This window comes from Lytechinus variegatus, chromosome 1 (assembly GCF_018143015.1).
Source record: "Lytechinus variegatus isolate NC3 chromosome 1, Lvar_3.0, whole genome shotgun sequence".
Classification (NCBI taxonomy): Eukaryota; Metazoa; Echinodermata; class Echinoidea; order Temnopleuroida; family Toxopneustidae; genus Lytechinus; species Lytechinus variegatus.
Genome location: NC_054740.1, coordinates 27,769,697 through 27,841,785, shown reverse-complemented (window position 1 = coordinate 27,841,785; position 72,089 = coordinate 27,769,697). Strand labels below are relative to the sequence as shown.

The window sequence follows — 72,089 nt, the reverse complement described above, 5'->3', positions numbered from 1 at the left end:
TCAAGAGTGTGCTTCAAATTTGAATTTTAATACAGCGATTTGACATGAGAAGGCCGTCCATAAGATATTCCAGCCAAAATATTATTTGGCGCTGACGATCTATCTATGATTTTAAAAATGTCACCCTTTCCACTATTTTCATTTTCTTAGAACCTTTCTTTGTTAATCTATGTAGGGCTTACATGCGGGGGCTTTTTGATTTTTTTTGCATGGGGGTTTAAGACCCTTTTTACCTATACCATTATGACCTCTGCCATTATGCCCTCTGCCATTTTTAACCTCTGCCATTTTTACCTCTGCCATTTTTACCTCTGCCATTATTACCTGTGCCTTTTTTACATTTGGCATTTTTACCTCTGCCATTATTACCTATGCCATATTTACCTCTGCCATTTTTACCTCTGCCATTATTACCTCTGCCATTTTTACACCGAGCCGAAATTTGTATATATAAGCTCGCAGTTTCTCCAAGGATTCATCATATCAGATCAGAACTCAGAGTTTCACACCAGACTTTATGTCAGAGCATAGTTTATTTCCAACTGGAATACAAAATCATCTTCTGTGGAATTATTTGCACGCCATCAGTGAATTGTTTGCGGTTACTTTGAGGGAAGAATTCATCGAGATCACCAACCTGTTTTAATGAACGCTTTTCAACCCATGGATTGCTGAAATTGACTGTTAATCATCATCAACATCGTCTTCACAGACATTTCAACTCGTTATAGTGCCTCGTTTTTCATCTTGCCCTAACATCAATTTCATCATTGTCATCATTGTGAACTTTAATTTAAGGATTCTTCGTCAACCAACTTGGATTTTATCTGGATTTAATACAGGACAATCATAACTTAAGATTGCACATCTAACACTACAAGAGATGTAAGATCATTATTTATTTTTGTTTTGTTTAGTGTATGATTTCCTGTAATAAAAAAAGGAAATCGAATTTAAAACTAAATTTTCATTGTTATTTGTTGCAGTATCGTAAGGTTTCATAGTTAGGTTCCATCTTCTTATCTTCACTTGATACATATGATTGAACTTGCGTTATTCCCATCATCATTTGAACATTTATTTCCCCATATACTGTATTATTTTCAACCCCACATTAGCTTTATATTTTACCCTAGCGGAATTATTTTACTCCATGTTATAGTAAATTGGGACACGATTTTTACTTTTGTATTTTGTATTTGTTGTTAAATTTTCTCAGAGCATATATACAAATTTCTCTTGGGTACCCTAATATCAAGAGGACTCTCGTATAGGATGTCGTACAATTCACGATCAACAGGTGTCCAGTTCCGGATCGAATTCCGGTTCGGGTATCTTATACCCAAACCACTTTCTTCACTTAAGGTTCACAAGAGAGAAGATGGTTAAGATCACGCGCTAGCCAGCACTGCTCCCAAATGGTATCGCCTATCTATCTTACCAAACGAAAAATAAAACCAACGATCAATGCGATTTTGCTAGGTAAATAGTTGGAGGGGAGCATTATCGGTGCGAGTTTGTCAGGCAAAGATGTAATGGGAGGATAATAAATTTACAAGTTTATAAGGGTTTCCAAAAGCAAGCGAGGTCATTATTTGGACTTCATAGGTTTTTTCCCATGTGGAATGAAAGCGATAAGCAGTACTGCAGGCCATTGACGTTTCCGATGGCGTCAATGGAAAACGAGAACAAAATAACCAAACAACAAAATATACATACAAAAGAGGTCAGCACGATCAAAGAACTTTACTTTCCCCTCAAAAGACTTTGTGACACCTAGAAATGAAATACCTTTGACCTTGATCGTGTGACCTGAAACTCACGCAGAATGTTCACTGATACTTGATTGCTCTTATGCCCAAGTTTCATGAACTAGATCCATAGACTTTCTAAAGCTCGGTTGACACTTGCACGCATTTTATTTCCCGCAGAGTTTTCGCCTGGGCACGCACTCATATGCGGGAAAATGCGCGAACTATGCTTGCCAGCTTGCTGATAGCATGCGTGGCAGTGCGTGAAATGTTGAACATTTTGGCATGCGTTAAAAATTGGTGAACTGTTCGTGAACTATGCGCAACATAATGATGCGCAACTCCGGTATTAAATCCCTGTTTTTTGTGTTATATCAAATTATGTTAATTCTAATTTTGTCTTTCAAAATTATAAAGAAAAGACTGGTAACCGGTTTAATGCATTGGATGTTCATTACTGCAACTTACTTATCTAATTCAAGAAATAACCACGCGCCTCACACGTATTTTGAGCCGTAATGCAGTCACATTTTTCCTACGGTGTCCGCCTGGCGAGTCAAAACCAGCCGTTGTTTCTATTAGGTTTTTATTAAAACCACATACAGAAAGCTGGTACAAAAGTAAAAAAAAAAAAAAAAAAAACGAAGAAAAAACGGCCATGAGCGCCCAGCTTAGGCGGATACCGGCGCTTTTCACGAATCCATCATCAACCTAGTCATGCCACTGTGTGCGACTGCCGTGGCATCGAAATAAAAATTTTCGACACGCCGTTTACTGCCATCTTAAGCGAAATGTGACTGCGCCTTAAGCAATTCGCGTCTGGTAGAGAGGTCTCAAGTGAGACTCCCACATTAATTGTGCCCGCATAAAACTTTATGCGCAAGGGCGCCGGAAGCGGGGGGGGCACTTGCCCCCCCAAAGAAAATTTGGGGGGGCAAAACGAGATTTTGCCCCCCCCCCCCCCAATGTGCCCCCCTAAAAGTAGAAAAATGATATTATTTAAGGACAAAAGTAAACGATGAAGGCACTTTTCTGCCTAAGAATTGTCATTTCTTTTGTCAAAAATGAAAAAAAATCGCCCCTGACGGGGCAAACACACTCTTAGTAAGCCTTGCGTCTTTTGACGAACATGTCTATCTGTGAAACATACCTTTGATAAGCCCCTTTTCCATCTTATTACAGTGTGATAACGTTTAACCTTTTAAACCCCCATTCCACAGAGAACAAGACCGCTGGAAGACCTTTGAAAGACCATGAATTTTGGTTGATCTTTCAGAGGTCTCTCAAAGAACCTACAATGGTCTTTGAGGTCTTACACGAGTCCTGACCAATCTTTCAGTGGTCTTCGTGGTCTTCATGGGCTCCAAAACTTTTTGAAACGGTTCAAAACAGTCTTACAACGGTCTTACAGGAAAATTGTCTTTCAGTGGTCTTTCAGCAGTCTTTCAGCGGTCTTTCGATGAACTTTCAAAGGTCTTCATAGTCTTTTGCGGAGATCACTGTAAGACTCATGAGAGATTATTGAAAGATCATTGAAAGACCAGGCAAAGTCCATGGAAAGAATTCTGAAAGATCACTTATTGCATAAAAGATCTCTGAAAGACCATTGAAAGAATTCGAGAGGACTAGTCTAAGACCAGTACGACAAGAAATATCCATTAGTCTTTCAGAGTTCTTTGAGGGGTCTTTCTGAGCCATTCCACAGAGATGACAAATTTCATTGATCTTGAAAACCGCTGTAAGACCTCACCAATTTTAAGTCTTTCAGTGGTCTTTCAATGGTCTCCGTTCTGTGGAATGGGGGCCTATTAATGAATACATTTCAGACTAAAAAATTTGCATGCTGGCTGTGTCGGCTAACAAACGCGCGGTCGCCCAGAAACGCTCAGACACCCGATATCACCAACGCGCGTGAACGCTAGTTACTCGAGCAATTATGGAATCTGAAAATAGCTGTAAAACCGAAAAGTTTAAAGAGTTATAGAGGATTGAGTAGTTGCTTATTGGATAAATGAGAAGATGCTAGCTTGAGTCGGCGAATGGAGTGCAGAGCAGGAGTACTCATCTATCAACTAATCAAGCCTCTTCTTCAACCTTTTCTGGTTTACTGTCTTTATCTACTCGACTATCAACTGTCTACTTCCTCCTATCAATTTCACTTCTTCCTCTATCCACTTTTTTTTCGAAAACTCCACATGGTGTACCGTCAACCACATCCGCTGTTGGAATGTTATTGTTTTCTTCTAAATAATGTTACATAATGTACATTATGAACTGCCGTAGTTTGTTAGTTCATGATTATTTACAAATGAATATTTCCTGGAATTTGATATTCATCATTTCCTAGTTATGGTCACATTTCCCCCAGAAAATATGTAAAGAAAAAAGAAGATTTTGAAGGGGTCATCCAAAAGTGCTTCCCAGCCATACAAAACATTTCTTTTTCCTCCAGTTACAAAATATGAAACGTTTTGCCTATGCATGGATAATCAGGGACTCTCTCCAATGCTGAGGTCAGAAATGATTTAAATAGAATGGGGATTTAAGCGCTTATCGTCGTCTGCCACGTCAGAACAGTATGACATTTTGAATTTAAAAAGACATTCATTAGAATGTATTTTGTTTCTGTTGTTACGCTTCTTCTGCTTAATACACTCCTTGAAACTTATGATAATTGTGCTCTCTAGCGTCGTCCGTGTATGTGAATGTACATAAATAAATATTTCTGAAAGGATATTGCATGAAAAATGTAATTTCTGGTATTTTGAGCCAATATAAGCGTATTACGTAATTTAATTGATCAGACACGAAAACCACATTCCGAATTAAGCGATCGTTTTGCGCGTAGATTTCATAGGTTCTCATAAACACTGAGTATAGTCTTTCGTAGTGAATTCTATGTTTAATTTTCAAGAAATTTATTTTTGAATTCTCTTAGAAACGTAACTTTTAAACTCCTTTTTTACACAAAGTCCTCACCGTGTGGGGGGGTCCCACGCCCTCTCCCGCTCGATCGCTTCGGTATCTCACGCTGTCAAAAATATTGTGCCCCCCTCGGGATTTTGCCCCCCCCCCAAAAAAAAAAAAAAAAAAAACTGAAAGTGTTCCGGCGCGCCTGTTTATGCCTGCTGGAAAATCACAGCACGCAACACGCCGGCGTATAGCTTCTTCTTAAAATAGTGATATGGCGTTTAGAGAATCTAGGGGAGGGGGCTCTTCGAGAGATGACTTAAGTATAAGAGATATCATATAGCATCACAGGTCCCTCGGTTGTTTAACATTAGGGGATATCACGGGATGATAGCTGGGGGGATGAAAAGTGGCACAAAAAAGAGAAACTTTGAACGGTCAATGAAGAGATTGATGCCTGGAAAGACTATACAAGTACAATGTCAAAACCAATTTTTCTACGCCAGCAGTGCGAGAAATGTTTCCTAATCGTGTGATTCCATGTCTCTCTATTCGTGATCTAATGCACGTACACATTTACTTTGGTATTTGTCATTTTGGTTGTTTCTGAGAACATCCATTAGAACCCTTTCCTCCCTCGCAACCAATCATAATGTAAAATTTTATCGTCGGCGAATGTAATTGCTTCGCCCGGAAATCAGATTTAATGAATAAAGTATGGTGTCGTACTCTACAGTGCGTATCAAAAAAAAGTTTACACTTTGAAAAAGCTCTGGGAGTTAAAAAATGTACATTATGTGAGTAATTTTTTCACATATAATCTTGGGTTTGGTTCTCATCTATCCAATGAAAGTAAAGGTTTTGACAGAATGTTACACTTGAGTGAGCACTGTCTATTTTTGTAAAGCTCGCATGCAGAAATCTCTTTGCGCAGAAATGCTCGTTTTCACGCAGTGTCAAGGGAAAGGGCGAAATCAAACTTACCCTGCGATACATTTTCCCTACATTTCCCTTGCACTTTTAGTCAATTAAGATAAAACAGATACATTCAAGCATTTTAAAACAAATTTGCCACCCAAATTGAAATTTCAACACTTAGTAAGCACAACTTTTACCCTTTTTGTGCCAGCTGGATCTGAGGACATAATTGAATCTGAACACAAGTTTACATCAGACATCTCCAGCACTTTTTCACTAAGTTTTTATTATTTTAAGTGGGTTGACATTTAATTTTTTATTTAATACTTGTTTCTCCACACTTTTCCCAAGCTTAACAATCATTAACAAATTGAAAATCAATCCTAATTCATTTTATGTAAATAACAGCTCAGTGTAAATCAAATATCGTCTTGATGGCCTTGGTGTGTGGGGGAGTGGGGCGAGGCGTAATGCACTCTTCGAAGTGTATTGGGCAAGGAAACAAGTTAAAAGAGGTCAAAGATATCTTCAAATCAATTTTACTTGCTAAATTCTACGTGTTCTTCATGATAATGGTTTAGTTTTATTCGCATAGCTATTTCAAAGTTCTGCGCAAATCATTTTTCACTAACTTTTCAAAAGTAAGCGGTGCTCACTCAAAGGGAAATATTTTTCGATATTTATATCGTCATTTGCTTAAATGGATCTGTACCAATGTTAAAAAGTGGAAAAATCTTCAGGATATTACAAATGTATAATTTTACAGGATTTTTTCAAAGTGTAAACTTTTTTTTGATACGCACTGTATTACGCTATTCGCGATGCAGAATGTCCTTTTGTACATAACTCAAAACATGATTTCCTAGTGTTCAGGCTGTTAATTAAAATTTCAAAAAAAAATCTAGGCCAAGAGATTGGTTTCAAGCCTTTGTTCTAAAAGTAGTAGATTTGAATTGTGACTTTCGAGGGAGACCGAGCAGAAATAGGTATTTATTAATTAGTCGTTATTCCAAGTGGGAGCAAGGTCGTTATGACCTTACGAGCCAGACGATATGCATGATTGTGGAAGAAAAGTGGCTATGCACTAATGAATGTCTTGTTAATCAATTTTTATGTAGAATTCATGTGGTGATTCGAACACTTTTTCACGGAGATATTACAATCGCCATCACCAACGACCGAACTTTATCCTTAACTAAGACATTGAATTATTTCAAGGAGTTAAAGATAAACTGTCAGTTATCGTTATAATTTCAGTTCAAACAAAATCTGATAAAATGACAACCAACGTGCTGGTATATATATATATATATATATATATATATATATATATATATATATATATATATATATATATGTGTGTGTGTGTGTGTGTGTATGTACATGTGAAATTAAACGTGTACAACAGCTTTGGCAACTCTTTTGGCAACTCTTTTTATTTCTGTGACAGAAATGGATGAAGAGAACAATGGTAGGCATAGCTTAAATCAAGGTTCCCCAGAGGTATCTGCCCTTTGGAAAACTTGGCAATGCCGAAAAAATGTCTCTGCCAGGAGTCGAACCCGGGCCCCCAGCTTTGAACGCCGGTGCCTTAACCACTAGACCACAGAGACGGGTTAGTGGCTAGGGCGACCCCGATCCGATTGACCGTCAGATTGACAGATTTTCGACACTATACCAATTTACCATTGAAGAATGACAAGCCGCCATGCCTCAGCTGGATCAATGCTATTGCTTCGATACAGTGCACGTATAGGAGAAAGAATACAAATGTGTGAAATTATACGCGTACAACAGCTTTGGCAACTCTTTTTATTTTAAATATTTTGTGACAGAAATGGATGAAGAGAACAATGGTAGGCGTAGCTTAAATCAAGGTTCCCCAGAGCTATCTGCCCTTTGGAAAAATTGGCAATGCTGAAAAAATGTCTCTGCCGGGAATCGAACCCGGGCCCCCAATTTTGAACGCCGGTGCCTTAACCACATAAATGACTTGAGTGTAATTACAGTTAATAAATTGAACTTGTACTCATAGAGATTTGTGCCGCAATTGGCTCTCCATAGGTAAACTACAACTTTAAACAGGAATTCAAACCCGAGTTAAGAATACTGGTTTTATTGTTTGTAGCTTTCAAACACTTGAGCAGTCACAGTATAGAAAGCGACTACGTATCGAACAAAGTTATGTTATTGCATCATAATTATTTATATCGCCCTATCGATCGATATAAGTAGTATGGCTGGAATATGGCGTCACACAGCTGCAGGGATACATGTATATTGAAGAGCTCACATGGGGTTGTGTAAGCCGGTAAGAGAAGAGTCTATCAACTGGGCTATTAATATATCTCGTTGGACAATTCACTGATTCAAGGTTGAATGAAACACTTGCTCGTTGCCAAGCGCGTGAACGGTCGCACAATGTGTACTCATGTTCGTTTATTATTCACCATGCCCAGGGTGCCCAGTTCAGGTTATATTCACACCTACTATTTTCCTCAATGGCATGTGCCAACACTGATCAGAACCGTGTTGCATGATATGCGATTACAATGCTAAAATTCAAAACTCAAGAGGGAATTCGAGCCAGATGAGCGGTTGTTGAAAAAGGAAAGAACTGACATGACTGATGGATAAATTAAAGCTTTAGGGAAAACATGTGACAAACAATGAGTAGTTTATGCATTTTTAAATGTTTTTAACATATCTATCATTGTCTACGGGGATTTCCATTGGCGACATATAACATGAATTATAGGTAGGGATGACTGTGTCATTGCTGCACTGAACATCGCGTCAAAGGTGTATAGTTGCTTCTCTTTAAAACACTAGATGCTATCTATGTTGTTATTTGATTACTGCCTTTGGAAAAAAAGTACCAAGTTCAAAAAGATAGATACATGACAATGCGGTGAACCCACTGCAAACGTAATGCTCTACTAACTTAATTGTCTTAGCTTTAAGGCAGCAAAAACTTTTCTTTAGAGTACAGAAGTGTGACGTCAGTTGCCATGATGCGGGCCATGATGTCGTGGCGGACTAATTCTTAGCAGAGTCGCACATGACGATCGTCTGTACTGTACACATTTGGCTCGTCTGAAAAATAGGTTGCAAGCGATCATTCCGATAGCCGCCATTTTTCTCCTTTGAAAAACACACGCTTTCATTCCGGGTTCATTTGTTACGAAACAGGCCGCCATGAAACCATGGCAACTGACGTCATTGCTTATGTCCTCTATTCCCTGTGCGATTTCTTTCAAATTATTAAGCCTTTTCCAACTTTATCTCTTTTATCTTCTTTTACAGAAGCTGCAGAATGAATTTATTCATAGCAGTTTATATGCTTAGATACTTCTTCAAACTCATTGCTTAATTTGGGGTTTTTGTTTTAGTCGTCTGTTTTTTTTTTTTTGTTTTTTTTTTTGCTTTTTTTTTGCTTTTTTTGGGGGGTGGGGGTCATTTCATGAAACTGGATAGGTGGATTCAAAAGACCTTCACTATATCATTAACAATACCTTGTCAGTCGAAAGAGAGATAAAATCGTCCAGCAAAAGTTCGTGATCCATTAATAAATCTAGTTCAATTCATAATTTATTCTAAAGAACCAAAGAGCAATTTTTTAATCAATTTGTCACTAAGGAATTGTGGCCTGCTCGTTTCAAGGTCAAGTCCACCCCCTTAAAAATCTTGATTTTTTTTAACAAGTGCACACCTAGTTCCTAAGAATGCGTCGACCATTTTCACTTCGAATGCAGGATAAAAGAGCATTGTCAATTAAAAGGTTGCCGCGGCCGGGGATCGAACCCTGGACTTTCCATTTATAGTCAGGCGCCTTGGACCACTCTGCCATGATTTGAATAAATAGAGAAAAATCAAACAAAGAAAACGCTAAAAATCTCATCAAAATTGGATATGAAATAAGAAAGCTACGATATTTAAAATTTCGCTTATTTTTACCAAGCCGTCTTATGCATAACTAAGTGATATGCAAATAAAAGAGTCGATGATGCCCCTTACTCTCCATTTCTTGTTTTCTTATTGTTTGAACTATATGATATATTTACAGATTTTACAATATCGACCAATTTGACTGAACGACAAAATATCAAAAGACGGTAATTCCACATGTTCATTAGAAATTAGAAATTACTCTCTAAATGCAAATGAGCTAATCTGGTGCCAAATCATACTCCTCTCAGTGTGAGACGATGGACTAGTCCTGATGAAGTGAGATTATGGTCTCTCAAGAGTGGGTTTTTACCTTTTTGGAGTGAAAGTGTGCATTTTATGTTTTACTCTTTCACTCCAAAAGAGGTGAAAATCACTCGTAAAATACCGAAATCTCTCATGGTCTCTCAAGAGTGGGTTTTTACCTTTTTGGAGTGAAAGTGTGCATTTTATGTTTTACTATTTCACTCCAAAAGAGGTGAAAATTCATTCTTGAAAGACCGAAATCTCACTCCATCAGGATTTGTCCCTCATCTGTCACTCTGAGAAGATTGTGATTAGGGTGTGATCTCATTAGCTCCTCCACATTTAGAAAGCATTGTTCCACATGGCAACGGGGAGAAAATTAATATTAACATTGGGTATAACGAAAAGCAAAAGAAATAGAGAGTTGGTGATGTCATCAATCTCCTTATAATTGCATACCGACAGGGTGTGCATAATACTGTTTTATGAAATTAAGCGAAGCATAAAAATATATCTTCTTTTTATTTTGCATCCTATTTTATGAGATTTTGAGTGCTATGCTTGTTTGATTTTTATTTTTATTTTTCAAGTCACCTTTTTGCTGAGATTGAAATCTTTAATGATGTCAAGTAGCATTTTCATTGCTTTTATCATGGTTTCAATTTGTATAATTGTACTGCAGAATTTAAGACTCTAAGGTTCTAGATATGTCACTTAATCTGAGATTGAGTGACATATCTAGAACCTGTCTTTAAATGAATTTGTAAACATTGTGTTAGAAATAACTAATTAATTTGATGTATTACAAAATATTAATAATGATACCAAGGACATTCGTGCTGTGCTGATGACAATGCAGCTCTTTCAATTCTATGACCTTAGGGAATGAAAAAAAAATACGACTACGGCACTTCCATCTCAAATGATGATGAAAGCCTTAAATCACTTTATAAGGCTTCAAATTTATCAAATATCCAAATCCTAACATGTGTAAAGCCTTATCTAACGAAACTTGTGTGTTATTTTGGTTTTGCTGTAGATGTTGAGATAGCAAGTGACAACCATTGACGCCGCAGTGGCCTTCCATCCCGCGAGACTGCCAAAGGTGATCTCTACAACCTGTAAAGGTGTGAAAAGATCATGGAGAGACTATTATCATGTTCGAATCTCTTTCAGTGGGGTCGATCTTGTCAAAAATATAGTCACCGATATCATATCAATCTTAAAACCATCTTTAGAGGTGTTTGGATCGGACTTCTTAGATGTGTCTACTCTATCGTATTAATCTTCATATCATCTTTAGAGAAAGTATCATCTAACCGTTATCTCTTTGACTAATCTATGTTATCATAGGGAATTGCTCTGCACTTTTTTCCGCAAGGCTGCACCTCTGTTGCCCCCCTCTAATGTGTATAGGTTAAGAGAGTGATCAGTAAAATTCCCACCTTCATGACCTTAAGATTTAAAGACATTTTGTATCCGGACGCCTTTGCCTCTAAATTCAATAATAGTTATTTCATCGTATAGCATCGTATGGACGGCGCCGTGATATTTTCGTAGGGGAGGGGGGCATACTTTCTGAATTCAATTCTAGCTGTATGGAGTGGCACGGTCCATACCCCTACAGTTCTTAAGCTACGATCATAATGCTTCGAACGAAAGATGCTTTCATATAGATCTCACTTTTTCGCAATTTCGTAGAGATTCCAAAGGTTTCTAATAGCCTTCTGAAAAACAAACTCTAGACCTTCTGGAACACCGAAATGATTTTCGGTTAAACAAAGTCTCTAGAATTCATGTTTTTCGTTAGAATGCCTTGATTTTTTCTATCGTCAGGCCTACGGCCATCTTACAATTTCTTTTGTCGCAAGATGTTCGTACGTGCAACTCACGACACTGGTGGTGATTTTTTTTTACCTGATTGCCAAGAAAGAACACTGAAAAACTCTGGTGTTGACACCAGCCCGGAAACTATATGTCCACACCAGAGAAGTGTTTATTCAACACCAATTAGTATCAAAACAGCATCGGTTTGATTCAAAACTGGTGTTGTTTCAATACTTCACTTGTGTAGACTGTTATATAGATTCCGGGTCGGTGTTAAATCAACACCGGGGTTTTTGTAGTGCATGAATGCATGTAAGCAAGCAGTCAGAGGACCGACAGCTTAAGGTCTTCACCTAGGGACCTGGTAATAAGGATTAATGCCTTACCAAAGGGCTCTCGCGTACCAAGTGGGAATCGAACCCGGGTCACCGGAATCCGTAAACCCCGCTCTATACCAACTGAGCTATGCGCCTCCTCAAAAAGAAGAAGTCATTCGTAAGATCTTCAGATTACTTCATTTTCCTCTGTGATATACGTGGCATTTGACTGAAAATAAGATGGATTACATAACAAATAACTGGCAAATTAGGGTGTTCAAGGACTAAAGGATAGTCATCCAGACGATAAAGGTGATTTTATAAGATCAGAAAACGACGAAGAACCATGCAAATATTGGGTGTGACAAAAATATACATCAAAGAATAAGAGAGTTTATATGAATCGTGCATTGAGTAATGGTTACTGCTCCCATCTCATGTGACAGTCACATCAGCGAAACTGATTCCAAGCCGACCGGTGACATTCCATTCAAAAAAATGTTTTTATAACTTCAATCGGTCTGAAGTCGCACAGGTACACCGCAGAAACCCCGGTGTTCATTTAAGACAAGCCCGGAATGTGACCACACTATATAGAGATGTGTTGAAGCAACACCAGTTGGAATCAAGAAGATGTTGCTTAACACTATTGGTGCTGGTGTTAAATTAACTCTGGATTTTTTGCAGTGTATCTTTATATTCAAAGCGAAGAATTTGGCATAATATTTAAGTAAGATCCAGATTTGATTTGATTTTGATATCGGGGCATGAAGTAAAGTTGCATGTATCACATAAATGTATCGCTTTCTTGTGCGACGCTCATTAATCTGATTTCCCCCCCTGGCATTACTCATTTACCTTTTTACCTTTATAGGCACATGCAAATGACTTAATGTCGCAATCTTGTCAGGTCGATGGTACTCACTAATTGTGGGAAATCTGCAATGATGTCCAAGATGACACTTATAGTTCATATCGCAAATTGCTTTAGCATTGACAAGAAGCTTTTAATGCCAACCAAATCGCCATTTACCACGTTTGCGAAGAACGTGACTAGAATGCTCTAGGACTGTATAAGGGACGTTTTTGACGCGATTGGTCTGGAGGTCAATCGCATAGAACGATTACCAGGGACCCGGTTCACGAAAGCGTCTCAACTCTAGCTCGATGCATGTTTATGGAAAGCCAAGCTTGACACTTCGCTGATTGGACGAAATACAGATGCTAAGGACTTTGCTCGAGGAAAGCAAATGTTTTCTTCACAGATGATTATTGTCCAGCTTGGCGTTCCGTAAAGTTAGCATTGAGCTGGTGCTATGGCACTTTCATGGAACGGGTCGCTGGCCATGCTGGTACGTCCTCATCATGTTCATGTAACCATGTAGGGTCCATGGTGTAACGGTCCTTTACGTAGTTCTTAACTAAGAAGATCGTGTATTATATTGTACCCCACTTTGCGAATCCCGTCCGTTAGCTTTGGTAAAACGTCAACACACATTTCGCAGCTCTCTACCCAGGTGTTAACTAGAATCCTGGAATAACCTTAAGGCCAATGCCATTCGGACTTTTACTGTGGTGTAATACTCCTCAGTGAATGATGGAAAATAGTATCTACCCTCACCATGCTCTGGCAAGCCAGTCAGCATCAGACAAATTATTGGGTCCGAATATATGACCAGTTTTGGATCTCACATTGAATGTTAGAGCTTCCGAGGGGCAATTCTTTCCTTTGAACATTCTACTATGATCTCTTTGTTGAAAAGATTAATAGAAATCAAGTAAAGATTTACTCCACTTATGTTCATTTATATCCAAAACAGTATTTTCAAATTGACTTCAAGGAAAATTGAACTCTTTATCGCTGTATGTATTCAGATCAGGTTGTCACTCACACCAGAGGATAATCGTAGAACGTTCTCATGGGTCATCATTAGCTGATTGCAATAAGCAATATTGTCATTTCGGTTTCCGGGCAACGTAAATGGAGATGGGTTCAGGTGTGATGTATGCCCAGTGAGTGATTGATAAATTGCTCTGTGCGAGATGAAATATGAAAGCGTGTTCAATCCCGTTAGGGGCCACCGGGGAGGTGTTTCTAACGTAGGATGATTTCCTCTCGAACGAGAAAGCCTCCCTCTTGCGTACTTGGTTTAAATCTTCCCGAATTTCCTCGTGCTGGCATAGGTGCATCAAGTGATAAAATGAAAATCCAGGTATTTTGGATTGTTATCAACAATGATTATTTCCATTAAAGTTGGGATATTATGCACGTATCATTACAGAAAGGATCTGTGTTGTCTGGATTAAGATATGGATCATTTGACCATAAATAATTTACATAATTATAATGCGTGAGTGTTCCTTGGGGTGGAATTAGCTTACTTTCAAATAAAACAAGTATTTGTGTCCCATGATATCGCGACTTGTAACCATAAATAGGTTTAAGATATGTAGCCATCTAAGTAAGAATTTTTTTCCATCGTCACCCTATCATAGCAAATGGTTGGGTTTTTTTATAAAACAGTTTATACTTTATACTTCTATTAGATTACATTATATTCTATTAAGTTAATTCATTGTTTTGAAAACAGTGGATCAACTTTCCACTTTTCTGTGGAAATACTGGACGTGCGTATAGATATTAGAGAACGGTCAAAAACATACAATAGTACACTCCATCGAATTAAGGCATTGAAAACCTTACAAGCATGGTGGGGTATAATTCTGTCATTAGAACATAGATTTTGAAAGATTTCGGTCATTTGTTTAGGATCAACTTCACCAATTCATAACGACGTATAATAATGACAAAAGTCGATCATCACATTAATTTGGAAAAGCATTGTCCTTTATGCGCACCTTAAATGGCCATTCACTGAACATTGTTATGCTGCCCGTCATCAATATAAATTTTGTTGTTTTTACCAAAAACGGACATTATTTTAGTGACAATTTTAGACAGTGGACTTTATATAGATGGGTAACCGACAAATCTTAATAAACGCCGTGGTTTTAAAGCATCAGTTTCGGAGGACCTTCACTAGCTTGGTGTTTCCCGACATAGCGTCTCCAGAAATACGGTGGGATATAAAAGTATCCCATTGAAGTGAACGAAACACTTGGATGTTGTTCGTTAGGTATAACGAGTAAATTGGCTTCCGTTGCGCTTCTTAGATCCGTTGTCACAAAAGGTTTCGTCTGAGGTTGCCGTCATTTTATTTGTAACGTCCCTTAAGACATGTAAGAGCAAATAGGCCAAAATGGAATTGTGTATCAGTGCCATGTAAATCTAGGAGTACTTTGCCTCGGTTGATAAGTCTCCTGACTTAGAACCAAAAGGTCCGTAGTTCATATGCCACCACGGCAACACTCGAGTCTTTTGGCAAGGTGTATGTCTATATTTGCCACTCCCCACCAAGATGCAGGAAGAAATTCCTTGAATACCCGAACTCCCGATCAGGGTATGGCCATGACCATACTAAAGCCGGGATGATAGTATCCAGCCATCACAATCATTGTAATCAATGGTATAAGGGCTATCAATGTTAAATATTATGATTAACTGAATAGAATGTACATAAACCTTATCCATAACTAAATACAAATTTGTTTCTTTGAAAACTACAGCTCTGGCGTTCGGATCCTGCAATGCTAAATCGGACCACGGCATCATCAAATGTCAGCCTGGTTTCTTCCCATGTGGAAACCTTACTCATTGCGTGGCCCAGCAGTTTCAGTGTGATGGCATTGAGCACTGTCCGAATGCTGCAGACGAAACGGGTTGTGGTAAGACATAACTCAATCTGTGTTAATTTGTTAATGCTTCATAAGATGCGTTATTGAAAACGAATAATGTATTGAAAGTTACATTCACTGTGCAAATTAATGATTTAAACATAAATATAGGATGGTTATAAGATAAATTGCCATTTCCAAGAAGTATCAATCGCGTCAATAAAATATGTTAAGCTGACTTCAGAGATCAGAGATGCCGCACCGTTGTTACATTAATATAGTCTATATAGAAGTAATCATTGAATGTATCAAAACTCATTTTGAACGGCTCAGGAGATATCCATGCTCAGCATCAAAATGCAATCGTTACATTCTCGGTACATTTAGATTTCACTAGTTTCAACGAAGTGTCATGTCAGACGTTGCCTAATGCAACTCAAATCGTCCATCGACCGCCCCCCCCCCCGCTACGGCCCTGTAAGAGCAGACTCTCTGAATCTTTGATCACCTGAAAATTATGTAGACCAACATATCAGGTAAGAACGAGCCTTTTCCCCGGAAACACTAAATATTAGATATATTTTAACATCACGTCGCTTGATAACCATAGATTACTACACAGACGATATTTATTTTCAATTAAGTCTTGGGGGAATTGTGTTCCGGATGTCCCAGGTAAGAGGGAGTTTTCGCGATTCCAAAGGGGGCGGATTCTAGAACATACTAAATACATTGAAAGTGCCCGTCAAATAACAATGAACAAGTAAGAGGTCTTTGTCAAAAATTGGTAAACCAGGACACTGGACAGCAGATTATTCTGAGATTCGGAGCTGACGAAATGTGCAGAAATAATGTCGTTTGTCCAGACTCGCAGACGACACTGCTGTTTTCATTTACCTTTTTTTTGACAAAGACCGCTTTGTCATAAAGGGATTTTGACAATAGGTTTTTTTAATGTTCACGAAAGCGTCTGCGTCGTAGTTGCGAAAACTCTACATTTACAGGCCGCCTGAAGAATCGTAAACAAAAAATCTATATGATTTTCAGGAATAAGCCACGGTAGGGGTAACACGTGTCTTGTATCGGATTCGATTGTACGTGCATCTGTCGGCGAGTCAAGTTTCAAGTGTACAGTCTTAGTGAAACGTGTACTCAATGATCAATGATCCCAATGAGAGCTGGATATCGACTCGTACACGTGATGCAATTGTATATTATTAGATTTCATACCAGCATGCCTTGTGGCGTAATTTGGGCGTAGGGTTATTTATAGTTACTAGTTGTGGTTTTTAATTGAGGTGTTTTGACCACCATTAATGGATCGTTAGTTTTCTTGTGTTTTTTTGCACACGATTTTGGACGGGTAGCTTTGTGTCAGGGCCTGAGGGGTGCGTGTAGGTGTACGTGTGGATCCGTGCGTGTGAGGGTACGTCACAGAGATACGGTCTTACTTACTAATCAAGTAGAACCCCAACATAACTGTCAAGTTGGTTATGACTGCAACTTTTTTGCTGGAAGTTGTAGTATAGAGTGTCTACTCCAAGAATCCGATGGGTGTCACCCGGGCACCCTTGGGCATTTTGGGGGGCATTTGAATTATGCATAGGGGCAATTCCACAGGTTGGTCCAAATCATGTAACGTAGGTAACCGACACATTCCAAAGATTTGCCAGGAGCATAATAGAATTTCCCAAGTTTTGTTTTTATACAAAGGATAGTCAGACTGTGTACTTTGTTGTGATAAGGAGATGTTTAGTTCCTATCAATAATAATGGAGTTACAGCTCCAAGTATGAGTCAAGGTGTCTCCAAATGTAACGTGATCGAGTAACCGTGGAATAGCCCATAGGTCAGTTAAAGGTAATTTTAAGGTCATTAAATATAAAATTGCCTTACAAATGTATGTATAATGTTGAATATTTACCATGCTTTGAATACAAACAGGTAAGGGATTATATGCATTTTTTGCAAAGGTTAAGTTTGAAAGTGTGCATATTAAGAATCCAATGGATGCTACCTTGGCATCTTGAGGAATTTTATATTTCTGACGTCATAAGCCACACCAACTTTCAGACGCATTCCTCTTAAATATGAATTTTCTATTTAGCAGAATAAACACATAACGAATGAAGTATCACATTATATGAAAAGCAAATAGAATCCACCTTTTTCTACGCATTCAAATACGTGTCCAGGGCTGTTTAAGGTCATTTAAGGTCATAAAAGGTCAAACTGGGTCACAAATTTAACTAATGCAACATAGGCTATAATGTAAATTATCATGTTTGGAATATAAAGAAGTTGGGCGTTATTTATGTAGCCCTATTTTTAGGTAAAGGTTATGTTGAGGATGTGCAGACTAAGAATCTGACGAAGGCTACTTTTGCAACCTTGGGCAACGTCCTTTTCTGACGTTATAAACCACACCACCTTTTCACATAGGTCATTCTCCTATGATTTATATAGTGTACAAAATAAGCATATCCTGTTTGGTATCAAATTGAAGCTTATGGAAAGTGGAATATACATTTAAAGGTTAGATTAAAATGAAGCACATGTAAACTTGACCTTTGACGAAAGGTTGATGATCGCGTGAGTATAACAGGGCTTTAAACAAAACGTTTAATATATCATTGCATGTGATTCCAAATAATACACCAATTCTAGCATTTTACACCATGTCCTGTTATATTTCTCTCACAACCACCCTCTGCGCCACACCTCTTCGACCAGATGCTCATAAGATTCCATTTCACCAATTATCTCGACTACATGCCTCTCTCCCAGAGCTGTGTTACTTCGATTCACACTTGCAGTATAACCTATGAAATATATGATTCGACGGCCGACCAGCAACTGCATTAATCCTTAAAAGCTATACAACAGGGTGACGCTGACTTGTGTCGGCAAGCAAGTTCTTTTAATTCCTTAGGAACAACAACTGTGTCATGAACAAGTTAGCACGGGTAGGCCCATTGTCCGGTTCTATGTACTGTCAGCTATCTGCAGAAGATGTGATGGCGGTAGAAGCATATATAATTTTTCTCTGACCACACTGACATTTCTGTGCTACCATTGTTCTCATTTTGTGTTTACAAGTCTTTTGCATACTGATGTAAAAGTGATTGACACTAAACAAAATGTTTGCTTTGCACAGATAAGTCTCTATCAGGTTGTGATACCATGTTGTGTCACTTTGGCAAGGAAAGGTTTTCCACCCTAAACTTGCAAACTTGCTGCTCGAATAAGATCTTAATCTATAGAGTCCGATGCAGAAGTAGTGGACTGGATCAACTTTTCATCTTTCTTAAGTAATATAACAAATGTAATGGTCTTTCAAATGCTACTTAGCACTACTTCACATTATTCAGCAAGAAGACGGATGCTTCAAATATCATGAGCCTACCCCCAACAGCCAAGTCAGCAAAAGAGCATGATTATCAAAGGTGCTCTTCCTCAGGAGCTTTATCTGGAGAGTAGCTGATCAGATGACCCCCCTGTAACTTGCCTCCCATGTATGGATGGGAAGTATAAGTTAGGAGGGCACTCCTGTACCTGTTCATAGCACATTAGTTATTCCCAATGAATTCTCAGAACTTGTTCCATGTGGATTTAAATCGGGGCCACCATGCTCTAGTCGAGGGTAATCATTTGCCTCTTAGCGTGTATCGCATGTTAAAAACATTGTGTCATTCTAAATACAAGGAAAACTGAACATGCAGTCTAGACTAAAGAGAGGAAAATCAGTCTGGAAGATGAATGAGAGAGCAAAATGTGGTGGAGTTAGGATGATGTAAAAGGTCAAATTTGAAACCTTTTTATAATTCAGATTTTATTGATTAACTAATTATACAACAACAATAAAAACAGTTACATGAAATATCACACATAAAGCTAATTGAAAATTTGTCTAACAATGTGAAATTTTGTTGTAGATGTCTTTTTCTTAGGTTGCTCCAACATGATTGATCTTAAACTGGAAATTGTTTGTGATACATTATTTACCATGTATGACTCTGTCCTAGATTATTCATATATTTTTTAAGAAAATAAAACACTGTGCAGTTTTATTTCATGTATGAAAATTTATGAGATGATACCAAGCTTATGTTAATTTTTGTTTTTATTAAAGTCTTGTTACATTGCCTGACATCTTTTGACCTGCCATTAACATAATTGTACTTTAGGTGATTTTTTCATGTATTTAATATCTTGTAACTTTTATTTTACTTGCCACAAGCTTAACTTAGTTACCAAATAAGATAGGTTTGTTCTATAAAGTGTCACATTCTGTCATGATTACTTTTAGGTCTATGTGAAAAGTGCGCGTGGTTTGTGATGTCGGAAAATAGAAACTGCCAAAGGATGAGGAGGTAGAACCCGTCACATCCTTGATATACAGACCCTTATCCAAACATGAGATATTCCATAGTATATGTGGCATTCTTTCTGGCACAGTTTGACCTGTTATGACCTTAAAATGGCCTTTAATTGCATTGCAAAAGCTTTAAATGCTTAGTGATCCATGTATGTGGATTTTAATATTGAATTTGATTTAATTCGGTATCAAACATGATATGTTTAATCCGCTAAATATTCAAGAGGAATGTAAGAAAGCTGGTGTGGTTTATGACGTCACAAAAATAAAATTCCTCAAAATGACAAAGTAGCAACGGTCGGATTATTAATATGCTCAACATCAGCTTAACCTTTGCCAATAAGTTCACATAATATCCCTTTCTTGTTTGTATTCAAAACTTGATATGTTCCACGTTTTATGTATTGCTTACATTTGTGAGGCAATTTTACCTTTTATGACCTTAAATGACCTTCAACTGACCTGCGTGATATAAATATCCAGTGATCCATAACTTTACATTTGATATTTCATTAACTTTAATTTGATACCTAACATGACATATTTATTCCTTAAAATATTTAATTCATATTTAAGAGGTATGTGTAAAAGTGGGCGTGGCCGATGACGTCAATAAAAAAATGTCCAAGGGTGCCCAGGTGGCACTTGTCGGATTCATGAAGTAGACACCCCATACTACAACTTCCATTTTTAAAAATCGCAGTCATACCCAACTTGGCGGTCATTCAATAATTTTGATCATAAAAACTATCTACCCGACTATACATTTCGGGAGCTTATGTGTCGTGGTGTGTGCGAGTGTGTGTGTGTGTGTTTGGGTTGCGGGCTGATCTGATTAGAAACCTAGTTCCACTCTGCGCATGATCAGAGGACGGTCATTGGTACTGAAGTGACATGGTGTGTTTTCATGTTGTGTTTTTTTTTAATGAGATAAGCACCAACTTTGATGTCTTGATTATTAATATTGTGTTTTTCATGTACATCCACAAAAAAACAATGCGTCGGCGACCGACTGGTATTTCACAGTTTGTCAAGTACATTTTCAACATGCAATAACATTCAAAGTAGAAATGAATATATACCTTCATAGAGTGTTCATTGATGTGCTATTCTAGTCACCTGGGGACCGTTTCATCAACATTTTTGTCTTACAAGTTGTCAGATCTGACATCTTTTCGTGATTCTGATTGGCTGAGAGGCACTGTTACTATAGTAACTGTCGGATAAAATGGGACTTGTCAGATAAAACGTCCGACAAGTCCTTTCATGAAACGCTCCCCAGGTCTATTCAATTTCTTCATCCTGCTATGTGATGCATGCTGACGTAATATCTTGCTTTTAAATCTGCCCATCATGATGAAAGAAATGAAAGGTCATTTGACCAAAATTGTCCATGAAGGAGCAAGGAACTGGTCTATTGATGGGGTTGCGAGAGTTCAAGTTGAGTACAAATTTGGAAAAGAGCAGCTGATTTCGGTAAATTGCATTGATTTGAATACAGCTGATCAGGAAGAGTTGAAGGGCAAGGCCAAGGTGTCACGACCCCCCCCCCCCCCAGTTTACCATATCATCTGTTCAATACAGATAGCTGGGATTTTCGTATATAAAGTACTTGTGGTTTCTATGAAGTCAATGAGGAAGTTCACATTTTAATAAAAGCCAAAAATTAAAATGAATTAAAATATTTTCCAAGGTTTGATTAAATTCTAGCAAATAGCAAATTCCAGCAAATAAGGTTATTAGTTTTTAATTTCTGACATCATATGTCACATGGCATATGTCGTAATAACATTAATGATAATGATAATAATAATCATAAAAAATAACAATAATTATAAGAAGAATAATACTAGTAATGATAAATGTAATAATAGCATTACCAATACTAACAAAATCATAATGATGATGATGATGATGCCCGCGATAATGAAGACCATGTATCATATAACATTAAAATGTGATAACGAATGTGTATCTTTTATCAGTAATTCATTGGTATATAACATTTTTATTTTACTTGGTATGATTTATATATTGTGTCTACAAAATGAAATAAGTTATCGTAAGATTAATGGCATTCAAGATCCCTCCTATTATGTTATCTACTACTCTGTTGTTATTTTAAACAATGTCTGTATTGTATGTCCTGCTTTGGCAGTAATACGTCAGGACCCGGGGGGGACACTTCCATTGACGAGTGGATACCATGCGCGACCAGAGGGTCTCGAAAAGCACCCTAAACACGTATTTTCCATAGTCTGAAAATGCAATCCTCAACAAGTATTAACGTGTGAAACCCTATCCTTAACAAGTATTGGAAACAAAACGATACTACACTGTAAAAACTGCGGTGTTAAAACTGACACCAATTGGTGTTAATAGAGGACCACACCCTGAGGTGTTAAAATTACACCCTAGAGATTAAACATAACACCAAGGAGTGTAAATGTAAAAACATGATGTGTTGTAATAACACCTATAGGTGTAAAACTAACACCACCAATTTAACACCGGTGCAAAATAACTGGTGTTAATAACTGATGTACACCGGTTAACACCACAGTTTTTGTTGTGTATTGGCAAATATTCCCTGAATTGCACCCTTAAACATGTAATGCGATATTTCAATAGTTTTGTCACGGACGTCGGCCATCGGTCTTCCCTTTACCTACATTATTGGGTACAGTAAATCGCAAATCGTACTCCAAACACGTAGTGTTGACTCTTGGGGCAAAAAGTACATCCTTTAGAAAAAAAATTATTCAATTTTTTAATACCATCGCAAATTCGACCCTAAACACGTAGCTTTCCTGGCGAAAATAGATACCCTTTTTTCATTATTTTAGTGTTTTTGACACCCTTATTACGTTACGTACGTAACGTGCCCTATTTTGAAAAAGACATCCATTTCACGTGTTTTTTGGTCGCGCATGGTATCCACTCGTCAATGTAAGTGCCTCCCCCCCTCCCGGGGTCAGGACCTAGACTACCTTTACTTCCTCAGTCTGTTCATCGTATATGTATATTATTATGGCATATGTCGTAATAACATTAATGATAATAATAATAATCATAATAATAAGAATAATTATAAGAATAATAATTCCTCAAAATAAGTAATTCTTCAAAAAAAACTGTGTGCGCTATGAACGCCTAGCTTAGCCGTGTAATATAGGAGCGCCTTGAGCACCTATCAAGGTGGATATGTGCGCAATATAAATACCCTATATTATTATATTATTATTATTATTATATGTAAATTTTATATTTCATAGCTACCACAATCATGTATGAGCTTTTTATTGAATATTGAAATGGAGTGATACAGAATCCATTTTTTAATGCAATATTAAAACGGCATTGCACAGAATTTTCCAAGCGGTGGATCGGAGCAACACAATACAGCAATCATTTCATTATGCTAATAATATATAAGTCGGCCAAGTAGGGATGATAAATGATGAATGATCATTTTTATTTCATGAAACAAAACTCCGTGGAGTAATGATATTAATTAATTCATTTATTTATTATGGTTTCCTTTAGCCATTGATGATGGGTGGGTTGCGCAGTTCGACTATCGACATCCGGTTCCTGTCGGGGAATTCGAACCGGTCAACATGGTAAACGCTTGTGGTAAGTCTGTATATTCATTCAAGAATGATTCAATTCAATCTAATGCAATGCAAAATCAGTGAATTTCGAATTCATTTATCATGCTGCAATAATTCACCCTATTTCTGTATTGTTCGAATATGTATCCCGATATGAAAAAGTCAGTTAAAGATGAATACCTGGGGGGGTGTTTCACAAAGATTTAAGTATGACTTAGAGTCGCACTTAAATACCGAGTTGCGTACGGTATGTAAGGCTTGACCGCATTGGTCAGATCGTGTCATGAGGACGCGCACTAATGCGTATCTATCAATAAGATCGCGCGTTGCATATCATGTACGCGTCGGCATTTAAGTGCGACTTAAGTCATACTTAAATCTTTGTGAAACACCCCCCAGATGTGGTAATGATATCAACATGAGTTCGAACAGAATCCGATACAATGACCACCCAAGTGTTTGTATGTATAAATGAAAAAAAAATATGTGCACATTGGCGTTGGGAAATAATGTGTAATTGCTGAGAAACGAATAAAATAAACATGTCGGGTATTTTCCAAGCAATATTAATACACTTCCCCACATATGCCTTTTTGTATTAGTTATGTATCATCAGAATTATCGGTTTTCAGCTAAGATTTCATGATTTAAGAAACATGAGTTGATTTTAATGTAGGGTCTACCAGATCTACATGTATATCTATGATAATATAGTGGTAATTAACCTTGATTTTAAAAACTTTCTCATGAAATTATTGTTTAATAAAGCGAATATCCCGAGCTGAAAATAATGATATATGAATAAAAAGAGTGAAAATCACCAAGCAAAATGCTGAAAAAAAACATCAAAATCTCATGACAAACAACGAAGTTATTGAATATCATATAAAGTATGTTAATATTTTGTGAACACAGATAATTATATGCAAACCTCATGAATGCAGTAGGTGGACAAATGATGTCATATCCCACTTTTCAATTTCAATTGTGATTTTATATGAAATCATACTTAAATCACATTTTCATGCATGTGTGTATATTGTATGTCTCCCCTGTTACAATATAATTTGCACGAACTATCGTGATTATACTAGAAATTAGATCATTGGTCGATCATTTCTAATAAAAATATGTTGTACAAAAAAAAAGACAACCAGAAAAAAATTGTTATGGGAGTTCAGTATAGTGATGCAACAGTTTCCTCTAATTCTAAGAGAAAAAACAACCATGACAATATGCTAGTGCATTTGGGGCTTTGTATCCTTCAAAGTCGATTTAGAATCGATATTAATTTCCGAAACACATCCTAGCTTAGTTGAAATCGATAATTATTACTGTCAGCTATTAGTATAATATTTCACATCTTTACCTAAAAATTTTGAAATATCGTTAGATTCGTCCTGTTGGTGTTTCGTCAATCTTAAAATCGATTTAACGTGGATTTTCAAGTCGATTTAAGTCTAGAAGATCTCCTTGTGAAGTGATTTGATTGATTGTCTGATGTACAATTGTACTTTTTTATCGCAGCACTGCCGTATTATCCAGAGCTATGCAGATGCAACAAGCTCACACAACTTGATTGCTCAAACCTGAGCTACACGTTGATTCCGAGTGATATTCCTTCAAATGTCACTAGATTGTACGTATAACATAGCTCGTTGATCTTCAATTCAATCTCAGGAAATTTCATTATATTGCAATTTTATGCTCCTATAAACAATGCTCAAACATGCTGTGAATCGATTGAAATTTTCTTCATGTGTTTGCCAATAATACAAGACGAACGGCTATCCGAAGTACTTTTTTTAATATTGAGGAGTATACGTATTCTTAAATTATTGAATATAGATATAGAATTACATATATTGATTTAAAGAATTTCATCGAATTCATTCCGTAAGATGGACACTACAGATAACTTGCGCATAGGTGAAATACCTTTTCACGAGTGATTGAGTTATGACAAATTGAAAGGATACGAATATGAAAGTCGATAATTTTATTCCGAAAAGAAAATCATATATCCGGAAGTTAATTTTTGTTCTTACACAACGACCACAGGGTGCACAAAGCAAAGTGTTAAGCAAAATTTACCCCAAGGGACGACGTAACTCTGATTTTCTTTTTTGTTTGTACACGAATGTGTTTATTTCCCCAATTTCATTAAACAAAATCCATTTTCACTAATTATCTGAATTGCCAGTGGAGTGGCTGATAGTCAAGAAAATCGATTGGTTAGTATGGCAATCTGACAGGAAGTCTGTGGAAACATCTGCGGTTTATGACATTAGGTAAATTCGGGCATTCATTTAAAGAAATGTAATGACATGTCATTTACACTTGTAAATTTGGAAAAGACTGTCCGCGATGCGACCTCTTGGTACTCTCCTTTCGACTGATTTTTACTTAATCGTGCATGGATAACCTGAGAAAAATGGCTATTTGATGATTAAAAGTTGTGATTAAGGAATCGTGGATGTTTTTCGATTTCGTTTTCTCCTGGGACAATCTAAATTATATCATACATTATTTTTTTTTAGTAATTTTAAAGGAAATGCCCTATAATTCAGAGCAAATAAACAAGTTAAGTCTTAACGTTACGAAGATGCCAGATAAGAACAGAGAGAAGCTTACCTCCGTCCTAATCGACTGAATATTTCATACTAAACTGCTCCTGTGCATCGCATTTGACTCCATTCACTTAAAGTAAAAATGAGCTTTGTTGAAAATTATGATTTATTAATCTGTTTTGCTTGTCCTTCAGATTTCTGACGTCCAACAACATTGAACGCATTGACAGTACGTCTTTTTCCCGTTTCCCTTCCTTGGTGTATCTGTAAGTAACTTGAAAAAATTGCTTTCTCCACATGGAGGGATCTAACATTTTGTTAATACCGAGGGGGTTCGAATGGTTTGACCATGGACCTGATTTGATCAAATGAGGACGTACTGCGACATACCCACTGCTCTGCTTGTGGAGGGGATGTTAAGTTTGACCCATCCCCCTTCTGTTTTTAAAGGTCAAGTTCACCACAGAAAAATGTCGATTTAAATAAACAGAGAAAAGCCCAACTAGCATAACGCTGAAAATGTCATCGAAATCGGATAAAAACTAAGAAAGTTGTGAAATTTTAAATTTTCGCTTATTGTTCACGAAAACAGTAATATGCACAACTCAGTGTTACGCAAACGAGACAGACGATGATGACCCCGATTCAGTGTTTCCTTCGTTTTTATTGTTTGAATTATACAATATTTCATTTTTTACAAATTTGACATTAAGGGCCAACTTGACTGAACCATGTAGTATTGAATTAATCGTTTCACTTGACAATGAAGAGAAAATTAGGATATTTCATATTCCATAAGATAAAATACAAAAGAAATAGTGAGTTGATAACGTCATCAGTCTCCTCATTTGCATACCTACCAGGATGTGTATATAACTGTTTTGTGAAATCAAGGGAAACTTTAAAATGTCACAAACCTCTTATTTTACATCCGATTTTGATGAATTTGATGAAATTTTCAATGTTATGCTTGTTGGATTTCTATTATTTTATTCAAATTGACGTTTTGTTGGAGTGGAATTGTCCTTTAAGAGAACACAATGGGAGGTGGGGGTAAACCCCAAACCCCACCCCTTAATATCTATAAACGCGATTTCATGGCACCTGATTACATAAGTAAAATCACATCGTCCAATAATCATTCCAAAAGAACAACTTTGCATTCATCACACACAAATCCCCTTTTGTATTGTCTCACCTGCACAGCAGAGTGAGACTATAGGCAAAGCTTTTCCGAAGGCAGCGGCGGCGTCAACATCAAATCTTAACCTAAGGTTATGTTTTTGAAATGACATAAATTAGAAAATATATGGACCTAGTTCATTAAACTTGGACATAAGGCTAATCAAGTATCATCAAACATCCTGCATGAGGTTCACGTCACCTGACCAAGGTCAAAGGTCATTTAGGGTCAATGAACTTTGACCGATTTTGGGGTAACTGTTGAATTACCACCATGACTTTAAAAGTTTTTGGATCTCATTCATGAAACTTGGACATAATAGTAATCAAGTATCACTGAACATCCTGTGCAAGTTTTAGGTCACATGATCAAGGTCAAAGGTCATTTAGCGTCAATGAACTTGGCCGAATTGGGGGTATTTGTTGAATTACCATCATAACTTTGAAAGTATGTTGGTCTAGTTCATAAAACTTAGACATAAGAGTAATCAAGTATCACTGAACATCCTGTGCGCATTTTAGGTCACATGACCAAGGTCAAAGGTCAATGAACTTTGGCCATAAAGGGGGTATCTGTTGAATTACCATAACTTTGCAAGTTTATTTATCTGACTTTTGAAACTTGGACATAAGAGTAATCAAGTATCACTGAATATCCTGTGCAAGTTTCAGGTCACATGATCAAGGTCAAAGGTCATGTGAGGTCAATGAACTTTGGCCACATTAGGGGTATTTGTTGAATTACCATCCTATCTCTGTAAGTGTATTGGTCTAGTTCATAAAACGTGGAAATAAGAGTAACCATGTATCACTGAACATCTTGTGCGAGTTAGAGTAGTATTCAAAGTCAGCACTGCTGCTATATTGAACCGCGTGAATGAAGGTGAGACGGCCAGAGGCATTCCACTTGTCTTTGCATGCTTTTGTTCCTATAAATGACTAATTTTACTTTTATGATGGCTAAAAAAAGCCCATGCAATCAAACAAATGAAAATCAAGATTATGCTGTAATAACATAATCCTAACCGTGATATTACGTTCTTATTTGTTTCTAGACTCCAATTCAAATACAAGCTCAAGGCGAGCTCTAAATTCTTTAATCATGATAATAATGCATTGGAAAATTGAGCTGCACAGTTTGATATTTTCGGATGATGTTTTTTTTTAAGATATTTGTTTCTCATATTATACTTCGCTTTCTTTTCTGCTTTTCTAATTTTGAACTTTGTCGTCGTCTTTTTATAATATTAAATTGTCCTTTTCTATATTCTTTATTCCTTTTCTCCGTTTTCCTTTTGATTTTCGTGCTAACCCTCATATTTCATATGACTTTCCTTTATTTTAGCTCTTCATTATTTGTTTTTCAATTTACCTTCCTTTTTCGTACTCTTCTTATACCATTCTTCTACACTTCTTGAGATTCTCCAATATCTCCTTTTTTTCTGAATTCAGGAATTTAATGGGGAATCAACTGCGTAAAATTCCGGCCAAATCATTCCAACATCTTCATCATCTTAGCACGCTGTGAGTGTTTCAAAATATTGATTTGAGAGGTTTGATAATGGGGAAGCCACAATCAAGATAAGATAGAAAAACACCTTTGATAATTCATTTTTCTATGTGTTCTCCTTCACGATCCTAAATATGTGTCGGGGTACCTCTTTTCCTACTGCCTACAGAAGTGACTGTGTGATTTTAAGATATGGGCTTAAAGAAAAATACCAGTTGTGTTAGGCCCTAACGATGTAAAATGGTTCGAACAGAATCAAATGAAATTACCACCAAAGTGTTTGTATGTATGAATTAGAAAGTGCCAAATAGCTCTGGAAAAAAATGCGGAATTGCTAAGAAATGAGCAGAATAAGCACAAAATTCCATCAAAATATCGGGTATTTTTCGAAGCAATATTAATACACTGCCCCCACTTAATGCTTTTCTGTGTTAGCGATCATCAGAATTATCGATTTTGAGTTAAGATTTCATGATTTTTACTAAAAGATATGTTTACAATAATGTACCAGATCTAGAATGTATGATAACATTTTGACAGTTTACCTTAAATTTAAAGATTTTTTAATGAAATAAATTGTTTGCTGCATCTACTGTCTTTTACCTTGAAACAAGGAACGTCCATAAACTCTGTTGTCTTGGGCGTTGAAAGGATTGCAGTACATTCACTTAATTCTGAACGATAATTGTACTAGAGATGTTTGTTCATGGGAACATGAGTGTCGGTGCCAGGGCGGTAGGTTATTGGCGAAATTAGTGAAAATTAAGGGTGTGTTTGCGTCAACGGTTTGCGTGAGCATGTGGGTGAGGGTGATGGTGTGTGTGTGTGTGTGTGAGTGGAGGTGCCGTGGCCGAGTGGTCTAAGGCGCCTGGCTATACATGGAAAGTCTAGAGTTCGATCCCCGGCCGCGGCACCTATACCCGTGAGCAAGGCATTTAATCTACAATGCTCTTTTATCCTGCTTTCTAATCAAATAAATGGAAATGCTATATGCAATATTAGTAACTAGGTGTGCACTTGTTTAAAAAAAATATGTTTGGGAGTGAGACGGGGAAGGTGTGTGAGTGGGCGAGTTTGTGTGTCTGTATACGGGGGAGGGTTTGTGTGGGAGAGAGATTGGATTTTGGTCGACTAATCAAGATTCTGGCTTTACTTTTCTTTTACCCTAAATTGTATAATTCCCAATGTTGTATTCGTTGAGGGATGTTTCAATAAGAAAGCCACAATCTGTCTCACTATTTTATTCCATTATATCAAATAATTCAAACAATTTTTTCAAAGAGAGATTTACAGTAATATGCAGAGAACAATTCAACAAAACAATCGAAGTAAAAAAAAAGTGACTGTAGTCCAAAGAAACATGAGCTTGTAGTCCAAACAAGCAACAACAAGAGCTTCTTCTTGAAACATGGAATAGACCATGTGCGAGTTTTTCTGAGTGATTCGCTCTTTTCAATAGCCAACTTATAACTATTCAGCGGTTCTTTTACTTTTCAGTTACCTTTCTGAAAACAAGATATCTGTCATCGAGAGAGAGGCATTTCTAGGTCTTCATGGACTCCATTGGCTGTAAGTTTTGAATTCTCTTTAAATCAATTCGATGTACTAAATCCATTTTTTATCGTAATCGTTTTAGGTAAATACTTGTAGGAATTGAAAAACATGCCCCCCCCCATTGATTGATGAAGCTAAAGTTTATAGGAGGGGAAACAATATGGCACTGACAGGGGTGATGCAATTTTCAAGTTCTGATATGATATTAATGATTGAGCAAGAAATCATGAAAATATTAACATAATTTTCAAAATACTCTGAAATGAACGCCATCAACGGTAATGATAATGAAATGCATCATCTAGATTTTCATTAATCCTAATTGTTTTCCTAGTTTGCATGCACTCTTAAAACAGTTTGGCAAAAATGCCCAAATTTTAACGAGACCTGGGCAACATACTCTCCACAGTCCAGGGTCAAAAACAGTGTTTTTGAAATCATTTTTTATGGTGTGAGCATTTTCAACATAGGTGACATAGACAACATTAAAATATGCTCTCTTCGAAAAAAGAAAGGTTATTTCTCACACCAAAAATAAAACTTTCAAAATCAGTCCTTGAAAGATTCTTCTATGTGTAACAAACGAATGCTGAAATATTTTTGTTAAAGCAACTTTACAATCATTTGCAAATGTCCATCTACAAGCTATCTCACACACTAAGAAATAAAGATTTAAAATTGAACCCCGAAAGGTTGATGCAAAATCAGCACCCTATGGGTTCAAAAATTGAACCCCTGATTTGGGGTTCAAAAATTGAACCCTGCGGTTGGGTTTCATTTTTGCACCCTCTGGGTTCAAAACTGCACCCCTAGGGGTTCAATTTAAAATTTAAGGTGCAGTTTTAAACCCGCAGTATGCACAAATGAACCCAAAACGCAGGGTTTAATTTTTGAACCCCAAATCAAGGGTTCAATTTTTGAACCCATAGGCTGCTGATTTTGCATCAACATTTCGGGGTTCAATTTTGAACCTTTATTTCTTAGTGTGCATTATGTTTCCATTATTTGTATAATTGGTTCATGTGCACAGTAAAAACATGTTTTTTTTTCCTACAACGCTGTTAATAACCAGTGTTATATACAACTTTAAGCAACGTTTCTTAGTGTGTAACTGGTTCAAATAATTTTCAAAATGTGTTACCTGTGAATTGAATTGTATGAATTTGATTTGAAAAAAAATAAAAAATCTCTTTTCACCTATCCCGTCTAGATTTCTAAATGGAAATAAATTAACGAGTCTCCTACCGGGAATTTTCACTGGATTAGAGCGACTATACTGGCTGTGAGTGTACTTTTTAAGTTCATGGGTTGTTTTACAATTACGTTATATTCATCTGTGTCCCTGGACAAAAATATCTTTTTTGTTTTCCTCCAACTTTCCTGTAAACAAGTGAAATGTTATTTATTTCATATGCACGGAGTCATCCACTTTTTAAGTGGTTTGATCTTTAATGCTGCATGCCTTCCTTACGGAGAGGGCACTATTATGGGGCAGGAAATAATTTGGAGACATTGGCAGGTGGAATTTCTGATGTGAACGAAGCGAATGGCACTTTAAGTTTCTTGCATGCCAAGTGAAGGGGTGATGCTGTGCATAGTGATATTAATCGAGTGATGTATAAAGATGTAAAAATACCGAATTTGCTGTGGAGACAGGAGTAGAGATATATTAATTTTGGCCCTACAATGGGTGATATGACCAAATTTGGGTGTAGAAATGTTGCTTCGGTGTTTATGTTTGTCTTGTAGATTACTCTAAACCGCATACATTCGTAGTTCCGAAGCTTCGTTATTCCGAAGGTTCGGATATTCCGAAGATTCGTTATTCCGAAGGTTCGTTAGTCCGAAAACGAAATGAGGTTCGTAATTCCGAAGGTTCGTTATTCCGAAAAAGAAATGAGGTTCGTTAGTCCGAAAACTAAATGATTAACGAACCTGATTTCGTTTTCGGTTTAACGAACCTTCGGAACATCGAACCTTACTTCGTTTTCAGATTATCGAACCTTTGGAATAACGCCACAAATGTTCAGATTAACGAGCCCTTTTACGTTTTGGGATTAACGAACATCGAGGTATAGGCAATTTACGTGTTTCGGAATTACGAACCTTCGGAGTAAAGAACTTTCGGAATTACGAAGTGTAACCGCTCTAAACCCGTTATCGTGCCCAATAGAAGATCATCATAGGTTTGAGATTGCTTGAACCCATATTTCTGTTAATTATGTAAAGAATGCCTTTTTATGATATACCCGGATGCTAAAACAACCCTCACATCATCCTTAGTAGATATGGAGTTGGTCGAAAATAATTGGATGCTCATAACGCAAGAAAAAAGTAGCTGTTCTGGGCTAAATTGAAAGGAAAATTTAGTATATACAGACATTCATTAATACACAATGTTAGTTCATGTTTCGAGCGGATAACCACAAAAAATCATGTCATTTTCCGTGTCAAAATGCGATAAAGAGATAGAATTATCAGCGGATGAGAATCTTGAATGATGTAATTCCTTCCCACAAGGTGTTCGTTATAAACAAAAATAACAAGCGTGGGCGTGCTTTCGTAAGTGTTTGCCTACATAATTCTGTAGAAGACATAGATTCTTGATCTTCGCTAATAGTCCTTTAAATTATGCAATGAAACACCTCTCTCTTGATCTGAATCTTCTTTTCTTCACAATCAGCTCCCATAGGTATTCATATCAATATTTGACAGTAGGCTGCCATGATCTTTTCACAAAAAAAAAAGTCGGGCAAATGAATGGGAACTCTTGAAACATAGATAAAAATAGGCATGGTAAATAGATAGAGAATATAATTATACTGAACGAAAAACAAAATGCCATACATGGGGGTGTTTAGTGAACTCGATAAATCCGTCGAGTGAGCCCCATAAGCCAAGAAGTGTAAATTCACGTGGAAGAAATAGAGCTTTGCCATTACCTGACCAAGAAAGCCACTGTGTTATATTTCAAATTTCCATGATTCCCGAAGATGGCTGATTACTGAATTACTTATTCTGTAAAAATTATGTTAAGATTTCACTACATTTCTTTTTATACACCTCGTTCATTTTCCCTTTTTTTACTCTTGTCCTTCTCTTGGAATTTTTAACTAATCCGGCCTGAAGGGCCAGATGAGCTAATACCGTGGCGTCCGTCGTCCATGTCTTCAGCCCACAATTTCAAAATGCTTCTTCGTCATTTCAAATCCGATTTCAATTCTGTTTGCTTTATATGACAGCACTCAGTATGGGTTTTAAAACATCTACACAGAATTTTGAAACTCATTAGATTTCCTAATTCATGCACATTTTTCAAAATTCACAAAAATGCTTCTCCTTCTTTACTAGTTGACCGATTTTGATTTTTGCTTCCATCTGGTAGAGCTTCGTAAGGTTCACCAAACTTCTACACGGAATTCTGAAATTTCGATTAGAAAATTATTTACGCTAATTTATGCAAAATTTAATCATAATCACGAAAAAATGCTTCTTCGTTATTTCCTGACCAATTTTGATATATGTTTCATCCATGTGGTAGAGCTTCGTTAGGTTTACCAAACTTCCACACAGAATTCTAAAATTTTGACTAGAACATTATTTATGCTAATTAAGGCGAAATTTATTCATAAATCACAAAAAAAATGTTTTTCTCCTTCATTTGTTGATCAATTTAAATTCAGTTTGCTTTATATGATATCTCTAGGTGAGAATACAATACAGACACAGAATTTAGAAACTCATTAAATATCCTAATTTATGCATATTTTTCAAAACTCACAAAAAATGATTCTTTTCATTTGTAGACCGATTTTGATTTTTTTTTTGGTCCCAACTGAGAGTTACATAGAATTTAGTAATTTTGACAAGAAAATTATTTATGCTAATTCATACGAAATTTATTAATAAATCACAAATTTCGCTTTTTCTCTGTTATTCTTCATCGATTTCAATTCTATTTCCTCAATATATGTCACCAATATAATTCACTTCAGTGTCAACTGGGCTAAAATTAAAAATTGTGTTAAATTTCGGTGCAAGAGGCCGGATGAGCACCACATAATTGATGTGCTAGTGTTCATATTTACTTCCAGTTGAGGCTGATCCTTAGAATACCTACCTTTTCTTGTTTATAAATTTTGTATCTTCTTTTTTCATATATATTTTTTTATATCTATACCAGGGACCTTCGGCATAATAATATTAAAGATCTTAACCACGGTACTGCACTCAGGGATTTACTCTCCGTTGCATGGATGTAAGTTTGCTTTGTCGTTTTTTTTTTTTTACTTCAGCAAGTGAAGTTACGAAAGTTTCAAAAACACGGCAGAAAGATTCTTTTCTTTGGCACGCGTCAAATTGTAGAAGAGCCTTCATGAAGACACCAACTGCTTGTATCACTCTTTAAAGATATCTTTTTCAAATCTTTTTATTTACTTCTTTATTCTTGTGCACCTTGAGTACACTAAAAAGTGTAATTGGCGCTTTATAAGTCGCATTGTTATTATTTCTATTATTACTATTATCATTATTATTATCATTATTATTGAGATTATTACAATTATCATTATGATCACAATCATCATCATCATTATGAGCATTAATGTATCATTGAGGATGGAGATATATTATTATCTAATATACTATGTATCCAGATATCTGATTTACATTATTTACCTAATTGTTTACTGGATGTTGCAAATAAACCAGTGGGCTAAATAGACCCACCTTAAATCCTGAAATACACAGGTTCATAATCCACAATGAAATATTATCAGCAGTGTAGTCTTGTGATATAGATCCACTTGACTAATAACACACAAATTCAATACTCAACAGAGCATACTGTTGAAAATTTCATCAAAATTGGATGTAAAATAAGACAGTTATGACATTTTAAAGTTTCGCTTCGATGTATTTTTCACAAAATAGTTATTATGCAGAATTTAGTCACATGAAAATGATAAAATGGATGATGTCCCTCACTCATTATTATTTTTTCATTGTTTGCATTATACCATTTTTACAGATTTGACAATAAGGGCCAACTTGACTGAACCATAAATATTGTCAAACAGTGGTGAATCCACATGTTCTGGGAGAAATAAATCTTTCATTCACAAGACAATGAGGAGAAATTTATGATATTTCATATAATAAAATAAAATACAAAAGAAAAATTGAGTGAGTGATGTCATCAGTTCCCTCATTTGCACACCGACTGGGATGCATATAACTTTTTTTTTAATTGAGCGAAAATTAAAAACTGTCATAATTTTCTTTCATATCCAATTTTGATTCAGTGTTATGCTTGTTGAATTTTATCTTTTTATTCAAATCAACTTTTTTGGGGGGTGGACATGTCCTTTAAGGCTGGATGTAATCGTGAAAATTATACTAAGTGTGTCTCTTTGAATTATTATCACAGCGACTTTGAAGGAAATGGCATCCAATCAATTAAAGTGGACTCATTTCCGGGAAACACATCTTTAACAGTTCTGTAAGTCCATTTAAAAAAAAGCAACTTCGTCTTGAATATAAACTAGTCTCGAAATGAAATGAGGTTATTGGGTGGGATGACAGGAGAATTGGTGTAACTAATCACTAACGTAGCGGTTCGCTAGATTGCGTGCTCTTTGAACATGAAATAACTAAAAGGGGGTTCGTGAACATATAGGGGCCGTTTTAATGGATTCTTTAAAATGAACTGTTTCAAGTGATTAATTATTCTAGATATATAGGAAGTTGGGAAATAAGATACGCCCGGGGGACACGCTTCGAAAATGAGGATGAGTGCTCCTAAGAGAATTAGAAATAAACACGCATGATTAACACAAGCGAATGATTACAACTAGAACGTCAGGGTACAATTGGCTTGCGAATTGTAATCTTTCGTGAATAAATTGCTACCTCATATAACACAAATTTGTGTAGAACGAAAAGCAAACAGAGGCGACACTTAATTACCTTAAGGATCCGTCGCCATAAAAAAAGAAAAAAATGATAGTAATACTAGTGATGTCGTAGGAGTAGATTTAGTAGTAGCAGCAGTAGTAGAAGTTGTAGTAGTATAGTAGTAGTAGTAGTAGTAGTAGTAGTAGTAGTAGTAAGTAGTATTTGTAATTGTGGTGGTGGTGGTAGTAGTAGTAGTAGTAGTAGTAGTAGTAGTAATAGTAGTAGTAGTAGTAGTAGTAGTAGTAGTAGTAGTAGTAGTAGTAGTAGTAGTAGTAGTAGTAGTAGTAGTAGTAGTAGTAGTAGTTGATGTTGTTTTTGTTAGTGTTGTAGTAGTAGTAGTAGTAGTAGTAGTAGTAGTAGAAAAAGAAGCAGAAGAAGACGAAGAAGAAGAAGTAATAGTAGTAGTAGTAGTAGTAGTAGTAGTAGTAGTAGTAGTAGTAGTAGTAGTAGTAGTAGTAGAAGTAATAGTAGTAGTAGTAGTTGTTGTTGTTGTTGTTGTTGTTCTAGTTGTTGTTTGAGAAGTTGTAGTAGTAGAAAAGGAAGAAGAACAAGAAGAAGAAGAAGTAGTAGTAGCAGCAGTAGGAGTAGTAGTAGTAGTAGTAGTAGTAGTAGTAGTACTACTACTAGTACTACTACTACTACTACTACTACTACTACTACTATGGATTTTGTTGGTAGCAGTATTTAATGGAAAAGGATGTAGATCATAAGGGGTGATTCCAAAGAGGTAAAGAGATGGAAAGAAGGAAGGAAGAAAGAAAAATAAAAGATTTAATAAAAGAAAGAAAGAAAATAGAAATGAAGAATCAAGGTGAAAAAGGAAAGAAAGAAATGAAGAAGGTTAGAAAAATGGAGGAACCATTAATTATTTTGGTATTCATTACAGAGTGCTGAAAAATAACAGCATAAGTTCAATAGAGGAGAACGCATTCAAGTACCAGGAAACACTAATGGAACTGTAAGTGATTATTTTTATCATTTCATCTGATTTTATGTGATATTGGTAACTGGTTTCACAAATTCACTTTGCAATTCACTTGAATTGTTAGTGTGTATTTCGGTTTGTTTTATATTTTTACAATTCAAAATAAGATCCACATTTGCAACCGAAAAAGGGGGTTCATATTGGCATTAACGAGGCGCCGATTGTCAAGTTGCCGATTCAAAGGTGCACTCTACCGACTGTAGCTGCACCTGCCAGAGGCGCGTGGGGCACCCATGGACTTAGGTCCATGGTGCGATCAAGGAATATCCTACGGGGTAGTGGCACCCATTCACCACACCTGGGTTGAGTGCAGCACAATGTGTACCCACTCTCCTCTGATTTGAAGACGAGAGTCGTGACCACTAGACCACGGCAACCCCAGAAGTAGGAACAGAAGTATAATCTATAAAATATTTGAAACGCAGAATCCCTTAAATAACAGTAGATATGGATTTCCGTCTGTTAAACAAAAATCACTTGACCTGAAGCATTCATAATTTTCTTTTGAGAAGAAAAAATAGAATACCAAAGTTTTTAAAATGCGTACATGCATTCATGGTGCCCTATTCATATATATTTGCATTATCTTTTCAAAGTTTCCCTATTCTTATTGATCTTCTTTGAAAATGCTAATTATATCTATCTTTGCCCCACTTTATATTTATGGCCCTGTGAAGCGGGGCGCTGTGTATGTTATACACCATGACAGGCATTTCGTTTCCGTAGTTTCCCATAGTGAACTTAAACCATTTCTGCACTTCACGACACTCCTTTCAGTGGCTCACTTTCTTCATCATTCCAGTACATGTATAGCTTCTGGATGAGCTACATCAGGTATCAAGTATTCCTAAAATGAATGCATTTCCCGCCCAAGAGGGAAATACTGCTTGGGAAAACATACAATCGCTGGGAAGTACTTGATATGTACATAGAGGTCCAGGAAAATGCTAGAGAATTTGCTTGAGAAACACCTGAACAGTACCTGAAAATGTTCAAGAAGTATATTTCGTATTATTTCCCCGCGTTTCTAACTATTCCCCCATATTCCTCAAAAATTAACGAGGTAATGTTAACCGGTCGTATTTCTCATTCCGGCCATCCCTGATCTCTCCTTTCAAACACCCATCTTTCTGTCTCTTATTTTTATTTCCAGTGATTTGTCTAACAATGAGATATCGCATCTGCCTTTGGGAGTATTTAATCACCTTCATCAACTTCAAGTTCTGTAAGTATGTTAAACATTAGTACATGTAGATAAAAAGGCTTTAATTGGAGAAATTATGATTTGTAAACAGTTTTTTTTCTCGGAATTCTATGTGTTTAAGATCGCATGCTCGATCTGTAATGAAAATTATAAGTCAGACAAAATTGGAACCAATGGGATTCAAACCTGCCATCTACTGCTTGCCAGGCAGTGACTTAACCACCAAGCTATTCTGGTTCACGGCAAAGTCACGATGAACTGGAATTCAAATACCCTCGTTCCCCTTCTTTCTGACTCATTAATATACAGATGCAGTCCGCCGTAGACAATAGATAGTAAATAAAGTGGCTTTAGTAGGAAGAATTATCATTTGTGAACATTTTTTTCGACATTACTCCTATGTGTTTTAGATGGCATGCTCGAACTGTAATGAAATTAAATAAGTCAGAACCAATTGGAACGAGTGGGATTCGAACCTGCCATAACGCCCCCCACCCCATATTAATCAAGGATGCCCATATCAAAATGTATAAAAACGTTTAATATCTAAAAATACTTAAAAAGTCATCACAGTTTGTCATACATACGTTTATGATTATGACCTTTCTTTTTGTTTATTGTATCTGTATAGCGCCTAAAGTCATGATTTCCTATGAAAGTGCGTACTTGTGATTATTGCAAACAATATTATGATTGTTATTAGAACTCTTATCATTATCTTGATATTATATTATTATTATCATTATCATAATTATTATTGTTGTCGTTGTTGCTTTCTATTATTATTTATTTGCGATATTTGAGTACATGCCCTAGTGGTGTAGCCAATACACTCGCCGAAATCGCGGGCCAGTTTTAACCAGGTATTTGCTGAAGGTCATACTCTGTTGAAGGTCACAAGCAAACTGGAAAAGGTCGATACTGACCATTTCCGGTCTACATTATCGGACAGAATTTCTGGTAATTTTTTCGGCCTACCTGACCGAATCGGGGGGGCGGGGTCAGTCTTGCGCTAAAGTTTTAAAGTTTTACAGGACTATATTGGCAGCCATATTAGTTTTTACCTCGTGTATTTAATCCAGAAATCATTAAAAAATGTTTTCGTATACCTCACAAACACGCAGGCAAAAAAAAAGCGAGAGTGGATATAATGAAATACGTGTTTGGGTGAACCGGTTGCAGTTAATATTTCCATTTTACACAAGGCTAAATTAGATTTCATCCCTTCGTAAATTGTGGATCAACGATAATCACTCCGCTAGTTATAACCTGTCACGCCATGGACCTAGGTCCATGGTCACACTTATCAAAGTGAAAGATACGGGTTCAAAATCGAGTTAACTTGGTTAATCCCTTGTCGGGATAACGAGCTCACACAGCAAGTTTTTACGCTTTGATTAAATACTGGTACGTTTGTGAGGAGTTTGAGGGAGCGTCTCCTCCTCAACCCTCAAGAACATGGCCGAACGCAGGGAGGGGGCAGGTATATCCCCCTCCCAGAAATTTTGAAAATTGCACCTTTTTACAGAAAATATCCAAAAAATTCATCAATAGTCTGTACGAAATCCTTCAAATTCACTTTAGAAAATGCAAAAGCGCCCCCATGAGAAGCCCGCTCAATTTCCTCCCATATTGAGTTACTTCGAAATATTTAAAACGTCTTGACTGCTCAGGGAAGAAAAACTTGGGTAAAGTCACGCTCAAGAAAACACCATAAATTGAATTGACTTCTTTCTACAAAATGAGTGAACTTTCACGTTCGTAGTCATGTCAAGAATCACTCAATTTGGAGTACATTTGTAATGATTATCCGGGATAAGCTCACTCAACAAGTGAAAATTGCTCTTCTTTTTCTCTCTACCTCCGAGGAGTGTACTATTCACTCGATTTTTTTTCTTTGAGAATACATATCGAGTTAACGAAAGTGGGCTAGCCGGAATCATTACACTGTATTCTGAATGTAATGATTAATCTGGCTTTTTAAGAATAACCTTTTGACAAAAAGGAAAGGGGAGGAGGAGACGGTTGATTAAAATTAGCTAAGACAAAAAAAGAAATACAATTTGATTGTGTATCACGCATTTGGGGGGGGGGGCAGGAATTGTGTAATCGTACCTAAAACATCAGCCCCCTATTATTTTGTTTCACACATAACGCTGCTATAAATGAAGCTTCCTTTCCGCAAGTTAATGCTCGTCACTTGTTAGGTGACACATTAAATCGACTTGATTAAAGAAGGGACGTCCCCCAGAGCAGACTGATCTCGATTTCTAAATGAGGGCAAAGTTTTATATCGTTACGAAAACCATTAGGAATGACAACTGTCCTTATTGTTTCAATACGGACATGAACTGTTCAGTACGAATTACTAAGGTCCGTATGATTACAATACAGAAAACACATTTTTCAATTTGGATGACGTTATTCCGTATGATTTCACTAAGGACACAAAAACTTTACACTGCGAATGAATACATGCGGTATGATTTCACTACGAGCACTGCAGCTTTACAATGCGAATGAATACATTCGGTATGATTTCACTACGACCACCGCAGCTTTACAATACGAATGACTGCATTCCGCATGATTTCACTACGAGCACCGCAGCTTTACAACATTGATAATGCGAATGAGTACGGTCCGAATGGTTTCACTGTAGACACCGGCAAGCTTTATGATACGACCAACTACGGTATATGTCACTGTGGAATCCAAAGCATCACAGTACGAATGACTACGGCTGTTGCGACTTCACTACGAGCATCGAAGCTTTACACTACGACTAAATACGTTCCACATGAATTCACTACAGACGCCAAGGTTTTACCGTACGAATTAACTATGATTTCATTATGGAAACAAATACGGGCTCGGCAACAAAAAGCTTGTTGATTGATCATGGGTACCATTTCAACGTTTGGTTACATTTAACACTATGTTCAATCAAGTGTACAGGTGAACTAAATACCATCGATTGTAAAGATTGTCAAGTGTCGCGTTTTGAGGACCCCAAGAAAACTCGTACTTTTCCGTTATTTTTCCCCCTGTCATCCGAAAAGGTACTTAGTAACCTGATTACAGTATAGGTGTTGCGACTCGTCGACTCCCTATTTTTGAATTATCCTATTTTGACCGTCATCGCTACGCGATTATAGGCCTACCTCTTGCCTTTTAATTTCCACAACAAGTGCACTCGGTATGAAATCTTATATCTCTTACAGAGCTGTGATTAAACTGGCTGAATGATAAAAGTAAATGAATATTTCATCAGACATAAATCGCCTGGAAAACCACGGATGATAATAGACCGCAAGGGAGGGAGGGTGATATTCTTGCGTATCAGATTGATGGTTTTTTTTTATTTAATGAAGGGGTCTTTATGAAAAATGATATTCACCATATTATTGCGTGTCGAGGATGTCAATGGCATCGAATGCTTGACAGTAAAGTTCATTTTCCGAGCAAACACATATGAGATATTAACAATAAAATTAGCTCCAGCAAAAGATGGAAGGACATGACAATACCGTTCTCCTCCTCCGCCCACAATTACTGATCATCGATAAATTTTAAACGGACCCAGTAAATCGAATAATGAATTAGATATGTCAAAACTAATTGTGAATTTCAATAATAAATATAATAATAATGGTAATTGACTTCGCATAGCTATGTTCAAAAGGGTGATTATATCAATGAACAATGTTGTGCTAGCAATGATATGTATGTATGTACATACACACACACCCACACCCTCACACACACACACACACACATATATATATATATATATATATATATATATAATGATTAGAGCAATGAATAGACTTAACGGGATACTCTGAAGATATTTGTATAAAAAAGAGTAAAATTAACAAAGCAAAATGCTAAAAATTTCATCAAAATCGGATAACAATTAAGAAAGTTACTAAATTTTAAAGATTTATATTATTCCGGTGAAACAGTTCTAGGCATGTCTTAATGAATATTCATTATGTGGGCTGATGATGTCATATCCGCGCTGTACCAAAATTTTTATTCATTTTTTCATGAATGTGATTAAATAACAGCAATGTGGAGTAAGTTGCAGCAAGAAATAACTGATGCCCTTATTTGGTTGTCAGTCCAAGGGTTTTAGTTCTTGGTCGAAGATATTTGAATAAAACTAATTTTAAATGATAAAATACAAAAGAACAAGTGGGGATATGATATCATCAGCCCACCCAATGAATATTCATGAAGATGTGCCTAAAACTGTTTCACCGGAATAATGCAAATCTTTAAAATTAAACAACTTCGTTATTTGTTATCCGATTTTGATCAAATTTTCAGCATTTGGCTGTGTGAATCTTACTTTATTTATTGAGATATAAATATCTTCGGCCCGGAGCATCCCGTTAAATCAATTAATGGGCAAGGACAATGATAATCGTAACTATTCTGTTTTGCTTGTTTTGAAACGCTTAGTGGAGTCTCCAATCTTTCGGGGCACAAAAAATCCATCAAATCTATCTGTTGCTTGAGGCTTCAATTGAAATCGAATTGGCCTTCAATTTCATTTGTTGTGGGTTCACCTTCTGGTAAGGCTAGTTTGATCACGATCTTCACAAATACAATGGTCGAACAAAGCGGGTACCCACACATGCCATGATCAGACTGGTTGTTGCAAGGTTTAGACAATTTATTAGAAAATTGATATTTTAGAGAAGATGGAAGTGGTTGTCTTGGAATACCCACAATGTTCTTCATCCACGCTGTGGGGCTTGAAATCTCGAGATAATAGAAGCAAGAAGAAATTCGTTTTACTAATCAAATACAGTATGTAGTGCGAATTGTTAGGGTGCACTGACTTCACGGAAGTTTAGCGGCGGATCCCTGATGTTAAAATGGAGGGAGCTGTGTAGTAAAATGTGTGTGGGGGGATGTGTGTGTTTTTGTGTGAGGGTGTGTGGGTGTGTATGAGGGTATGTATGTGGATGAGGTAATAGGATGTGATAAGCTCTTGACTAAAATAAGCACTTTCTCTTTTCCACAAAAGAGGGGCACACGAGGGGGTACAAACTGTGTAACACATTCGGCCAAGGGGGAAGGGGGCGCCCCCTCTGTCGCTCAATCCGCATCTGCCAAAGGGAATGAATGATTTGACTGGTACCCAGGAACAGAAGGGCGGGTTCCTGTGATATCGCTTGATTAATCAGAATTGATGGGGAATAAAAAGAGTGATAACGAACATGATAGATTGAAAGTGAGCTCACTATTCCTGTATTTTAAAAAGTGTTGAAAAAATAATAGAGGAGCAAAGGAGACGGAATTCTTTAATGATTTTCCATTACTTGAAAAACAAATTGGGCGGTCGCCCACCCCCACCCCCCCCCCCCCCCCGCCTCCACATCGGCAATTATTAATTGAAAATTAGCACTTATTTATTTTTTGTCAAATGCAAAATTTGAACAATTGATTTTTAGCGCGAAGTATAAAGTAATTATGAAATAAATATCAAGATGCTATATGTGTATCGTACTGATTAGTCCAAGATAGAAGAGGCATAACCTTGTTTTTTCATGTATACAATATTTTCATATGTTTTTTTTTTGTTCAATTCGAGGGTGCATATGCTGATTACGAATCTGAATGATGTCACTTGTGTAACTTTGAGCATTTTCCGCAAATTCGCAAAATCCAATATGGCCGCCAATATCTGTTAATTACCCATGAAAATCATAAAATTGCCAGCAGTCTGGTTATAAAATGTATATAATTGTGTTGCAGGAGTGAAATACTCTCTGAAATAATGTTTTTTTTTTGTTGAAAAAATTATTTTCTTGATATTCAAAATGGCCGCCATAAACCTCTGTATACACTATTATGTACAATATGAATAGGGAAAACTAATTTTTTACCAAAATGATCCCTAAACTGCAAGTAATTGTGATCTATGGGGAAAGCAAGGTATGAAAATCATCAATGGTAATAACAAGATACATCATTTATTGTGTCATGTATTTAAAAAACTGTTGTATTTTATATCCAAATAGCCGCCACTGGCCCAAATGGTATTATTATAGCAAAGGGGACAAAAAAATCACAAGAGTGAGCACTAAAATGCATATTATTAAGATAAACGAGTGGAATAATGACTAAAAACATTGTTCACAAGGTATATTATTTAATGTGTCATGTAAACTATGTGATAAATGTTGTATTTTGATATTCAAAATGGCCGCCAAAGGTCCTCAAAGTATTATGTACAATGAGAAACAGGACCGAAGAAATCGCAAGGGTAAACACTGAAATTTGTGATAAATAAATGGGATACTGTATATAAACATAATTTGTAAAGAAATATATCATTCAGGTTTAAAGTTTGTGTTTAATACTGTATTTTGACTTTCAAAATGGCTGCTACAGGCCCTAACATTATTATGTACAATGTGAATGAGGACAAATAATTTTAACAGATTTTCGCTTTGCTGGACTAAATGGTGGTGTATGAATAAAAGATTGTCTGAAAACATGATTACTAACGAAATATATATTATATAAAATTCAGGTAATTATTGTTATATTTCAAAATTCTAAATGGCCGCCATATGCCCTTTTGTGAAAATTTTCTGTCCTCATTCATATTGTACATATACAGTAAGGGCCTATGGCGGCCATTTTCAATTTCAGAATGCAGCATTTATCACCTTTATTACACCAGATATGATATCTCGTTGGAAATCATGGTCTTAGACAATATTTCACTCTTACATCACAATTATATGCAATACGTATAGACGAACAAAGCCAAATTTTGTCAAAATTATGTGTACCAATTTACAATGTGCATAATACTTTTAGGGCCTATGGCAGCCATTTTGAATTTCAAAGTACAGAATTTATTACCTCCCTGACCAACATGTGATGTATTTATTTAGAAATCATATTTAAGACAATATTTTTACTCGTACACAATTACATGCATATTCACTGGAAATAAGTTTCCCTAAACGCATGCAACATAATTCAGTTAGGACTTGTAGTGGCTAATTTAAATGTCAAAATACACTATTTATCATTTACATGGCAGAAGAAATGCTATATTTCATAAAAATCATGCTTTCAAATAATATTTCACTCATACAAAATGATTATATGGATTTCATAGTCAAGCAAATCCAAATTCTTACAAAATTACATGTCCCCATTTACATTGTAGATAATACTGTTAGGGCCTATAGGGGCCATTTTAAATTTTAACGATACATGATTTATCTTATGCATGACGCTAGAAAACATGTTTTCAGACAATATTTTACTCGTACATCACAATTACATGCATTTTATGTTGTTATTCTTGTGAAAATTATTTTCTCCACTCGCATTGTACATAGTGTATAATGGGCCTATGGCGGCCATTTTTAATTTCAAAATACAGCATTTATCACATAAATTGCATCTTAAATATCATATTTCGTTAAAATTTGTGTTTTAGCCAGTATTCCACTCGCTTATCTTAATAATGTGCATTTTAGTATTCGCTCTTGTGATTTTCTTTTGTCCCCATTAACATTATACATAATACTGTCAGGGCGTTTGATGGCTCTTTGAATACTAAAATGCTTCATTTATTACAAACATCATGAAACGTGACATAACAAATGATACATTTCGTTATGCAATCATGTTTTCATCCCTTAGTTCACAAAAAAATCACAATTATTCGCATTAAGTGCACACTATTGTGAAAATTATTTTTCCCCATTCATACTGTACATAATGTTGAATACAGCGGTCTATGGCGGCCATTTTTCAATATCAAGAAAATATTTTTTTCAAAAAATCGTTTTTCAGAGAATATTTCACTCCTGCAGCACAATTACATACATTTTATAGCCAATCTGCAGGCATTTTTATGATTTTCATGGGTAAATTGCCTATTTTTGCGGCATATTGGATTTTGCCAATGTGAGTGGCCTCATTGAGATTCGTATTCAGCACCCTCGAATTGACAAGAAATCATAACAAAATATTGTATATATAAAAAAATGGTCAGTTTTATATGGGGCCTATCGTGGACTACGATGGGTCTATGGATTCAAAGGCATTTAGGTTGTTGATTGAACACCTGAAAACGGTTAACAGCAAAATGGTAAAGCCCGCATCCCAAGTGTGTTTATTTTGAGAGCCTGACTGATTAAGTAAAAAGGGAACATTTCCCCCAGCAAGTATTTCCATTAGTATGTTAGGTAAGATATGCGATTGAACAATGCAGTTGTGACATAATGATGACATACATGTATAATAATACTTTATAATAAGTCCAACATGTCCAACATTGTGATTTTACAGGAGGCTTCAAAACAACTCGATGATGTCATTGCCAACAGGCGTTTTTGATGAGCTACAGAATCTGATCGATTTGTAAGTAGGTCTCTTCTATTGTTACGGATGAAGGACACTTCCTGTATGACTGTGAAATCAATGTGAAATCAGTCGAATAAATTATCATTTTTCACTTTCCATAGGCAATGTTTTAGTGAACATGGTAGATATAGGATTTTCCGGCAAAACTCACGCAATTATTATTTTAATCAATTGTGGAGCGTTGTGGCCCAGTGGATTAGTCTTCTGACTTTGAAACAGGGGGCCGTGGGTTCGAATCCCAGCCATGGCGTAATTTCCTTCAGCAAAAAATTCATCCACATTGTGCTGCACGCAACCCAGGTGAGGTGAATGGGTACCTGGCAGGAATTTATTTCTTGAAATGCGTGTGCGTTGTAATCTTAGTAATTACGGCTGCCAAGCTACAGCTGGGCTAATAATATCCAAGTCCTTTGGAAGCGCATAGACACATTATTCATAACGTGATATGAGCTATACAAGAACTGTTTATTATTATTATCAATATTTTTGGCATTTAAATCAGCGTAGATCGGTTTTGCCGTGCAAATTGTCATTATATTTTTTTTTTTTGCATAAGATTTAGGATGTTTGTCGAAGGTTTGTGTGTTCTTTTGATTTAATTTACCGCCCTTTCACACGGTTAACAAATCTTGATTTGAATGATTATTCCAGTGAAATATACAGATAATGACGAATATTTAGCACGTGTGAAACCAAACTAGAACATGATTAGAATAATGAAGAATAGTCAGTCACGATAACAAGAGCAATCTTCATTAGAATTATGATTTAAGATTCACGTGTAAAAGGGTCCTTAGAAACAAGCCAGTTAGCATTTAAATTAGTCAGTGATTGTCGAAGCGTCATTTCTAGCTTTTAAATTAGCATGATTAGCGATATGAGTTCTCTTTTGGGGGGAAGTGATCAATTAAGTTAAGAATGCAGGGGATTAAATGTTACACGTGATTACAAATGTAAGAAATGTAAGATTAAAAATGTGAAAAATGTAAGAATGTGCATAAAAATGCCTGTTTGACGTTGTGATCTAATCTGTTATTTCATTCATTCGTTTTCAAAACAAAGTATATGGGTCTATACAGAATTTTAGCAAAGAAGGGGAGTAATAAATGCACATTCTGCACAGACATGTCTATAGCCATGATAGCATATTGAGTAGGAAAATCTTTGTTACCCTTAACTGCCCCCTTCGCTGTACAGATTTGGAATGTAACAAGAATAATTAACTTGAGACCAAATTGTGATGAATATAAGTACTAAGATGAATCAATAATATATATATATATATACATATATATGGTAGAACATTTTTCTCTTTTCATTTTGTATGCTGATGGAAGATTAGATAAATTCTTATGTTGAGCATGATGATTGAAAAAAACGAGCATTAATCTCCTATTGTACAACGAGAATTTATACGAAAGAAAAAACAAACAAAAATGATAGAAAGCTGAAGAGATGAAAAAAAGAAGAATATCTAATATAAAAAGAAGAGAGAATAAAAACAAAGAAAGGGAATCCGAAAAGCACTGCAAAAAGATCCTAAAGGCAAATTATAATGCACGTTGTGCTAATTTCATTGCTATAATCGAAACTAACTGTTAAAATCATGCCGTCGCGAGAACCGAAATCGATTTGTGCTAAACAGAACTATCGCTTCGGAGAAAAGAAGGGCATTGTTCATGAAATGAAAAGAAACTACCATTCATTCGAAATTACTTAGTAAATATTTAAGCAAGAAAAGAGAATATAAAGCAGTGCACGGAATCCGTCGAATTCGAAAGAAAAGAAAGTTAACATTAATGCGATACTCCCGATTTTGGTCGGGAAATCCTATATTATGTAAGTCATATCGTACTTATTCTCCCTCCCTTAAAAAATAAATGAATGAATAAATAAAGGAATAAATAATGAATATGTAAAATAAAAATAAAAACAAATAGAATAGATTAAAATAAAAGTAAAATAAGAAAACAAAAAATGAGAGAAAAAAGGAGGTAAACTGTTGAAATATCTCTTTACCTGGATGATACTTCAAATTATATGACAAAATTCTATTCCGAACTTTCACAGAGATGCCATCTAATGTAGTTAGCTATCGTATGTCCAAAAGTAACCTCTTGAATCGCGGGACCATATACCTCCTTTAATGTTGTTTGCCTCTCACATCAAAACAAGCTTAGATCGGAAAATATGGGAAATATTGAAATTGACAACAAATAAGGATAAATAGCAAAAACACTGCATAATCTGCTACAATTTGATTGTCTATAGAACTAAAAGGCAGTGGGCATGCGGAGATCCATTTGACAATTGACAATCTGTATTAAATAATTGGGTAATAGCATTTTCCCAAATCCCATGATGGAATAGTGCTTAGTTCGGAATCTTATTGTCACTAATTGCAGAGGCATTAGGGACGTGCATGGAAACCAACTTTGTCAGCAGCAGACACAAATCGATCAATACGAATCATTAATACGTGTTTTTCTCAAATTCCATAATAATTATTAATTTAGTATGATAGAACAGTGAGTGACAAAAAACATCAAACGATTACAAATATTTTTGCATTGTAGTTATTGTAATCATTGTCTAAAATAGAAATTGCTTTCTTGAAGGTGGTTTTTATCATGTTGACAATGTTAATTGCAACTCTTTCTGCAAAGGGTCCTAGGAACTGTTTCACAAAGACTAGTTACAAATGCACAATTTCCGTAACATTTTTACCATCAGCTAATCAAATTGAATGATTTTGATATAGCTTTAAACTCTCATAGCAAATTTGCTATTATAGCATCTCTCTCTCTCTCTTCGTTGGGAAACAAAAGATGACCAAAAGAGGAGCATATATTCGCTACACTCATTATTTTTTGTGAATATATATACAATATCACCAACGATAATAAATGTTTATTACGCGTCAATACGTTTTATGCAAAGTACATAAGTCACTGCCCATGTCTGACGCAAAGTATTTTGGGATTTACTAGGATTTCCTTTAGGGAGCTGAATTACAACCGGGGCCCGTGGAACCGAGAGCCCCCTTTCTCCCCCAACACTTTTTTTCCAAAGCCGTGAACAAAACGTTTTAAAAATGTGATTGTGATTATTTTCATAGTTAGACCCTTCCCACAAACGCACACACACACACTCGAGCGCACTTTCAAAATCATTCCACGGTAACAGGACAGTTTCGGGAAATATCATTTTCTACCCTCGGAATTATTTTATTTATGTGAAAAAACGTTCAAATAGTATTACCAATGATAATGATATATGTCTACTTTACGTCAATGCTTGTTATTATGCAAAGTATATAATCCATTACGCATCAAAGTATGGAGTGATTATTAGGATTTCCTGTTTTCGCACATACAGTAGATATCTTGGCGGATCACAACCAGGGCCCTTTGAACTGGGGACTGGAGCCCCCTACCACCCCACCCCCCCTTCTTTTTCCAAAGCCGTGCACAAAAATATTAAAAATGCAACCTGGTTGTGATAATAATTATATTTTTAATGTAGGTTAAAAAAACACCATCGCTGATTAAATACCTTGCTTACGGTCATAGGTGCCGCGAATCGAACCCCGGACTATTACAGTCAGGCGTTTTAGACCACTCGCCCACGGCACCTCCACTTATTTGCATGGTCATACCCCCTCCCACACACCCTTTCAAAAGCGCTCCGCGGTCCCTGAAAGTTTCTGGAATCTGATATTTGCTACCCTATACATATAAACTCCTCAAAAAAGTTTGGAAATCTGAGTTTGATCGACAATCCCTCCTCGGTTTTAGTGAATATCAATGTGTAACTGATATCACTAAATATATCATTTAATTTCCTTTAAAATGATACCCTACATGATATGATTATGGTTCACATGGAGGTGCAGTCCCTTGAAATGTGGGGCAGATTCAGAATTCAAAAAGTTGAAAAATGACACAATATTGAAAGTCACGGGGGTCCGTGGTGATGAGTGAGTTTCTGAGCGGTTTCTTTTGTTTTCATTGACCTTAACATCAACATTAACATGGAATCAAACATTAACATGGAATCAAACACACCTCTGCACAAGCAAACACATAACAAACAAACATGCATGGGTATTTCAAACCACGACTCAAACCATGTTATCTCACACAACCATCACTACATAAACCACAACAAAACATAAGAAATGAAAAAGCAGGGGCTTGATTTGAATGGAGTTTCATCTATTGACACATACGAACGAATCATGTTCTGTATTGACCCTTCATGACTATATCTGCTCGTTTTGCAGCTTTTCAATTCAGACCTCACCCAACACTTTCGAATCCTGCTCTTTCCGTGATGGCATGATCATAACAAACATGGTATCATTAATTTAAAGAGAATTAAATGATCTTTTGAAGGAAATCAAACATGCATTGTGTAAGATTGGGAGTTGGGAGAAATTAATGGCCAAACTCAGATTTCCAAACTTTTTTTTTAAAGGTTATATAATTTCCAATAAAAATGTAAGAATTATATTAACAGTAATAATGAGTGTTTACTAACACATTTCATTATGCAAAGAGTATAATCCGTTACGCATGCCTGACGCATGATTTGTGATTAAGTTATATCAGGGCGGATCCAGGATTTTCCAAAGGGGGAGGGGCCAATTTTTGGAGGAAAATTTTGACAAGCCCCCAAAAAATAGGTTTTCAACCACAAATTAAGGATATTTTGAACAAAAAAAAATTGACAAGCAAAAAAATGGTTTTCAACCACAAATGAAGGATATTTTTTACCCGAAAAAATTTGACAAGCGAAAAAAAAGTCTTTTAATTTCAAAAAAGGGGGGCACACCTTGGATTTTCCTCTCAATAGGGGGGCACATGTCCCTTGTGCCCCCTATGCCCCCCCCCCCCCCCTTGGATCCGCGCCTGAGTTATATCTATTAATTATACACCCAGGGATCTCGGCGGAATCACGATCACTGACATCAATGTGGAAATGTTTGAAGATCTGACGAAATTAGAAAAACTGTAAGTGTTTGTCTTTTATTATTATCATGCGTCATTATCAATCATTCATTTCACATTCTTCATAAACTGTGACTTTCATTATTCATAACAATATCGTTTCGTCATTTCTGAAATTGTATAATATCACGCTTTGAGAAAGTATAGATATAAGGGGAATTTTTTTATTCGAGGTTGGACTGGCAATTTTTTTTTCCCCAGGGGCGAAGCCCCGAGGGAAAATAGTTACATTGCCAGTCCAACCGAGGATTAATAATTACCACCATGCTTTCAAAAAATGTGTGTGTATTTGAGTTTTGTCAGACGTGTATCAATCAGATATGATTATTTACGTCTGGGACCGACCTTTAACGTCACCATCCGAAAGACGTGACCAGGGCTCGAACCTCTGCATCAATTTGGAACTTCCCCACAGCTTTGATTACAGGCGCACGCCACAACGCCCAGTTCAAAAGGAACGCCTGATATGTTTGTTTTATATCCCTTTTAAACTTGTGGACCTAGTCCTTGCTGATGTTCAACCAATCTAGACCAAATCTGATGTTGCCGGACCTGTCCTTCTCTAGGCCTATCGAGCTAATGCTAAGCAGTTTTGGGGTAGGCTGCGCGCGGCTTCTACTACCCGACTGCACTTAATGAGGTCCGCTGCCCTGAAGTGGCCGTTGCTGCAGTTGCACTCAAAATGTAAAATACATGTAAATACGTGCAGGCTAAATCTAGATTCTAACTGTTATGCTCCAAAAATTAGTATCGGGTCTTTACTAACCCTATTAGGTATATTTATTCCAAATTTAACGATCCTGTATGAATGTCCTTGGAATTATATTTTCTGAATTGTAATCTGACCCAATTCCAGAGTGTTTTTTTTTATTGTCGGTAAGTTATTTGAGGTATAGCTTGTAAGCTATGTTACTTTATTTACGATCGATTTCGCATGATCTGGGTGAAGTCAAGGAGCATGCGCAGTTCAATGTTGAGAGAAAATATCGAGCATGTCATGCGCAGTTCTGCCCATGAAAGTATATCGAAAACTATACGGAGCTATTTGCAGCGATGTCACGGTGTTTTCCTATTAAAATTATACTTTGTCACATGATCACGAATTGACCAATAGTTTATCTTAAATACACATGAATATTCATAAGAGGGCGATTTCATACGTGTCGTACGGGAATTTTTGATATCAATTTCTAGTTTCCTAGCCGAATGCTTGAGCAATATTTTTTCAGTAATAAACCTATAGTGGGTATTCATGTGACAAACTAATAATCAACTAAAAAAAAATGATTATGGGTAAATTATAGGTGAAAATGTTGTGTGTCGTACGGAACGCAGAAATGTCCCGTACGACACGAAACATTTTAAGCTCTAATTCACCTCTGGACAAGATATTTTTGTTGGTTGTCATTTTTTTTTTGCATGTCTACCCAGTAGTACTTTAATATTACCACAAAACAAATTGAGGTTCTTCGTTCTTTGGACAGCAGGTTGAAAAATGTTTATATTAAAATGGCTGATTTTTCTAGTATGGAATCGCCCAAGAGGGATATAAACCAAAATAACCTACTTTGCTTCCCAATATGTCGTTGTAATGGCCGGCGTGATAATATATATGTAAAGCGCTTAGAGACATAGTTCCCATTAAGCGCTATACAGTGCGTATCAAAAAAAGTTTACACTTTGAAAAAGCCCTGGGAATTAAAAAATATACAACATGTGGGTAATTTTTTCACATACACTCTTGGGTCTGGGTCTCATCTATCTGATGAAAGTAAAAGTTTTGACAGAATGTTACACTTGAGTGAGCACTGTCCGTTTTTGTAAAGCTCGCAGAAATCTGTTTGCGCAGAAATGCTTGTTTTCACGCTGTGTCAAGGGGAAAGGGCGAAATCAATCTTACCCTGCACAACGTTTCTCATACATTTCCCTTGCAATTTTAGTCAACTGAAATTAAACAGATACATTCAAGCATTTTGTAGCAATTTTGCCACCCAAATTGAAATGTCAACACTTAGTAAGCACAGCCTTCACCCTTTTTGTGCCAGCTGGATCTGAGGACATAACTGATTCTGAACAAAAGTTTATATCAGATATCTCCAGCATTTTTCACTAAGTTTTTATCATTTAAAGTGGGTTTTCATTCAATTTTTCATTTAATACTTGTTCCTCCACACTTTTTCCAAGCTTGAAAATGATTAACAAAATAAAAATCAAGCCTAAGCCATTTCATGTAAATGACAGCTCAGTGTAAAGCAAATATCGTCACGATGGCCTCGGTGTGTGGGGGAGTGGGTGGGGCTCAATGCACTCTTCGAAGTGTTTCGGGTAAGGAAACAAGTTTAAAAGGGTAAAAGATATCTTCAAATCAATTTACAACTAAATTCCATGTGTTCTCCATGATTATGGTCTACTTTTATTCGCATAACTATTTCAAAGTTCTGCGCAAATCATTTTTCACTAACTTTTCAAAAGTAAGTGGTGCTCACTCAAGCGGAAATATTTTTTGACAATTATATCGTCATTTGCTTAAATGGATCTGTACCAATGATAAAATGTGGAAAAATCTTCAGAATATGACAAATTTATGATTTTACAGCATTTTTTCTAAGTGTAAACTTTTTTTTTGATACGCACTGTATAAATGCGGAATATTATTATGATTATTATTATTTGGCCAGGGAATTATTATTTTCAGTCTATTACATCAAGATACCAGACAAAGTACTGTTTTGAGATATGGACAACACACAATATAGGGGAGAACGGGGATATACAAGACGCTTGATTTGATTTTCTTTCCGGTGATAGAATAGGTTAAAGACCATACTTCAGGAACATTAAAAAACACGAATCTTAAAGCTCTACAGCTATTGGTAACGACTCGAGCAACTCGAGGAAATTGGTTTGAATATGCATCTTAAAGTTCTTGCTAATGACTGGTATACAAATTCCTCTAAAACATTGAAACAGCACGTTGCATCTTGCTAGTCTTTTGTGAGTGGAATCTGCAACATGCTCATTTGTTGTATTCATTGAGCAGTTAAAGATAATATATCGTCCCTTTTTTGCCTTGTATTTTCAGGAAAGGTAGGGTTTTATTGTCAAAATTACAATACTTTTATAAAATACTTCTGTGGTTGTCCCAATTAACATACGGATAAATATAGATGAATGGTATTCCCTAATCATTCTGATTTCAATTGGTTGCATTTTCAGGGCTTTCGCAAAGTTCGAGTATTGTCGATACGCCCCTCACGTTCGAACCTGTACCCCACGATCCGATGGAATCTCGTCGTTTGAAAATCTCCTGAAGAACGTGATTCTACGAGTTTTTGTGTGGACGATAGGTATCATCACAAGCGTGGGTAATCTAGGCGTCTTGGTCAGCCGTGCTTTCATGAAGGCTGAAAGTAAAGTACATACGGTGGTCGTCATTAATCTGTGCAGTAAGTTTCCCGGGGGAGGAGGGGGGGCAATTAAAAAAATAGACTTCGACTGCGTTGAAGCCCCCTCCCCCTTTTTTATTGCAAGTTGGCCCGTCTAACGAGGTCTATATATGTTGATGACATGACTGACTCGAAAACTGTATCAACTCCTAAGTGTTTTACATGGACAAAATAAATCACAATGTGGCTGAAAGCGTAGTTGAGTCGTGGCATAAAGGATACGATTCAAACGCTTAAACTAGGTAGATAGTTTAACATACTTTTTTTTGCTCGTTTAATTTGCCTCTACAAAATGCAGGTTGTGAAATTAGAAGTTATTGATACATTTCTTTTTCTTTTTCTTCAAAAGAAAAGGGATTTAAATCATTTGTATTACAATCGAAATGTTCACATGCAGGTATTTGTCATTAGACTCTAAATATGAATAAATATTTTTCATTTTTTCTAAAAGCTGCTGACTTCCTTATGGGTCTGTATCTGCTTATCATTGGCACCCAAGATGTAAAATACCGAAATAAATACAACCAGTATGCGTTGGAGTGGACCAACGGTGTGACGTGCAAGGTTTCCGGTCTCCTCGCCATGATCTCCAGTGAGGTCTCGGTCCTGACACTAATGTTCATATCTCTAGAGCGCTACTTCATTATAGTCTACCCATACAGCTTTCAGAGGATCAAGACAAGAAGGGCGATCATGGTGTTGGCCTGTATATGGTGCTTCGGAACTTTGCTTGCCGTGTTCCCGATGATTCCCGTAGAATACTTTGGGAATTTCTATGGGAGCAATGGTGTGTGTTTCCCGCTGCACCTCCATGATCCCAGAATGCAGGGTTGGGAATACTCAGCTTTCCTCTTTCTGGGAATCAACACAACTACATTTTTCGTCATAGTAGTGTCGTACACAGGTATGTAAGGGTTTATTCTCAAATCGTCTAATGTCAATTCGTCCGATTGCCAACTCGTCTACTATCATTTGGTCTACCATCAGTTCGTCCACTCACCACATGGTCTACTTTCATTTTAGGCTAATGCCATTTCACCTAATAACCAGTTGGTCCAATAACCATTTAATTCATATACCATTTGGTCTAATTGGACAAGTGTTAAAACTGTACAAAATGAATGAAAATGAAATGGATAGACCAACTGGATATGAGACGAAGTTGTCATAGACGAAATGATGATTAGACGAAGTGATGATTAGACCAAATGGTTGATGGACCAAATGGTTGTTAGACGAAATGTTGATGAACGGAATGGCATTAGACTAAATGAAAGTATAGACCATGTGGTGAGTGGACGAGTTGGCAGTAGACGAATTGGCAATTGCCCGCATCCTTAGTTAGGATCTGTCACACTCGCGGAGTGTTTCGTAATGGGATCTGTTGGATATTTTCCTACAAAGTCCATTTTTTATTTCAAGTATTTAACATATATTCAGAATGTTGGATTTATTTTTTATATTCGTTTTAAGGAATATCTTTTAAATAAATAAACATTTAATTTGATATCTTTTCGCTGTATATATAAATCTAGCATTCGGTTGGTCGCTACTTACAATTGATCTGGATTTATTTTCATGCTTTGAAGTTAATGTGTATGTTTATAATATCCAACACCATGAGCGCTTGATGCATTTTTTCTAAGCGATGCATCTTGATCGGGCACTCAAGCATCCAAAGATTCTTTTTCGGTAGGATACCCATGTGTAACACATGGGTAGAGAGTGGCAAATGTAGATAAATGTCTTGTCAATGTGAGGTCGGAACATAGTGGTTCAGAGTCCGGAGACGTATGCAGTGAAGCACTTTGCCGCTGACCATAGTAACAGTGCTTCATAGCCAATCAAAATCAAGCAAAGTTGCCAGATCTGACAAGTCGGACGAAAAATGAACATCAAATGATTTCACGGACAATTTTAAAAGCCAGTGTATGCCAAGGTTCATAGTAGAAAGATTGGCTCCGTTACTATGCTATCCAATGTAACTTCCCTGAAATCCTAGATCAGGATTGGCTGCTTTGCATTGTTACCATGGGAGCTACCATCGGATGGTAACATGTAGCGGGACAGCCTTATCATTAAATCCCATTTATTGATATCAATGTTCAATTTTTTATATCAAGATACAAAAGTATAAAGAAATCCAGTTGGGGTGTTTAGAAATAAATTGCATCTTTTTCTTAATATAAAAATATGATTTGATTTCTTTTAATGAAATAAAAACGGATTGCCATCCGGATATGCTAGCTAAATCATCAAGGCGTGGTGTCGGTTCAATAACACTGCAAAATAATGTTGATCAAGTTTGATCCTTAAGGGCGGGAGGAGTGGTTTTGTCATTGTTACACAATTAACTTTTCCCTTTCTGTTCAATTCCGAAGACATCAATCTGTAGTGTATCTTCCAGGAAGGAATAATTTGCTTCAACATTTTTATTAGTTTGTTTTGTGCTATATTTCATCCATGTTCCGTAGTTTCATAAGCAGGATAATGGGCCACTCGGGAGTTAAAAAAATATCCGTCCATTCACAATATGATTCATTAGTCTAGCTTTCATATTCTCACGTCATGCACGTAGAGCCATGACATGTATCTCGGCCAGGTCAAATCATTTTCAGAGAATTACCTTAATCATGTAAAGTCGAGCTGACAAGCTTATATACTTGTCACATCGAATTTTAAATCTTAAGCTTGGAAACCGTTTTTCCTACAACAGATTCGCATTACACTTTCATAAGCAAAATATAGAATTGTGTTTTGTTTTTAATGCCCGAAAGGGAATCTGAATTGGATTAAGGAAATATTTAAAATTTGGCCTGATAAATTCAATCTTCTTTCGGGCCATTGTTTCAGATTTTATCTAATAAGTTTCTTTTTTCCCTCCGTTAGAGCGAGCACCTGTTGTTCGTTAACACTGAGAAAAAATATATATTTGGTTCAAATTAATGTTAATAATGTTGATAACGAGACTAAATTATTAGCCGACCAAGGCGGTATTTGGGTGTCTTGATGGACCCAAGCAAATGACTCTCCTATGGCTAAGTTAATCACTGACATGATGCCCAATAAATTAGAGTTTATTGTAAGAATAGCAAGAAATATTTGCGAAGGTTTGCGGAAAATCCATCAAAGAATAAAAAAGCTATTAGAATTTAATAATTTGATTTGTAACGTCATATGCGAACAGCTTTAGTACATACCGAATGTCATTTTCTCAGAAAATTGAAAATTGTTTTGCATCTTCAGTATATCAATACAAACTCATTTCACACGCGCCTCCATAAAAGAACATTTTTAAAAAGTCATCACGAACCACTGAAAATGAAATATTTGCCTTTCATGTTACACAACATATGGGATAGCTGCTCGTTTATGACGTGACAAAATCCAAAACTTCCAAGTCTAATAATTTCTTTAATACTTAGTGGATTTTCCTCAAACCTCCACCTATTTTTATATTATTTTTCTGCTATTTGTACAACAAAATCTTGTCAGGGTGAACCTCCCCTTATGAAAGCACCCTGTATCGATCTACGCTGAGAGAAACTTGTGGAGTTCACGGAGTTCCTTTCTGGCTCAACGGATTTCCATCGATGCCCCCCCCCCCCAAAAAAAAAAAAAACATTTTGCTCACACTTACCAAAATAATTCTTCAAATGGAATGCACTCAAATTCAATTTTTTTTTAAGAAATTCACCTCTCTCCACCTCTCCCTCCCCTGCTTTTTTTACTTTTTATCCCCACCTCACTCTTCCTTTCCCTCCTCCTACCCCTTTTCTATCTATTTTTTCTCTCTCTCTTTGAAGCGATGTTTCTTAGCATACGTAGGACAAGAAGGGCAGCAGCGCAGTGTGGCGTGAAGGATGACATGGCTTACGCCAAGCGTTTCTTCTTCATCATTCTCACCGATTCATTATGCTGGCTTCCCATCGCGATACTCAAGATTATGTCTCTCTACAACTACATTATTTCAGGTTTGAATCGTTTATTTTACCCCCCCCCCCCTGAAAAAATGAAATAAATTAATAAATAAAATACTATAAAATAGATGATAGTGACAATAATCTAAATTGTAAATATTTCGCGTGTTTTCATTATTGGTAATTTTACATAAAAATGATCAATTCAAATATACATGTAGTTATAAATAATAGTGATTATATTTGCTTATGTAGCTCTTAAGCGATGTACAGTAATGCAGTTTACCGTGGCTATACGTAGTAGAGTAGCTGCTGTTACGGCATTTCAGGATACCAATTTACCTCACCAAGGTTGAGTGCAGCACATCATGGACCACTTTCTTGCCAATGGAAATTATGCCATGCATGGCTGGGATTCGAACCCACGATCCTCTGTTTTAACAGTTAGCAAAACAGCTATTTCCAGAGTATTTCTCTTTTCTTGCTTGTATTTTTTTCTGAAACAAAATGAAAGGATTCAGTGCTGTGTACGAGGTTTTCATTCTTGTAAATGCTCCCCATAATGATAGGATTGGCGACATATCAATTCAATTTGAAAACCGGTTGATATATGTTACCTTTGGGTCATTTTCATAATGTTTTAAGACACCCTGATACTATTTGATGGGTGCACTCATAGCACGAGAATGTTTAAACTTATGATCATTTGCTGTAATGAATACAAGGATATTCAGTGAATCTTTATTAATTTGGGATTTTTGAGTGGCAACTTACGTAGGCTATTCAAACTGCTCTCTCCTTACTCGCACTAATGCTAATCGTTCTTACAATCCCGGGGGGGGCCACTTCCATTCACGAGTGGATACCATGCGCGACCATGGGGTCTCGAAAAGCACCCTAAACACGTAATTTCCATATTCTGAAAATGCACCCCTTAACAAGTATTGGCGTGTGAAACCCTACCCTTAACAAGTACTGGAAACAAAACGATACTCTTGGCAAATATTCCCTGAAATGAACCCCTAAACAAGTACAGCAATGTTTCATTGTTACGGGTCCTTTGGTTGTCGGCTTTAACTTATTTAATTTAGTACGACCCCACCTTCTACACCTCGCGCAAATAGGACTCTAAACACGTAGTGTTGGGGCAAAAAGGACATCCTTTATAAAACATTTTAATTTTGTTTTATCATCCCCGCAAATTCGACCCTAAACACGTAATTTTACTAGCGAAATAGATACCCTTTTTTCATTATTTGTGTGTTTTTGACACCCTTTTCACGTTACGTACGTAACGTGCCCTATCGTGAAAAGGACATCCTTTTTACGTGTTTTTTTGGTCGCGCATGGTATCCACTCGTCAATGTAAGTGGCCCCCCGGGCTTACGATACGAATTTAAAGATCGTGCTAATATTAACTTATTTTCAAGAAAAATATATTTTGAATTGAATTTGAATTTCGAAGTTTGAATCATCAAAAGAATTTATTGGAAAAATTAGCAGAAATCTTCTCATCCCACTTGGGAATTATTTTAATCTTTGTCTGGAAATTCGATTTTATATTGATCCAGAGATTTAGAAATAATGCGCAGAAAATTTGGATTTAAATGGATGCAGATATTTGGCACGAATCTAATTTGTTTTCTGATTTTATTACATCTCGAGGTTATAACTCGGCGACATGAAACTAATATTCTTTATCAGGGGAACGATAATAGCTCCGTTTTCCTCAACAAGCCCATTTCCGTTTTATATTATCGAAATAAAATAGTCTAATATTGTTTTTATGTTATTTTCATTTTCCTTGTCTCTCTTTCTCTGTCGACCCCTCCATCTCTCTCTCTTCTCTTGTCTACTCCACCTTTCTCCTCTTTTATCTCCTCTCCTGTCTCCGCTTCCTTTCTCTTCTCTCATCTATTCTCCCCTCCTATCTTCTCCCTTCTTCTCTTCTCTTGTCTTCTCCTCTTCCCCTCTTATCTTCTTTTCTATTCTCTTCTCTCCTCGCTTCTCTTCTCTCCTCTTCTCTTCTTTTCTTTCTATCCTCCCCTCTCTTCTCCCCTCCTCTCTTCTCTTTTCCCCTTCCTCTATTCTCTTCTTTCCTCTTCCTTTTTATTATCAGTAAATACCTATCATTCTCTTACTCATCTCTCGTAATTAAATAGCGCATCCTCTATTTTAATCTGATTCTGCCATCAATATAAATATATTTATCCACCGCGTTTCTGATTTTATCTTTATCATGCTTAATAGCAAATGTATTCCATGTTCATTATGACTCGGGGTATGTCTGTAGATGTGTGATATATCTTAAAATACTCAAATGAAACTTAAAGGTCAAGTCCACCTCAGAAAAATTTTGATTTGAATCAATAGAAAAAAATCAGACAAGCACAATGCTGAAAATTTCATCGAAATCGGATGTAAAATAAGAAAGTTATGACATTTCAAAGTTTCGCTTATTTTCAACAAAATAGTTACATGAACGAGCCAGCTACATCCAAATGAGAGAGTCGATGATATCACTCACTCACTATTTCTTTTGTTTTTACGAATTTGACGATTAGGACCTCCTTGCCTGAAGCACAAAATGTTAAAATAATGGAATTCCACGTATTCAGGGGGGAATGAAACTTCATTTCACATGACCATGATGAGAAAATAAAATATTTCATATTTCATATAATAAAATACAAAAGAAATAGTGGGTGAGTGATGTCATCAACTCTCTCATTTGGATGTAACTGGCTCGTTCATATAACTATTTTGTTGAAAATAAGCGAAACTTTAAAATGCCATAACTTTCTTATTTTACATCCGATTTGGATGAAATTTTCAGTGTAATGCTTGTTGAATTTTTCTCTTTTTATTCTAATCAAGTTTTTGTTGGGGTGGGCTCGTCCTTTAAGAAAGACACAAGGGGTTAAGCATCCTCCTTGTTGGTTGTGACGAAAACAGTGAATTGGGAGAAACAAATCAAAGGCAAAAATCACTTCTTTATATTTTGTTGAATCTCATAATAATCTTCCTTACTTAACTGCACTTCAATTAAATTGACCATGAACAGTTCATTGAATTCAGTCCTTATATAATAAGCATGTATCCATTTATTTGGAAAAAAATATTATGTACGAGCTGCCACAACTGATTAGCAGCTATGACACAAAAAATGATTGTCTTTTATATGAATAAATACTTTGGTCATAAACCTCAATTTAACTTCATATACAAATGTTTTAATGCGCTGCATACTATTACCACGGCTTTAGCACCGCTACCCTGATCGGGCGCTCGAGCATTCACAACAACACCTATATATATATATATATATATATATATATATATATATATATATATATATATATATATATGTATATATATATATATATAGTGTGTGTATATATATATATATATATATATATACACTCAGCAAAAAAAGTTCTTGGACACTTATAAAAGTTAAAATATTCCATATAGATATTTGATTAAAGGCAAATTATTGTATGTCATACTGGAAGAGGAATATTGTCTGGTCATTATGACATACAATAATTTACTTTTAATCAAATATCTATATGGAATATTTTTACTTTTATAAGTGTCTAAGAATTTATTTTTGCTGAGTTTATTTATATAATGTATATACAGTATATAGATATATATATATATATTATATGTGAAGAGCTGGACTCCAAAAGGGGCTAAAATTGACCAAATTTATTTTTTTTTTGTTATATAGAAATATGATACGTAGGAATCAAATGCACCATATCGCATATGAATTTTGTTGGGGAAATTCATTGCAGTGTTATTCCAAAAGGAGCTAAATCCACTATGTGGTTATCTAAAATCGGTTAATTTTGCTACTTGACATAAAATAATGCATTCATTTTTAGGTAAATGTTTTTGGATACAAGTTCACACCTCACCATCAGTGCAAACTTTGATGAAAATAACAGAATTTTACTACTTTTATGAATATTTTTTGGATTTAAAAGTAAGGTAAAAAATATGTGTTTTGTGTTCAATTTTGTGATTTCCTTTTATTTTATTACAGGAAATTGATTATACATAAAACAAATAAAAATAATAATGGTCTTACGTCTCTTGAAATTGTGATAATAATCCAAAGTAAAATCCAAGTTGGCTGGCGAAGATTCCTTAAATTAAAATTCAAAACGATGGCGATGATGAAACTGATGTTGAAGCACGATGAATAACAAGAGTCACTGTAATGAGTTGAAAATGTCCGTGAAGACGATGTTGATGAGTCGATTTCAGCAATCCATGGGTTGAAGAGTGTTCATCAAAACAGGTTGATGATCTCGATGAGAACTGAGAAATCCTCGCTCAAAGTAACTGTAAACAGTTCTTTGATGGCGTGCAGAAGATAAATATTCCAGGTGGAAATAAAGTCTGCTCTGACATAAAGTTTGGGGTGTAACTCTTAGTTCTGGTCTGATATAATGATAGCCTTGAAGAAACTGTCACCTTATATACAAATTATTCACTATTCTGGAAGCTTCTAGTATTGACTATTCTGGAAGCTTCTAGTTTGTCTAAAGAAGAACATTCTGCCCATTTCTAGAGCAGTCTACATTTAGAAGACTCTTGAATGACCTCTGTGAAATTAAAATGTCAACAACATAGCTAAGCCTATTGTTCTTTTCACTGCTACTGGGAGCTCTATTGTCTGCCTTACCCTATTCAGAAATAACAAAATTCCTTGGCCTTTTAATAGGCGAGAGGCCTGCATAACATAAGCTTTTACAAAGACATTCTGGAATGTTCTTTATCATTCTATGCTATGAATATCCTTAATGAGAAAATAACCAAATGAATGTAATTGCTCTTACAATTCTACTTATATATAACACTCTGCGAAACATTTCTCATACATTCCTCTTGCAGTTTTGGTCAATTGAAATAAAACGGATACATTTGAGCATTTTGTAACAATTTTTTCACCCAGACTGAAATTTCAACACTAAGTAAGCACAACCTTTACCCTATTTGTGCCAGCTGGATCTGAGGACATAACTGAATCTGAACAAAAGCTTACAGCAGACATCTCCAGCATTTTTTTTCACTAAGTTTTTATCATGTAAAGTGGGTTTACATTTCATTTTTTCATTCATACTTGTTTCTCCATACTTTTACCAAGCTTGAAAATGATGAACAAAATGAAAGTTAACCCTAAGCCATTTCATGTAAATCACCGCTCAGTGTAAAGCAAATATCGTCACGATGGCCTCTGTGTGTCGGAGAGTAGGGTGGGGCGCAATGCATTCTTCGAAGTGTTTTGGGCAAAGGGTAAAAGATATCTTCAATGTGTTCTTCATGATCAAAGTCTACTTATATTCGCATAACTATTTCAAAGTTCTGCGCAAATCATTTTCACTAACTTTTCAAAAGTAAGTGGTGCTCACTCAAGTGGAAATATTTTTCGACAGTTATATCGTCATTTGCTTAAATGGATCTGTACCAATGTTCAAATGTGGAAAAATGTTCAGGATATTACAAATATATAATTTTACAGGATTTTTTTCTAAGTGTAGACTTTTTTTAATACGCACTGTATATATTATGTTTTATTATCATTATATCATTCTAGAAACCCTCTATGGGTGGATCGTGGTGTTCGTCTTGCCAATAAATAGCGCTCTTAATCCGATCCTCTACACAGTCAGTACCACCACCTTCTCAACATGGTTCATGCGCCATATGAAAAAATGCACAGCCAAAAGATCGGAGGGATATATTGATATATCACTAGGGCAGTCCAATGGAAGAGGTATGTAATTATCAGCGATCTACCCTTATTCTTGTCCTTTTTGAAGAGTTTCAGGGTCTTGCCGTTTGGGTGATCACACCCTCCATGAAAGCTAAGAAAAGGTACTCAGATAGTAAAGAGATCACCACACATTAATATCCTTTTTTAAATAATTTTTTTGTTGGCGATGATATCATTATAGATGTTTTATTATAGCATTTATATATGAGTATGATGACCTGAATTTAGAAAAATTATAAATATTTCATCATGTCAAAATTGTTTAAAATAAAATATTAGACCCGTATTCTGAAGTCAGGATTAACTTAGAACATGGTAAAACTCTGTGCTAAAATAATGGAAATCCAAAAATGTCAAATATTTTCCTTATAATAAATGTTTCTTTTGTTTATTGTGCACTTTTCCAAGTCGTGATTGGTGAAGAAAGCTATCTTATTTATCCTTACGAAAAACATTGAGAATAATTTGAAAGAAACAAATTATACTGTTAGAGGTTTATGCCACTAGTTGGCTATTTATAGTTAAAACACATCTTTAAACCAGAGTTTAAATTAAACCCGACTTCGGAATACAGGCCTTAAAGTTTTGGTTAATCCCCCTGCATTGCATGTCGCTCTTCCTATTCATAACTTGATGGTGATTATGAATGTGTATGCCATAAAACAACTATGACATATATGATGTGAAAGATAAAAACAAAATAATAGAATGCTTTTGGATAAATTTTACATCGAAATAATACATTTGCACGCTGTATAAATATCGTTTTGAAATTAAACCACTTCATCATACATTGATTGGGCTAAAAAATTTAGTATGTAATCTTTTTCTGTGGTCTCCTAATGTAAGTTTTCTACATTTTGAAGTGTAATTGCAAAATCGTCATTTTTAAGAAAAAAATGTCAATAGAGGGCGCAAGATATAAACATTTCTAAGATTCAAATTTAAACAGTTGGAAAATGGGCACTATACACTTTTGTAGGATTGGAATGTTAGATTAAACTCGCGTAGAATTCACATATATTGACCCTTCACCAATATTTTAAACATACTTTAAAGGCGTCCCTTGCAAAAATGTTGATATATCACACATTAATTCAAGGGCTATTGAATATATGATAATCATAGCTGGACGAAATCACTTCAGCACGAAATTCAGCAAATGACAAGTGGCATTTTGTCGGGGGATATAGACCTATTTTCTACATTAATATTACAAAGTTTCATGAATATGTAGCCCATTTGATCAAAGTAACCCGTTCCTGAGGACCGCATCTGTCTTTTTATTACCCCTCTCCCCACCCACCCATACACACACACACAAACATGCACACCTCCAAAAGACCTCACATCACCAAAATCACGCTTCAGCAAGTAAAATTTTCAATTTCATTGTGATTTTCATATTCTGATAAGAAAAAAAATCGAAAACTATTAAGACATATAATGCACAGTCATATTTATTCAACCTTGAACGAACTCAATTTTGCATAGAGGCCCTTACTCCTCTCATTCACAGGTAAAACACGGGGGACTAATACAAAACCAATTAGGGGTGGGACACCAAGCAGTGCCTTCTGAATGGAGTATCAGATCATCGCAAGAGGTAGTTTGTTGGCAGATAATGCCTGTGGTGTTTTTGTCCTGTATTCTCTCTCCTTGTGAAAACCCCATCTTTTATAATACCTATCTTGGCCCTCACTTCAGAATAATTGTGAATAAATCTTGTTGCAGAAGAAATGGAACGTTGGTCATGTGTTGTTAGTTTAGCATCATGGTCCTTCCTTTAATAGCAGGACATGTATACGTGTATATTATACGCCATTCTATAAGAACATTTTTGTTAATTTTGCTCTCCCAACCCCTCCCTCCCCTCGATCGCCCTTGTGAACATATGCGTGTCCCCCTTCTCTACCCCCCCCCCCTTTCTCTCTCTCCCTCTCTCTCTCCTCCCTCTCTCCTGTGATTTTTTTATACAGAACCATCCAGAGACATAACGACCTACACTGACATCCGGGGAAGCTTGTCACTGGCGTGTCCGAAGACGACCACCGTTCGATTCTCTGATTCTTCATGCAGCGAAATCTCACCAGCTCTTGTCACCAGTATCTGACCATTGCGAGGGCTCAGGGGGTTCTTTCTCTCTTGAAGAATCATCCGCCAGTTATTGCCAGTTACTGCCAGTCTGTAAAGCATGGAAGGTGTCTACAGAAGCCTTAGCGTCATACTCGCAACGTAGCAGTCACGACATCGTCATCGGGTGCCAACATATTGGAGGTGTGTTGCTTGACTCGTGACGAATCATTTGCCAATTACTATTTTTCTGGAGTACATCGTAAAATGGTATCCGCAGAAGCCTTAAGCGGTGATGATTCACCATTCACCTTTTGAAGAATCAATTGCCAATCACTGTCAATCTGGGGTCCTACGTACCGTCTTGTGGTGTCCGCATCCCGCCCGCATGAGCCCTAGATATTGCATGGCAGATATTTAAGAATCATTTGCAATTAAGCTACCCTCTGTAAACATGGAAGACACTGATATCCGCATATGCTTCACGCAGTGATAGATCGATCACTAATATCTCAACATTAAATATCTAGTTTTCCTTCGCTCTTGCAGAATCATTTGCCAGTTGTTGAACTTGAGTACAACATACGTTGACATTGGCAGATGCCCCCACGGGGTGTTAAATTTTCAGTTCTTGAAGTACCAGAATATTGCAGAATGGGTTCCGCTCTGTTTCGATCAACACATCAGGGCATGTTGCAAGGGGGGTTAACTGCAATAAAGAAGTGCCTGATATGATCCCATATAAATACTGGATATTTTAGGCCTTTCCTATATGATAGGATATTTCAAAGTACATTATACGACATTAATCTCCCTAACAGTTTTTAAAAGAAAAGGCACAAGAAATATAATCATCTGAATCTATTTCCATAATTCTAAGACATATAGTTTTTATTCAGAGAAAACTAAATGCACATTGCTGCACAACTCATTTTGAGAATATCACAACAATATCAAAAACCCAATGAAATTAAACACAAATTTGTCGGACGGATTTTAACCCACCGTCACTAGGGCAACACTAGGGAGTTTTTGGCTCTGCGATGAACGGAGGATTCGAGAATAGTGTGAATGTATTTTCAATTTCAATTTAAACTTTTTATCTCAAGACAAGAATATAATCTCGGAGATCGAATTATCTCGACATTTTCAGCTACTGATTGCAGCCTTCATCAGCGATGTGACCCGATAGTACCGAAAGCAGCGCTTCTGAATTGAGATGAAAAGTCGTTGGTTTACTGACCAGGCCGAGGAAACTCAAGCATTACCTCAACATTTATAGGAAATTGAGTCTTCGAACGATTTGGAGAAAGACTAAAAGATAAGACATCTACAAGCTTGAAGCTTACAAAACAAATGTGAGTCTCTTTTGAATTATTCCAACAACTATAAGACACTTGGTTCTAAAAGTCCGACAGCCAAGTGCCCGACAGGAATTGGAGAAAGACGGGGACATTAATCGAGACGAATATCGCAGGTAATATCCAACCACAGGTATCCCCCAAAATCCATAAACCGAGCATACCACTTCTACCGATCGTAAGTATTGTGCCAAGCATTTTGCCTATATTTCATCACCTTTAGTGGGACAGACATGTCACCATGTTACTGACTCATCCTTTGCCGATTACATAAGGAATGGAGGTCTATTAACTGAGATCTTGCGACGTTACAGCTCTTTTCACTTCAGTACCTGTCGACAAGGCGCTGAGGATCATTCAAACTAAATTTCAGAGTATGAACAGGATATGCTTACCAGTGGATCACATCGGGGAGCTTTTGGATGTCTGCTTGCGTAGCACTTTTTTCGCTGAAAATGACATCTACCTTTGACTATCCATTGGAGCTGCGATGGGATCACCAATCTCCCAGCATTGTTTGCAATCTCTACTACATGGAACATTTTTAGCAACTAGCTCTCGAGTCGGAATCTCATCCTCCAGTTTGGTGGTATCGTTACGTCGATGATACCCATACTAAGCTCAAGAAAGAGTTCTCGAAGGATCATTTCAACTATAGGGGAAGGCGGGGTAAGTTGAGCATAGGGGCAAGTTGAGCCACCAGCCCCAGGCCAATAAAGAATGAGTCAGAGGTTGTGGTGGTGTCATGTATTGAAGACCCATAGCATAACCCCTAACCCCACCACATTGTTTTCCACTTTGAAACAAAAAGTAGTTTTTTAGAGGGAAAAGTATGAATTTCAGCCAAAAAAGTAAAAAGGAGTGTGAAATAGATAAGTGCTTTATACACACACACGTCTTTAAATATAGTAAAGACATAATAACAACATTGTTAGTCCAGGTATGGATCTTCATTCTTGTTATAGTCTTTTATATGATGGATGCATAATAAATGTATGGATACAAAATTATCGCACTAAGTTCGGACTGGGGTAAGTTGAGCCAAACAGCATGGGGCAAGTTGAGCCATGGTAATTCTTATGGTAATGTATCTAAAACAAACCATAAAAATCGATTGTAATGCAGGCTGAAAGGAGCAAATTTACATGACTGCTCTTTTCCTTTTAAAGGACTTAGTATTTATAGAGAATTAGCAAGTGAAAAGACTTTAAACAAAAAATTGACATGCTGGTTCCCCCCCCCCCCCATACATTTTGTACGTAGTTTTTGTGACTCAACTTACCCCAGACGGTGGCACAACTTACCCCATATATGGGGCAGGTTGAGCCATTTGACATCGGTTTTTTTCAAAGGTCACGATGACTTTCAGTGTGGGGGTAGAAAGTTATATGTAGGTGAAAAACATTTCCCAAGAATCAAATTTAAAGGCAAGGTACTTATTTCTACAATAGTATAGTCATATAAATTTTTACATGCAAAATGCAAAAAGTGTCACAACTTACCCCGCCTTCCCCTACTGATCCAGGCATTCAATTCACCACTATGTGTGACGTACGATCATCAACATTTCTTGATGTTTTAACGATTATTCATGATAGCTTGGATGTATACCTGAATTTTCCTTTATCATAATCACCCTCTAAAACATAAGCGTGGCGCGATCAAGACTATTCCATCGTGCAGAAGGGGTCATAGCAAATCCAGAAATCGTTTCTGAGGAAAAGGCTCACATCAAACAGTCTGTTCTCAAATCCTCCGTACGTCGCTAAGCGAAAATCTCTTTTATCCGAAACACTCACAATAATGAATGTCTGTGACCAGAAACAGTTGCCAATGCGACAGTTTGATTTGTTGAGCCCAAGGATGCTGATATGTTGCATGCCGTCAAAACAGAAGTGTACCCCCTCTCTTTTGAAAGTGAAGTTTTTTTTTTCTTTGCTTGTCAATTTTTTCCTCGGTAAAATGGCCCCCCCCCCCCACCTTGGAAAATCCTGGATCCGCCCCTGCCTTTAACAGAATTTAGCGACTTAAAATTATTTTCTATTCCCCCTGAAAGACAAACTGGCATCAATTTCGTTTCTTTCTCCTCCTTTTAGTAATGTCTGAAATACCTTAAGTACAGACTTCCGATAGATTCACATTCTTTTTCGACTCTAAAGGACCCCGGGACACGCTGCAGATTTCCGCGACCCTCCCCCTCCCTCAAAAGAAAATATTAGGACAAAAGCCCGAAACATACACATAAAAAATATGGTCGAATCTTTAATAGTTCAAGCACTTTGGTTTGTTACGAGATATTTCTCGGCAACCTATTCAAATAAATGTAATAGATTCAAATTGAACACATATTGAGATTGTTGTCCATTCCCATGATTGATTTCACAGTTTGAGACGCGCCCCTTACACAGCAGTTGCAATGTAACCCGCCTGTCGGGCTCCAAAATACTTCAATCCTAGCCCGCTACAAGCGGTAGAAACGTTTGGAATATGCATTATGCAGAAAAATGGCTCTGTATATAATTATGTCTTATCAAATCTTTGAATACACTGGACCTGTCGAATTCTTTTGATTTTCCAAGAGTCGTGAAAAATGGTCCAACAGATGAAGTTTATGCCAAAGCGATTGCCATACAAATTTATAACTGACACTCTAGCAGCCCAGTATTGCCTTACGATAACATTATTTGCCTGTATAATTCATGTGAAAAAGTTGCAGATAATTGTAAACTGTTGTGTTTAGTATTATACATTATGAAGTCGTATTTTATTAACCGAGAAATTTTACTCCAATAAAGCGATTTTTATTAATACTTCTACGTGTATGTTTAATGAAATTTCGTGTAAAATCTTAGAATTAGTATTATTTTGGGATGGGTTTAGTTAACCCGATGCTACCCTAGATTTTACTTTTAGGGAGTACCATTGTCTAAACCATTCATCAAGAACAATGAATCATTAATTATATTATACAGTAAAGAAGCACTATAAAAATTAGCATTCCATAGAAGAAACTTATGGTTTTGCCATGGTCAAACCATGCATGGATAGATAGATAAATATATAGATAGATAGATAGATAAATAGAGAGAGATAGATAGAGATAGATGGTTCATTTGATGAATATCAAACATCATTGTGGCAAAGCCGAATAGTGATGCATTTTCATACTTAACATGAATGAATACATGAAAAGGAAATACATACATTGAATAATGGTTATGATATTCATTGTGGAATATGGTATATAACTATAGTTTTATAGACAATCATTTGTGAATCATGGATTTTTGTATGGTAAACCCATAGTTTTTCTTTCAGAAATCTTAATGGTGGACCAAGGAAAGCTATGAATTTCCCATGATAGCCATGGTTAATTACCGTTCTACCATGGAGTGACCAAGGGCAAACCATACTTTGTCAAACCATTGTTTTTTTAATATTGCTAAATGCGTCCCCGTTGCAGATACGAAA

At 36.3% G+C, this 72,089-nt stretch overlaps 1 protein-coding gene across 2 annotated transcripts; it reads left to right on the top strand.

Moving 5' to 3' along the window:
- Window positions 1–15,548: 15,548 nt before the first annotated feature.
- Window positions 15,549–68,663, top strand: LOC121410439 (relaxin receptor 2-like). 2 transcript variants are annotated; one of them, XM_041602542.1, is made up of 19 exons: window positions 15,549–15,703; window positions 23,576–23,665; window positions 25,171–25,282; window positions 26,408–26,479; window positions 28,848–28,919; window positions 30,403–30,474; window positions 31,670–31,741; window positions 34,643–34,717; window positions 35,888–35,959; window positions 37,301–37,372; window positions 38,553–38,624; window positions 46,941–47,012; window positions 51,959–52,030; window positions 55,244–55,473; window positions 55,925–56,377; window positions 59,280–59,447; window positions 65,005–65,184; window positions 66,704–66,790; window positions 67,164–67,219. In XM_041602542.1, the coding sequence occupies exons 2-18, from the start codon at window positions 23,650–23,652 to the stop codon at window positions 66,763–66,765; spliced, it is 1,944 nt and encodes a 647-aa protein (XP_041458476.1). In that variant the 5' UTR covers window positions 15,549–15,703; window positions 23,576–23,649; the 3' UTR covers window positions 66,766–66,790; window positions 67,164–67,219. The 2 variants fall into 2 exon arrangements, with proteins under 2 accessions (XP_041458476.1, XP_041458468.1); XM_041602534.1 differs by lacking the exon at window positions 66,704–66,790 and having other exon boundaries at window positions 67,164–68,663.
- Window positions 68,664–72,089: the final 3,426 nt, after the last annotated feature.

What these genes read in the sequence shown, in the direction of transcription:
- LOC121410439 (XM_041602534.1), top strand. An exon ending in CTTCATCATCTTAGCACGCT is followed by an intron (nt 28,920 to 30,402) that starts GTGAGTGTTTCA and finishes TTTACTTTTCAG; the next exon opens with TTACCTTTCTGAAAACAAGA. An exon ending in CTTCATCAACTTCAAGTTCT is followed by an intron (nt 38,625 to 46,940) that starts GTAAGTATGTTA and finishes GTGATTTTACAG; the next exon opens with GAGGCTTCAAAACAACTCGA.